Genomic DNA, 60,948 nt, shown 5'->3' on the forward strand with positions numbered 1-60,948 from the left:
TTTCTTTTCTGAAATAGGTGATTATTTTTAGAGAAGCAAAAGTGATTAACACCATAAATTTACGTCTCAGCTTCAAAATGAACAGTTTGACAAGTAGCCTGTTGTTTTGGCGAAATGCTTCTTCATATTATGTTATTGTATTGTAAATTTTCTTTTATGCCATGTAATTTTCAGCTTTTACTGGGCTTATATTTAAATGTTCAAACTAGCATCAGTTTTGTTTTTGTTTTTGATAAACCACATAAATTTCAAAAAGTTTGGAATCATCTAAAGCTGAATTGAACAGAAATAGACAAACAAATTAAATCAAATCAAATATAATAAGTCGAGGAAGAAACAAAATTTGAAACACAAAGGGTTAATTTAAAGAAATCATTGGTTGTTTTTTTATGTACCCCATGTAGGTAATTACTTCTTTAAAACAAAGAAAAAACAAAATTCAAAAAGATTGAAAAACATCGATAATTAAACAACAACAAATAGTAGGTCAAAATTAAATATCCAGGTGCGAGACGGTTTAATTTGTATTGTTGCGGTAAAGAATTGAGAACTAAGACTACAAATAGGCCAAACTAAGATCAACATCGGCGAATTCGTCCGGATTTCATCAAAAAGTGCCCACGGGGTGATGCTCTGTAGGGATTAGCCAATAATATGAAGGGTGTTGATTACAAGCGGGAAAGATCAAGGCGTAATTGTTTACCCCTGGTTAACCCCCTTCGCGATGATTAAAGATCGCGTGAATAAGTGATACTTATCATTGTATTAATAATCCCTCATGATGACCGGGATTTTGTTAATCCACGTACATGCAGATGATAATCTTTTCTCGATTTTAACGAACAATTTTTACAACTTAAAACCCTTCACTTCCCCAATTTTATGCTTTTCCATGATTTAAATTCAAGTGGTAATCTTCAACATATGTCATTATTTTACATAAGTACAGTCATCAAGTTAACTGCTATCGACTTCAAATGAACGTAATGGTAGAAAAACACCAATACATATGAATAAAAGCGACATAAAAGTATAGTTGCAAATACATAACCGCAGAGTCAAAATGCCTTTCTCTTTCGTCTGAACAAAAAGTATAAAAATGCTTCTCTTACCTCTATTTCAGGTTTCTTCTCTTTCAAAAGTTTGTCTTGGCTATCATTAGAGCCATTCACACTGGTGTTGCTGTGAGTGGAGTCAAACGAGAGGTCGCCATTTTTAGACAAGTATGTAGAGCCACCTAGTTTCAGGATATCATCAGAACTGTGTCTGTTGGAATTATTAATGGAATGGTTAACCTCTTGTTCGTGCTTCTTTTTGTTATCCATACGTCGAATGATAACAATTGTTATAATGACTGCCACAGTAATAACACCTGTTAATGTTCCTAAGATGATGACCACTAATGCATTTTCCTCGGATTGAGATGCTGTCATTGTTTCATTGGAAGAAAAGACTACAACTTCAATGGATACGTTCGCTACCAACGGAGGAACTCCACCATCAGTTGCAAGCACGACTAAATTATATGATCCAACATCTTCTATTTTAAGTTCTCGTTTTGTTTTCAATAATCCGTTTCGGCTTCCAATTTGAAATACGTTTTGTCCGGGGGTTCCTGGGGCGAACAGATAGGAAACGTCACCATTGTCTTCAAAATCAGCATCTCTTGCAGATACTGCGACTAATAAGGTGTTTTCTGGGGTAGTATATGGCAGTGACACTGAGTTATTTAACCCACTAGGTGCTATAATGATAGGCTTATTATCATTTGCATCTTTAACATCTATAATTACTGTAGCTGACCCATGCAGAGAAGGTTCACCTCCGTCCGTCGCCACAACCACAAATTCATATCTGCGTTTTTGTTCCCTATCTAAACGCTTCGACGTGCGAATTTCACCTTTGGAATTAATAACAAAAGGGAGGAGATTTTCATTATCATCGTCGCGAAATATGGAATATCGAATCTCACCATTGACCCCTATGTCACCATCGTCAGCTTTCACAATGTCCACAAGGGAATTAGAGGCTTTATTTTCAAGTATTTCAAAAACGTAGGTCGATGTCGTAAATGTCGGCGATACATCGTTTACATCAAGAATGTTTATTTGGACAGTCGCGGTCGAATTTCTTTGAGGTGAACCATTGTCCGAAGCAAAGACTTTAAATGTAAGTTTCAGGTCTCGTTCTCGGTCGAATTTCCTTTTGGCGATTATTTGACCATTATTGTTGACAGTTACGCCTAATTTATCACCTTCGGGAGAAGAAAACTTAATCTTGCCATTCAACCCAGTATCTATGTCCGAAGCCGATACTTTAAGAACGACATCCCCTATCATGTTATTTTCCGTAATGTTACCACGGTATATACTTTTTGAAAATAGTGGATTGTTGTCGTTCTCGTCCTTAACCTGAACATTGAAACTGACAGACCTATTCAATGGAGGCTCTCCAGCGTCCACACAAGTTAATGTCACATCAAATGATGAATCGGTCTCTCGATCAATTCCCCTAGCTACAATAATCTTATACTCATCAACATCTAACCCTTGCAGCTCAAATACCTTACTTTGCAGTAAACAACGAACAATTCCGTTACGTCCTGTATCCGGATCCAATACTGCTACGTGTGCAACTGTGGTACCGGGCTGAGCATATTCCGAAACTTTTCCATCAGCGAGTAAGTTGAGATTTATGCTTGGACGATCATTTGTGGTGTCAGCAATGTTTATTGTTAGTAATGTTTGTGCGATGAGCGGTGGGGAACCATGGTCGATACATTCCACTACCCCCTTCATAGTTTTTCCCTGTACCAGATCTAATGGAGATCTAACAGTTACATCACCGTTGGTTGAATTGATACTGAAGTACTTAGTTATGTCACCTCTCAGTAAGGGACTGAAACGATACAAAGCTACACCATTAGCTGAAGTGTCGGCATCAGTGGCAGATAACGTGACAACTACTGAATCGATGGCACTGATTTCGTTAACACTAATGTTGTATGCAGGGGACGAGAAAACCGGCGAGTTATCGTTGACATCTATGATTTTGATGTTTACCAGGAGTGAACTGCTCATGGGTGGCGAGCCACCATCGTGGGCAATCACAGTAACGTTATATCTGTCCCGTTTTTCATGGTCAAGGAGCTTAATGACCACTAAACTGACAACTGATCCACCGTCTAATGTTTGTACTGTTTTTAAACCGAAGACATCTGAATCTGATATAAGTCTATATCCTTTAAGAGAGTTGTTCCCAATGTCTCTGTCCACAGCGGCTTCAAGTTGATACGAAGAATTCACGGAGACGGATTCGGATATTTCTACCTGCACAGATGAACTGCTATATTCCGGTTTGTTATCATTCACGTCATTCAAGATAACATTTACTTTCTCTTTCCTAAAAAACTGACTAATGGTTGATTGAACGGCTACCTCCAGATTCAGATCACAAGAGTCCGAAAATCCACAAAGAGTTTCCCGATCCAAGACCTTCGACGTATAGATTATTCCGGTATTATTCACTATAATAAACAAGGCACTGTGAGGATATCCCTGCACCAAGAAACTGTATTTCAAGGACCCAAGGACTTCGTCAGATAACAACGTCTGAAGATCCGAAGAATCCGAAATATTTCCAACAAATGTTCCATTCGGTTTCTCTTCATCCACTCGGAATGTTACTTCTGCCAGGCATACTGTCCAAAGAAAAGCAAAGGTGAAACACAATACCACATATCTTTTCGCCATCTCAACACTATTTCTAATGGTTCTCACAAATTTCTCCAGAGTTCATCACTCCTCCTTCACTTTTATTACACCTGTAGTAGTAAATACCTTGACGACGACTGACTAATCAACGAAATTCTGTAAAAAGAAGAAAATACGAGTTTATTTACATTTAAGCTTTTCTGTAGTATTGTGCAGACTACTGACAAATTGTGAACGACTAATAAGAAAACGTGTTGTCAAGCATGGCTGTAACAATCAGTGATATGTTCTACTAAATAGGCGCACCTTTTCTGCTATCAAAAACTTCTCTCGTGTCTAACATAGTCCTTTTACTGATCTCTTCAAACAATATACACTACATAGCTTTTACTTTAATGTTTATTTCTAAAATCTACAATACCATTCATTATAGCCCCGCCTTCATCATACATTGAATTTTGATATCGACCAATAGAAAACTACCTATACCTTACGCCCGAGGTTGAGAGCGTGCGAGGGCGGAGTTTAGTTTCGTACTACTCGTTTTTATTCTTTACGAGAGCAAATAGTCGACAAGGCAATGACCATTTTGAAGATGTGTATCCCATTTAGACAGATGTGAACTAATTGAATGTTTAAGTCTGCTTAATTCATCATTAAAATAACTGAATGATAATAGATGAAAAGGGAAAGCATTTATCTTATTATTAGTGAATCTAATTACTTTGTTGCATCTGAACATATCTGAACAGAACATTATGAAGATAAGAAACATACTATCTATTGCTATGTATGGAATTTAAATTTTAAACAACCAGCAAACCAAATTTACCTTTTGTTTTAAGTGCATATAATTAATTAATGAAATAAGAAGCTTTCTTTTTAGTCTTTAAATACTGACTGTTTTGTTAGCATGTTCTATTGATTGCATAAGATGCAGATGTTTTGAGACATGCAACGGTATTTCTTGAAAGATTTTACGAAATATATGTAGTCCTATAGACTAAAATCCCGAAGTTGAGACATTTATAATTTCTTCTGTCAAAAATGACCCTCACAGTTGCATTTGTAATATCTATAAGAATAGTTGTCAGAAGTTTCGAACGCATTTCTCTTGCAACTATTCGCAACTGGTAAACACTATGTTGTGAGAGCACCTAAAGTCTGTAAAGTGTTTGTTTAATGATAAATACAAGAAAATTTTTAGTTATTTGATAATAACCCGAATATTTGTGTAACATGGCAATAAGAAATTTAACGTATCAAATGAGGTTGTACAAGTTTGACCTTTAAAAAAAGTGTCAAATGAGCTTTTTGTCGATCTCGCCAATAATGGTAATTTCATTATTTTCACTGATATCTTTTTCACTGAGTCTAGGAATTATTCTCATGGTAGCTTAATTTTCAAATGTTATAAGTTTGTCAATCATTAGTCATAAGTCGCAAATTTATAAAGTCTAAATCATAAATTGCTGTCCCATGGAGAAAATAATGATCACAGGTAGGTCGAAACTGATAATGCGGGAAGATCAAACTGGAATGTACCTATCGAAATCATCTTTTAAAAAAACTAACGCGTGACATAAGTACAAAACAACAGACTATTCTTAAGCTTATGAATTCAATGAACGTGCACTGTCCATTGGTATCCTCGCAAAAATGTGTCGATGTGTACACTTGGTATGTTAACAATTGAAAATCTACATCAAATCATAGTTGTTTTACCTACGTCGTCGATTAGTCGTAAGTTCTTATTGATGCAACAGCAGGGCGAGGATCTCTGTATATATGACGTCATTTCTTGACAGTAAGTCCTTGATAAAAAACTTGCTGGCATCTTAAACTTAATTTTGTGCGAATCATAGCTCAAATTAAAGAAAAAGTAAGCTGAAGGCTTCTCGTATTGATAAAAATATGTCACCAATTCAATCTTAATTGGATTAACTAAGGTAATCGCCTTGCTTATAACGTGGTCATAACTTCCCGCAATGACCTTGCCCATCTTCTGTAGGCATATGCAGAGGAGAAGTCCACTTTAACAGTTTGAGAAGAAGAACAAGATACGAACGAAATCTACTACTAATTTTCCACCAATGTCAAGGGAACACATGTGTTCCAGTTCAGATAATGGCTTCATTATTGAGATCATCCGAAACACATTAATTGAGATATGAGGAACAGGTTGTAATGAAATAATGCGTCATTTACGAGTGAAATCATTTATCAAGATATTTCAGAGTAGGGTAAGGGTTTGATTTCTAAAATAACCCTTTCTGACCCGTCTTTGCCACAACTACTCATTCGCGCTTAACCAAAACTACAACGTGGCGGATATCTTGCTACCGATTTTTAGAAAAAAAAGTTTATAATACATGTATATCAATATTTCCATTTTTTTCTTCCTGAAACAATAAATGTTCCCTGTCTGAGGAAGTAACAATATAAAAAAAAATGTAGGGCTTAACTTATTCTTGTATCAATAAGGTATAAAATTATAGCGAATCAGACGTTAACGTTAAACTTTATAATACCATTTTGAATCACTGATCATAAATGGTGAACAAAATGTGCTTATATTTGGCTATTTAAGGTCTTGTAAATAAATTAACGTGGTATAATGACTGATAGCTGATAGATATTTATGTCAAATCATAAAGCCCATTACATATTGATTGAACCATTTCCATTTCCCATTGTTTTGTCTTCTTTTTCAATTCTATATTTATTTTGTCAATAACACTACGTGACTTTCTATAGAAATTTAGACCTGATGATCAAAAGAAGACAAAGAGAATGGATAAAGTTAATCACAATTAATGGAAATATCAGAATTAGAAAGTATAGTGGTTTTTTAAGGAGATTCGCAATTGTTTTCCCCCTTTAAGATTGACATTCGTTTTTTACCTTTCGTTTTATAATTTTAATGCAACTTGATACCATGAAAATTTTTTATGTATAATTTAAAGAAAAATAGATAATCAGTCTGATTGGGGACATATTTAAAATTTATTATTCCCACTGAGAATGAGAGCTTTGGTGTCAAAAGTAACATCTGAGAACGAAACTGTGGTATTTAAGACAGTTACTGAGAATTACAACATTGTATTAGGATTTTAGGTTACATTCGAAGTGACTTGATCGCTATATTTTCAACCCTGCCTTGATAAGACGTGATCGATAAAATTTATGTACAGTGCAGCCAACTGAGCGCTGAAGTAAGGAAATGTGATCCATGTAGAAATGGATGGATGTAAACTGTATATGTATATTATTTGGAATCTCACATATGTAATGAAATGAAAATCAAAAAAGAACTACTAATATATTATCAGTCGTTTCATCGTTTTATTTTTCATATATGATTTCTTTCATCAGAATTTAAAAAAAAAGATTTCATTTGTTGGTAAATATCTTACGACATGTCTATACCGTTTAACATATGTCGCCGCTAGACTTAACAACTTTTAGACAAAAATAAATTTTAAATCTCAATGTGACTAAAAAAAAATTGTTTACAGATATTCAAAATAACTGGATTAGTTTTTATCTGTCAGTAAAGTATTTAATGTTCAAATGTCTGTATGGTACGAGTTGAAGTCGCATCACTTTGTCAAATATGTAATTAATTTCAAAACTCTAAGTCAATCTGAATCTTTTCAGAACATCGAGCTACACCAGGAGCCGTGGGTTCGAATTCTCGTCAAGACAAATTATGATGCCTGTGCCAGTGCTTCCTTGAGTCGGTGTCGGCTTTCACCCTTTGATACCTATCCTTGTCCATGGCAGGCTATATGACTATCCCCTTGAGGGGGTAAACACCTTTCGAACTGTGTAAAAGTCAATACTTCCCTCTAACGCTGGTTGGAACACTGTCCTTTTGTGGCAGCGGAATAGGTCAGTCGGTAGCTCGTTGGAGTGGATTGGATTGGATTTGAAAGATTATTAGGTGCCGTGAGTTCGAATCCTCCTGAAGGTTCGAAAAATTCATATGTCTGTGCCAGTGCTTTCGTGAGTCGGCACGGTGTAGGCTTTCACCCTCTTATACCTCATCAACAGCAGTTAGTATTTAATAATCAATATCATGCACAAAGACTCTCCAAAAAGAAAGCCTAGTTTAGTAACCACTGTGCACAATAGGACAGGAGATGATTTCAAGAGGAGTATACCAGATCTCGCTACCGTCACCTATTACAATAATTAAATGTAATTTGAATACAGCGAGCAATCAAATTATAAAATCATAAAAATAGATTTCTTAAAAGTGATCGCCAACAAGGAAAAACATATTCTAATTTCAACCTTGAATGTGTATTTTAATAATTTCGACTTTTTTCAAATGATAACATCAGTATAGTAACGCACTGTAAAACGCATAATTTACTGCTAATTAAAGACTTCCAGAAATATTTCATGCTGTTTATTTTCCATTAAATATTTAGATGGTACATAAACTAACCAATGTTTAATAACAATTTTGACACTTTTCGGAATGTATAGTGTATTTAACAGAACCAAATAATGCATTAATCTTTCGAGTTAACTTTATCTACATTTGTACGAGGGCAATCTCGTAGATCATAGAACAAACATACACATGTTGAAAGCTTTAATCTTTGGCCTTTGAAATTTATGAATATATATAGCCAATACCAAACACTTGGGATAAATATTACTATGATGAATATATTGCTTACTAATCAACAATGGTATGTATCCATCTATCTGGCGTACAATAGAAATATCTAACACCAGAATGGTCTACTAGACAAGGTATTAAAGATGCAATCAACACGCCGTTAAATATCCCGGTTTTAACAAAAGCATAATTTTCTTGGCACCTTTTGAAAACAAGAGGTTCTATATCACCCACATATCATGGAACGATGTTGACCTATAATAGCAGTTTCGATCGAAGCACATCACGCTTGCTTTTTTCGAAACATCTGATGGTAGTTTTCTTTGGATCAGTCGACTACTATACAACTTTTACTCTCGATTTTGCCATACTTTGGACGAGATTTGTATTGCTTTTACGGATTTTTATTTAAAGGGACAGATGCTTCATTTTTTTGACCAATCTTTTTTTAGCTAAGCCCACCAGTAATTGTGTCCACAACTCACCATCGAAATTTGAGCCTTCAAATCCATGTTTGTCTAGAAATATCCGCGTTCGAATGTTAAAATGACGACTCGTTTTTTCGTGATATATAGAAAAGATATTTATAGAAATAGTGAGTAAAATTCCTAATTTGAAGTATTTTAAAGGAATTATGCGATACCCGTACATGTCTAGTACTTCTAAAGACTATTTACATATTCAAGACTAAAATCAACCCTCCAAAATGCCGCACCGATGTTGCTTTTCTTGTATCGACTCATGGATAAGATGTTTGTTGTATGTAGGGTCAAATATCTGAGCAGCCTATGGGGTTACTGCTTAAAAAATGAGAAAACATCGAGTGAAATTTCATAAAATTGCACAGGTATGCAGGTACATTTCAGCAATAGCTTTACTTTAGCAATAGAAATTTCAAACCCCCAGTATCATTTGACCCTTTCAACTACATTATCTGATATATAAGGTGTTTATCTATCCCTAGGGATTTCCTGTCACCGATCATTTATCAATAGAGTTATCCGCCCATTCTTTCCATAATGCCAGATTCAAATGGATAGAATAGTGTTAATATTTTTATACTTAAATCCTTATTTACTTAATTATGGTTTACTTTCAAACGCCCATTCACGTATTATCGTGTTATGCAACTGAAGCATTCGGAATTACAAACGCATGTCCACGCCAATGTATGCTACACGTCTGTTGTATTTGTGTTAAATAATAAACGGATGAATTTATTGTCCAGGTTAGGCTGAATCACAAAGCGTAAGTTATGAAGTTTTGAGCTTTAAACCCATCGGCTCATCTGTTGATGAATGCTCACGATGAATGTATATACATGTGTTTGCCCCAATGCATGAACTTAACCCATCATTATACTATCTTCTTATCCAAGACTCGTGATTGGATATTTATGAGTTATTCTTTGGCATCTGTAACTAAATGTAACTGGGGGTGACAAAAGAAGCATATGAGCGTTGTAGCTGGATTTGAACCTCGCAAAATAACCAAAAATGGTCATATGACATTGGTTATCAACTTGGAGTGGGTTAAGTATTGATAATTTGAGAGAAAACATGCCTAGTCGATTTTAGCATGTCTCTAGAAGTTGAAGAACGCGGCAAAAAAGTGACAATAAACACAAAAAAAGCCAGTTGAAAACTGGATATTGTGCACTGTGTCATGGTGTGACGATTGTTTAGTAAACATGTCGCTAATTCCTAAAACGATCTGCTAATTGACTACAAAAACACTAAACCTCTACATTTAAACGAAACTGGTTCATTAACGTTTGTTTTAACGATAATTTCATAATTCTAGACAGTTTACTAATCAATTTATGTTTTAGTTTGTGTGAATTAACTTTTTTATCTAGTTCGTTATTGCTCGGCAACTGCTAAGGTTGAAACTTTGAACTAATGGCAAAACACAGGACTTAATTTTTAAGTTCTTTAATTTGAATATATTTGGGTGATTGTCGTCAAAAGATAGTTTTAATAGCTATTAATTGCGTATTAAGAGAGAATTTTGCAACGGAGGAAACCGAAAAGTACGCTCAATAATATTCCTTACCTATGTCTTTGATTGGGAATTTTACTAAAAACTGTGCGAACAGTAACCATTAACAACATAGTAGAACACAAGACAAACGGTAAAAGGTGGAAGTCAACACAAATCCTTCAGATTAAGACACGATTCGACATCAGAAAACAAACAACAGGACCATTCCAGTGATGTTTTCTGGTCTTTAATCCTCGATTATCAGTTTCAAGTCAATATTCGATGAAAACGAAACAATTAAAAATATTGACTGTTTTGTAGAAACTTTGTTGACCATGATGAGGTTTTAGAATATCAGTAATTCTCTTTTTATGAGATTACGATGATAACACTGTTATTGTAAATATTCAAATGTTTTCATAAACTCTCGTATCCTCTTCTAACAATATTTAATATCTTAATCGATAATATTATTTTAAAATTAGCCAGACAATGTTTGAAAATTTATATAATATAAAGAACGTCAAATCGTCATGTCACCTTAGTACAAATCTTGCTTTGCTAATGCCTCCTAAGGACAATGTAAAACTTGAAGAAAATAAACTACCGATGTATAAATGGCACCATTACGTTTTTGTCTGTGGATATAATAAAAATCCGTATAAGCAAAACTATTCCAGTAGCCAAAAGTCTCGCCCAAAGCATGGCTAGTATGGTAGTGGACTCCTCAAACGAGAAGTGCAATCAGATGTTTCGGAAAGAGTAAACATGGTCTAATATACAGCCGATCGTTTATCCATTTAGATTAAACAATTTGGTTCAAAATAAGGTATTGTTAATCCATTACTTGTAATTTTTCATTCAGATTTACATGCGGAGCTATCTTTCAAGGCAGGTGTCTTGAAACTACGAACGATATTGCAAGTAAATATGAAAATTCGTTTTGTTTGCTTAATAGAATCTATACAAACTTTCTTTGCATTCATTCAAACTATCCGTAATGAGTATTGACACAATATATATTAATACAGCAAAAGGGTACGCTAACCGAACGCGAGATGGTGTCCATCTGACGCCCCAGTGACTAATTTTGAGTGTAATTGTGAGGTTCTTCTACATTTGTAAGTTTCACTCATTACTTGTTAACAAGCGTCTAATTAGGGGTAACCTTGTACAAAGAAACGAACTGGCAAACACTTTCAAGGGAACAGGTGAATTCTGAACCAATGTAAAGAAGACCACTTGAATATGTGTAGAGAGGTTGAAACAAGTTCGACTCGTCTATGACATTGGTTTGTTTGATGAAGCAAGCGATTTAAGTAAATGATGTTCTTAGGTGTGAAGATACAAAATAATGCAATGCAGTTTGAATCAACAATTAATTGTCTGATGAAAATCGCTACAGACGTGAAAAACTATGCATATAAATCTTTGATGACCTCAATTCTCTTACAATAGATCGGTAGGTCGTAAGTGGTCCTCAAACGATCGTAAGGTTACGCTTATCGTGACTGGTTTAATCTTACGAGTGGTCATAGTTGGTGTAAATAGTAGACGTTAGAACCAAAAGGCCCCTAGAGTCGCAATAAATAACGAAATAGAAACGACAATTCAACATAATACTTTATGCCTTGCACTTCAATGGTTTAATGATGGTCAAGGTTGTTCAACTACCTTCTGGTGAATATTTACTGTTGCGCAACATGTTGGCAGTTCCATCGGGGTAAGTTAAGTATACGAACGCACTCACTTTTAAATTGAACTCATATATAGCTAAAGTAATTTTGCCTTTGTCTAAGAAAATAAAATCCTGGTTCAAAATTTAATTTAAATGAAAATTTGGTATTAAATTTTCTCTCGAATAAGAATACAGGTGTCGCCTTACTCTCTCTTGTTTAATTATAAATACCAATCTCAGTTGGAAACACAAATAAATCAAGAAAACTATGAATAATATAAATAGGAAATTGAAAGGAAAATTGGTGTTCCCTTTCAGACGCCGGCGTCTCCAAAATACTGGAGACGCAAGGACACTTAATCAAAATGGTATACCTTTATGCAAAAAATTTACAGCAGTGACGTAAACTGAGTCATGGCAAGACAACTATGAAATATTGGTAGAAACTTTATGTGTACCAAATCATGTATTAGAAGTATATGTTAGGAATGACTAGAAAAAGACAGTAAAATGGGCCGATAACCTTTTAATTTGAAATTCGAGAACACTGCGCATAATATATTACACTCAAATCATGACTAATATTATAATATAATCAATTTTTATTATTGGTCTGTTCATTTTCGTTAGTGTTGGCAGCTTCAATTTCAGGTGACGCTACTTTAACTGACTCATTGTTATCTGAAAACAGTGTTTTTTATAACAATGGCTATATTTTATATCACCTAAGAAGTAGGTAAATAGCTATTGTTACGGATCAAGAGGGTAATGTAATTGAATATTTTTCACTCATCCTTCACCCAGCGTGACATTATTTTACTGTTCTTTTTAGAGAAATTATCTCAATTCAAGTGAAACAATTGTATAAATAATTTAATAGTATTGTTATATTTTTTCTTGTGACCTGTTTTTGAAAGAACAGCTAAACCATGTTACTGTACCGATAAAAATGATCCAAGTGAACTTTTCTGGCACTAGTTGGACGTTTGTAGTTCTATCTTTGACTTGAATGATTGAATTAGCGAGGTCATAGTATGATTTTAGAACGACAGGAACTATAGATACATTCAAAAAATGTGGAAATTGTCATCATTCAAAGGCAAGACATCGCTTAAGATTTTCACCCAAAAAATCATTAAATTAAAACTATTTCTAAACTTTTTGTAATTAGTAAGTGTTAACGCTTTAAGAGTAGAATACTATACTTACTTAAATGGAAGCACATTTGAATTACAGGTCCATCCTTTAAAATAAACAGCTAAATAAATTTCCAATATATCACCTTAAACGATCTTCACTGTAATGTAAGAAATTTAATGTCAATATAAATTTGTATCCATCTAGCTATACAATACCATCAAACGTTTAAACCTCTTCAAATATGTGAAAGCCATTTCCGAAATTTTAAATCAAAGTCAACGAAACATATAATTTGTTTTTTCACCCAAATTAATTCAGAGTGGGTAGGTAAAAGTAATAAAAACATACTCGGATAGTTATTCATAGATAACAATAAAAATTTCATCACGGGGCTCATAAAACTGGCTCGTCCTTGCTTCAAAGAACACAGTAATTGTTAGTTCATTCAATCACATCAAAATATCAAACTCTTATAATAAGATATGTAAACATAATGCTCTTAAGAAAATGGATTATTCTTTTAAGAAAATGGCTATCTCTTACATGATAGTTGAATTAAGGAATCTGTATACATGAGGTTGTTGACAAAACCACAAAAACACTGGTATTGTAAATATCTGTCCACACGGATAAGAAAATTTTGGAAAATGCCAAAACGGAACCATCGAAGACCATCTTAATTGGTATGATAAATTTAATTTAATAGAGTTCCAATTTGATGATACTAATCTTACCTTGTACAGACGACAACAATTTCATTATATCCAACTCATGACTGAATGTCCAAAAAAACTAGAGTCATGTCGTACACCAAAAAGATCAGTAAGGTCTGAAATGACAGAGAAAATAATGTCGATCCCCCTGTTCATAGTATTGTGGTTACGTATTTGAACAAGAAGGTAAGAAAACACTACCAACAATTCCCTTTCAATGCGTTATAGTATAATCGTTCGAGTGGTGATTATAACCTTTCGACTAGCACCTCTGAGAACAGAAAAGCTTATTTGCTCACCAATCGAGTGCGCCATGGTTTTCGAGAGTAAACATTATATTTGGCTCTCGTAAGTGGCTCATAAAATGTTTGAACAAGATCTTAGCTCAATCAAATATCGCTATTAAAGGCAGTCAATGCTCAATGGATTTTCAATAAAGGGAAAATGACTAGATTTGCTCAGACAACCAAATCGTGTCGTGTCGCACAGCCTAGAGCATGTCATTACACAGGTACATCGTTGTATCATCCACGAAAATAACATAATAAATTGGATTAACTGACAAAGACATATCTATACGGTACCGAATTCCTAGACTCGACTTTTTCATAATTTTCTTTGATCTCATGAAGTATTATTGCACAAATACGTAGAGACTGGAATAATATTGTGATACCCATAAAAATCTCGATAAACAAGATGCCCAGTGTTGTTCAGGGCAAAGAAGTAAAGTAACTTATTATTAATTTGGACTGCTTTCCAGGAATACAGTATCGCCCCGGTATACTTTCCAGAAAAATGGTTTAATTTGACTACCACTCTGGAAAATATCGGTGGAAAACGGCCCCTAGCTGAATCACTATAATGAATTAGCTCATGAGAAATGAAAACATCATAACATTTAGATGTTATCTTTACTATCTTTTGACCAGTGTGACATTTCTTATTTAGGTCTATTTGACTGTTTTGTTTAACTGCTGTAATAGTTTTGAATGGTAGGAGTAACATCCTAACAAAAGTGCCAGATGCCGATTCAAAAGTAGACAATGAGGCATATGATGTGGGTACAATAGAAACAAAAACGTTGGTTAAACGTTTTGAGTAGATGTTATCGAATGACAAGTTTGACAAGGGCGTTCATCCTGTCTTAAAGAATACGAAGTGTCGAATATTACAAGATAATGTTTGATACGTAATTAATCCTATAATTATTACAGATTTATCTTTTAATCTACTGCTTCATCTGGTAATCTTTCATGAGTAAGACTTGTCATACCCAGAGCTCATGTTGGATACAAAATCAGGGTAGCTAGTTTTTGAAATGGGGTAAACTTTCCAAAATTGGTACGCTGAAGACAATTAGTGAAATTCGACAGCACTGTTGAAACTTTACCCCATGATAGTGTTACTTGCTTGAGCACTTGCATTGAATTGTGCATTCATATTCTTCTGATACTTAAAACTATTCAGAAAGTCTTAATACATTTTTTGTCAATAAAAACGAGGACAATTCTCATTTCAATATAAAACAAATCACAGCAATATAGTGGTTATTTTAAATTGATAAAATCATATTAGAGAAATAATTTAATAAAATCTATTGTTCACTATATTTTACCAACGTACTCTATACAATACTATTTTTGTCTTTCTCGGTTAATTAAAAAACTGCCTTCAGCCAAATTCAATTTTCACTCAAATTGTTGACTAAAATGAATCATGTAAATACGGATGTTGTTATCAGAATTAAAAATCAAAACATTTTAGAGGTAATTTTACATGTGTAAGGATCGTGTCATTTCCATTAAGTTGCCAATAGCCAAACAGCACATTATATGAAAAGAATAATAATTCCCTATCCCCATTGTCTCTCAATGAATTTGCTCATCAACAGCATTCACATAATATACTCAAAAATATACATTATGAAAAGGATTGGGGATAGGCTTTGCTTATGTTACCCTCTCCATAAATACCATATACCTTTTCATGAATTCGAATAACTATAAGAATTGACTATAATTTTAACGACTTCTGGAAAAAAATTAGTTTATAAAATCGAATTTGACAGCTTCAGATTCGCATCCCAGGCGTTTGACATACTGAAGCAATTACCCCAAATTCAGAAATTCAGAACATTTTGACCCCTAATGTGAAAACTAGTAGTTGGCCACTTTTTAAAATCCCGGTCAGAATAAATGCAAGCCTGTCTTATCAACCATAGCATCATATAGCGTTTAATCAACAAATTACGTCTTTGTACCCATCGAAGTTATCGCTTAGATCAACGTCTGCAATTATATACGAAATTAGACATCCTGAATGATGGCCTATTGTCAGTAACGAACCAACTCTGACGAAATGTCTCTTAATGTTATATGTTAACAAGACCTCTAATTCAAGATAAAGATCTTAATCTGAAGACGAGATGTTAAGATACATATGACGAGCAACCCTGCTGAGTATAATTCTTAAATTACATAGATATACTGGGTTAGAATTCTGTTTATTGGTCGCAACTACTTAACGTAAGAAAAATATGCAATGGCAGTGTTCTTCAGGAACCTAATTCATAGTGACTGTATAAGAATAATGACGAAATTAATGAACTAAATATTTAATAATCATTGGACAGTGATCTAAATCCATCGTTGATAATGCTTTCATGAGCAATACTCCAAATGCCTGTGTTAGGGATATACAACTAAGTTTATTAGGGGCACGAGGCGTATGAAATGCTCTTCAGTTCGTAGTACCCCACACTGGTTTTCACTTTCCAAACCAACGGTTGTGTGCAAATAATGTACGATCATCTCTGGTTATAGTAATAATAAATAAACGTTATATCAACTGTATCAAGCTTTTAAAATTCAGATCCCGAATTCTTTGTCGCTTCATTTGATAACGTCGTTCTCTTGAGAAGAAGTCGGATGCGGTTCTTGGCTAAATATGATTCAAAATTCCATTCGTCATTCCCATGTATTAACCTAAACAGACTTATGTGTAGAGTATTCTGAATTACATACAGTGCCTCTGAAGGTTCGATGGGATAATTCGATGTTAACATTCAATATCATTTACAAATCCTGTGTTTGTATATACGATACTTAGCGCGTATTGTTAATCATTATTAATGTTAGATTTTATTAGAATCGCTTCTTCTATCTAAATATCAAACTATTTGTTTCCAAATCCTGAACGTCCCCGTTGACATTTGTTTTGATTTAAGAGATAAATTTGTTTTCTCTGAATATGAATAAGGTTTTGTCAAAAAGGTTGAAAAAGGCGATAACCTCGTGTAGAACTCGTTAAGATTTTCCAAGATACAGAGATACAAAAGACCATCTAAGCCAAAATATAAATCAACGATAATTTTATAGAACTCAGTCACGTAAAGGTGGTAACAATGGGAAAATATACCCAAGATGTTTACGACTGACCCTAATACTAAAAGTATCCGTTCTGGACAATAAAGATTCACAAAAATTGTTGTAAACCATATTTTAATCAAGAAATGCAAGGACTGATGATGAAGACTCTATGTAGAGGCACATATGATACAGCCGTGTAACTTCTCTATAGTAATATGAAGTATACGAATCTAATATAAATAACAAGACCTTCCTATAGTCCAGAGGTAACGGCGTCTTATTCCCATGAATGACCAACGATTGATAAAAATCGACTGATTTGAAGACGTGATTAATGAGCCATTGTAGGAATATCATGAACTTTAGTCGATTATTGCAATGAGACTTGACCTAGGAAAAATTTGTCAATATTGTTTTAATTGATTGTAAATGAAAAATCGCTAGAAAATTTTCATTCAGGAAGGAGAGAACCTGTAACTGATTATTAATTATACATGCTTCCGTGATAGCAATAGAAACGAAATGAAGCGTTACGACCTATGTTTCTGAACCTTATTGGACTTTAAGTCATTAAGTTAAATGTAGAATTTTTTTGATATATTAAATGCCTAGTTGAATGTGTGAGAATAACGTCGTGTCTCGAGGTTTTTGGCTTCACGTTACAGTCTCGTACATTTCTTTGTTAAGTTCGGCTATTTTGTTCTTAAAGACTACTCTTGCTGAAATATATTTTCATTTTAGAATGTATTATGCATATTGTAACTTTGGTTCACTAATCGTTTTATAACTTGTAAACATAAATAGGCCGGCAACACACAGCCTTGTCGACTACCATGGCAAACCTTTCAAGCCGAGGTGAAGTTTAGCAAGCAGGTTTTATTGATATAAGCCATTGATCAGCTATACCTTCGAGTCTTAAACAAATTGAATGGTCGGAAAGACATTTTATTTAAATAGAATCCGTGCAACATTATTGACAAGAGATTCCTTTCGTCTATTTGGATAATGAGGACAAATTATATAAGGTACAAGACCAAATACGTTGACATATTTTGCATTCAAATAACACACACCGTTAAAATTATCGTATGAAAAACGTAGACGAACGATTGTTGGTGTACAATGCTGCTTTATTTTCGTCAGGCGTTAGTAAATAAGGCAAATAACAACTATTGAAATAACAAGTGTCGAAACATTCACTTTCGTAAAAAAAAAGTTATGGTTACACAAAAAACGAACTAAGACTGCCCTCATTATGTTTCTATCTTAACAGTCAGTGTGGGATCATGTCTTAGCGATCCATCTGCCCCATGTTCCACATCACAAATCATTGTATTCATGACTATGTACCACGGAATGCGTAAGTCACCTCAGGTCTGTCAAGGGCCCCTTTTATACCAGGCGGAACCAGGCCGCGATAAAATGTGCCCATTTACATTATAGTAAAATCAAGTGGTCTAAGAACGGTTCTTCAGTTGTAGTTTAAATGAAAAGCGTTCTCGGCACGGTTATCTGTGGAACTTTTCTTAGGTGAAGGTTGCTTTTGAAGCATGCACATTAAAGCGTTCTCGGAACGGTTACCGTTTACATTACAACAATTTATCGAGTCCGTTCTGAGAACCGTTCCGAGACCACCTCCCGAGGTAAAGTAAAGAACTAACTAATGCGCTACAGAATCTCGACCTTATCATTGTAAGAGTTACAAAATATAAAAAGCCGGTTTCTCACAAAATTTCATCCCATAAGAACATTGCACTTCCGTTTTGTGTGTTTGTTCAAGACAGAAGTATGAATAACAAAAATAGATGTAACTAAGTTTCTTACATCTATTTACGAGTGAACATTTTCAACATTTCAAGCATCAAAAATATGAAATGTATCCGTGCAAAATGTAAATGTTACATTGAACATTTGTCGAAATCTTTGTCTTTTCAAAATGTCATGGGAAGTATTTTTCCATGTCGAATGCAAAAATAATATAAAATATTACGTCGAGTCAAAACGTAACCTTTGTGAACAAGATGAATACGATTTGAAATTTATTTTCCTTTACTGTAGCTGAGACCATCAATAAGCGAAATGTTGCAGGCTCTCCGCGATATCAGCTTCTGCCATATACTGTTGGAAGACAAAATAGCCCTGTAGTTCCCACACGTGGGTTTTGATTTCATAATAGTAGATATGCATGTTTTAGTTTATTTTTAGTTATTTATTTTCCCACATAAGTTCAATATCATTTTGGAATGAAATGGAATGCACAGATGTTTTTGTCTTTCATTTTGTGTAATGTCGAATAAAATGCAACATGAAATTGTTCTGTTCTGCAACTAGCATTATCGAAACTACTGTAAAAGGGTGACACTATTGAAAAAATGAAATAAAACCGGTTCAAATTCTTTAAGAACTGTTTATAGGATTTTGATTTGTCTTCAGGGTGCTGTTCAAATTCCTAATCATTGACATTACTTCTTGCTTAAATAATATAATATATTTAGTATACAATTGAAATCATTACTTGTTGAAAGGGTCGAGTTTCACAACCATGTCTTTCGACTAGACCTCTGAGGATTTCTCAACGACTAAACCGACAGAACCAAACCATTCGATTGATCCAGACCCAACTACCAGCAACAAGCTAGTCTGCAATATCAGCTTCTGCTGTCATCTACCAATCTTTCAAAAAGTCGTATGAAGCTATGTCTTACCTTAAACTTTTGAGCATCATCATACAATGACTCACACGTAATCTTACAACTTGTGATTCCACCAATTTTACTCTGTATAACATCCTCTGTAAAACGTTTTACCATACATAATAGTCCACATAATATACAGTACTAGTAGTGATGAAAGACATTGTAGACGAAGAAGCGATGGTACATTCGCAAGGCAAGGACTTCTAGTTCAAATCCAGTGCATTGAGTTAATTTGGAGCCAGAATTGACATCACAACATCCTGTTGACCATTAAAAGTTGATGACACTGAACATAGAGGTGTTATTTCACAACACTGTCGAATTTATCAGACAAATTTAAAGTCCTTTCGTGGACAAACTTTCTTCGAGGTAAAATGGCTTACTGTTGTCAACTTAAGAGTTAGTCAATTTAATGTGAAGCTTTGGATAAACCTAACCGTGGGTCCATCGAAAGACAGAAAGACAATAAGATGCCTTGTTGCTACATACGGGTTGTGTTTACGTGAAGACGGTAAAATTTACATAGACAACAAGGTCAGATAGAAGCGCCCACACACACCACTTGTTAAAGAGTGTTGTGAGGATCAAGAAGAGTAAACATTCCTCATGATTAATATTAGTTCAACGACCACCTTTAATCGACAATTTGACATTGTCTTCATTTGTGTCTAATAAAATCGAGAGATTGTCATAGACCTGAATTTCGAACATGTAAATAGTTTGGACGTCGTATATATCGACTATCTTCAGTATAAAATACAAATTAAATTAAATGAAATGGAGTTTAAAGTCATACTTTTCTGCGCCTGTCTCAAAAACAGACTAAGCAATGATTTTGACATGACATTACCTTATGGTTTCCAGAGGGGGGGATCTTGAACGCGTACAGCTTATAGAAAAGAGCATGATTCGGTTATGTTGATAGTGGAGTAGTTGCTGTTATTGAAATTGTAATGCTGGGTCATGTTATTTTCATGTGAAGAAAAATTGTACTGGGTATCCATTTGATACATCTGAGGGTATTACGCTATTTTAGACAAATGGTGTTATACTAGTCTAGTATTAAATATAAATTGAGGATTGTATTAGCAGACAGATCCACCTGTTTCTTTATATCAACGAGAAATACGTTTATTTCTTTCTACACATGTTCCAAACAATCTAACAACAACCAGATGAGGATTGCGTTCAATGTTTGGAATGTCTTTCACATTGGTTTCATCTCTCAATAGACCCATTGTTGTCCATCTTGTACATCTAGCGGTATTGTATGAATTTTGTGTCAAGTCAAGTCCATATTCTTGCAAGTGCTAGTGTTGCTTTTACACATTGGATGTAGTGATTTCGTGTATTTCGTGATACTGCTGAGTATGAATATATAGCAGTGGACATTTCTTCAAAAATTATTTCAATGTGACTTCCTTCTGTACAGTTCTTAGTCGAAAAGAAAGGCTTATAATGAGATGCTATAATTTACGTACACGCTAAAACAATATTATTATTATTTCATGATTTAGCCCGCCATGTTGTATGTTGCATTGCCTAGCATGAAACATTGGTTTCCACCAGACAAAGAATAAATATCAATATTACGTGCATCCTAGGAAATTTGTAGGATAATTAGATCAAATTTCATCGTCAATTAACAAATAGAAGTTAATTGGTTTGCTGTACTAAGGAGTAATCCAAAAGACAAATTAAAAATAACAATACGTCAGTCAATAAATGTCAATATTTGGTTATCAGACAATCAGTGAGTTCTGTAGACCTTCAACATGTCATGGTTTGTGGTACTATTTAGACAACTAACTACGTAATACACAAATATTGATGACGACAAACATACCACACACATATTCAGTTTAATTCTAAAAACACAAAATGCTCACTGCATTTGTTCACTCTTTGTATGGTTAGTAATGCTCTCTATTATCAAAAGCACAATATCATATCAAGTCAAGAAAATTTTTCTCTATTACATTTACATGTCATGGTTTGTGGTAATACGTAATACACAAAATACCCAACACACACATTCAGTTATGTAAATGGATCTGTATGTATGGATCTGAAAATGTGTACGGCATTTGTTCACTGTTTGGCAGCGGTTTCTATTACCTTACCAAGCCCAGAATGATTTAATTCCAATTTACTTATTCTACAAATATTTCTCATTGAGAAATAGGTGGACGTCTGTACATTGAAAAAAAGAAATGCTTACTGTATCTGATGTTTGTAGAGAAATGGTTTTGGTTATCAAAGGCACAATGCCAAGTCAAGTGTTACCCGTGCAACTTCAATTGTTGCATGTAATGACAGGGAATTAGGAAAACTGAGCATCTCTGCATTTGCAATATAGATTGCACGATCTTGTGGCTGACATTTTCTTATCAGATTTTCCATTGTTGACCTGTTTTGAAAACGTTTCAATTCGAAGGTCAGATAACCATAATTTGACACCTCAGAAAAAATTATAAATCATATCTGTTTTCAAAATCTAATTATGCCTAAACATGCTCATGAGCCTTTTAATCACGTACAATAACACACGTACAGTATTCCAATAGCGTATTAAGGTGTAGCCTCTTTCACTTGGATTATTTCTCAATTAGCATAGAGTTACCAAACTTTACCCGTGGCAGACGTCTTAATCTGATCATAGATGGCAACCTTTTGATCTGTGCACTGACGAGAGCAGTCTTATTCACCACGATGAGATCAAGTTCTAGTTTTTTTTTTTCGATCGTATGATTTGAAGCAAGTTTCACAAGCCATGTGGATGTATTTGTTGTAAATGCATGTCTAAACTTATAACAAAACTAACTACCCCTTGAATAATCATGTACTATATTTTGCCCTCAACGCAAAGAATAGATATGAAAATCACAATATGGCCCTTCATTAACAAGTCACCAAGTACATGGTATAAGGTTTTATAAGAGATATATAAGCACTGGCCTAGGTCAAAAGTAGGGACTGTAGATTTGAGCATTGGAGTATGTCCTTTTGATAAGAAATTACCTACTTCTTGAGAAATTTACAAGATAAACAAATAATTCAGAAATGCAAAGCGGTTGTTTCAGGGAGTTAATGAAAGGGGATATGGTGAAATTCCTAGATTGAGGATTAACTATTAACATGTATTCAAGACCGAAAAATGACAAACCTCTCCTTTTAAAGGATGATAGTCGATAATCTTTCAAAATAAAATAAAAATTTGATCATGTTTCAAAGATTTAGCAACTATATCAGATGCAACTAATCGGGGTCACTTATTATTATTATTTGCATCATTTCAATTTTTAATCAGATGTCTGTTGATCCTCCAGTTTAACCGTTCTTACGTCACCAGCTCAAAAATCCTTATAATTTCTGTCACGTTTTTTCCAAATTAAGGCAGTTCAACGACAATCTACTGGACAATCAGATACGAGTATGGCAATAAACAAAAAAGCAACCTAATACTAAAAATGGCTCGCTATTCATTTAGCTCGATTATAAATTATATTTTATTAAATAATGAAACTATTGGTTAAATCTTTGTTTTCTCGCGACAAGAACGATGTTTAGGTCCTGCAACATGTAATTTGAATCCAGAGTACATTAAAAAATCAGTTAATTTTTAGTTAGCTTTTATCACAACCAACTGGAACTGATATTACTAATTGTTTTCTTAAGTTGTCATTGGGTCTCCCATTTTGAAAGATTTTGACAATGGTGAGAGATCAATTTCCATTTAAAATATACAGAGATAGGTTTACAAACCTAGATTAGACAACAATGGCAAAGAGGATTAACAAGGATGAATTTTCCCTTAATCAAAATACAAACGAAATGACAAGATTTCTTCGCGGCTTAGTGAAGTAAAACGGTTTCGGGTTATTCGAATACGTGGTAATAGCTTTCATTCCTTTGACGCTCATTTGAAAACTTGATCAAAATTTTTTCATTGAAATGTTTTGTGTAAACAGTTTCCCACCCCTGTCGTGCTAATGGTAACTAATGAGTACCTTTCAAACCAAACGGCTTGACACCTCGTAAGGAGATTGACGACCAACACTTTGTTCAGTTTTCATGTAATTTGACCTACGTATGAATATTAACAGACCATTTCAAGATGACTTTTCTGGATAATGTATAACTTTATAAGAGGTTTGTTTACCAAAATATAAATTTTCCTGTAATTTGACAACGGGAACATAAAGCGTTTAATGCTGGGGCAGACGAGTGGGTTTTTTTTCTCCGGATCACGAAAGGGAGAGGAAGTTACTTTTTAAGAGCGTATGTCACTCGGAGGAATTTTTTCCGTCGACAATGTAAATGGTTTGAACGTATCGGTCGCCCTTTTAAATACGCTGGATACGGGCAGACGAGTGAATATAATCGCCGGCGAAAATAATCAGCTGAACATTTTTTGTGCCGACGATTCCTTGGGGCGTAAAAAAATCGTCGTCGACATGAGCAGGAACATGAGCGATTTTTTTAGCAATTTTAAAAGTCGCCTCCATCAGGCGATAAATTAAGCTCTTCTGCCACCAGCTTAAGGCATGGTGTCATCTAATAAACATTTGTATTACCAGATTCGACCTACTAGTCCTTACTCTCTTACTTCAGAAATAAACTTTGACATCAAGAGGCATTTATAACGTTATGTCTTACGTCTGAATTTTTTACTGCTCGTGGCGAACAATAACTCCCATCTTGATAGTGATAAGGATAATCGAGAGTTCTACCAGCTGGAAAAGCGAATAAATGAATGTTTATATCTGTTAAATTAAAACGTTATTAATATTTGCACGACAAATGGATAGAAATATAAATGTTCCAGAACATTAACTATAATTTTATCTCTTTCTTCTTTCGACTTCAAGCAAGAATGTGTATTCAAATTAGGATTATTGTATGTAATAGTTAAGTACTATTTGCACGAGAATCGGACATTTTCTATTGAATATAGATAATTTTCAACTATATATTAGCCGGTGTATTGTTTTCATTTATGGCGATCTAGCAATTGATATATACTTTTGTTTTTATTTCTAGCAACTGATATATTTTTAAATTGATAATGAGCATCATCACGGAAGTCTAATACATTACTAAAAACACATTTCTAATGGGGTCGCCCATGGAAAAAGCGTGCTCAGGTGGCACCTCTGACTTAAGTCATCGTTGTTACTATATACAGTCAGTATGAGTCACGTCTTCTTTTAACATTTTGAGATACTTCCTTGATGCAACTTTCCCTTTTATTAACCGTTTTCCAAAAATATAACCTTTCAAACTTCATTCTTAACTATTTAGATTAAAATCTAGAAATAAGATTGAAATAATTTGTGAACATTTTTGGATGTATTAACTATGATTTCTTATCAACTTAAGTTTCATGGATCATTTTTGAAACCGTGTGTCATTGATTGCTAAAGCTGATACAGATGTATTTTATGGAGGATACTGTTGTTGTATCCGAGAAGATATACTGTTGAAAATATATTAACATGTATATACTGTATTATTATTGGCTCTCCTTACCAAGATGACAGTTTTAATAGTTTCTCACACCAACATTTCTTTGTCTTATTAATCTATACCGTTTTTATAGTCTTGTCATTTTATATGGACCAAAGGAAAATGATCGTCCTCTTATTTGTTAAACCAGTTCTTCTCAACCTCGGTGAGATCATTCCTCAATCATTCCTGGAAGAGTTTGTCTAAATCTATTCCTCCCCCCAAAAAATCTGTCATTTTGAAACATAATTCACTCGAAAGGTTAAATTAACGATTAATCATGAATGGAATAAAATCATACTCCAAATATGGAAATAGTTCATTGTGACCCTAATTGGGCCGAATGTTACATGAGTGAATGACGTCAATTTCAGTCGTAGATCACCTTGCCTCTCATTTCCCCCACCTCCCACCACTGGAAATAGTGCCTCCTCATGGTCATCTCTGTTAAACCAATGTCAGTTGGAATTGGGTATTCACAGTCAATATCTTATTTCAAACACATGTGTACATGTAACCGAATATAAATTCACCGTATTGACATGGCACAAAAACTAATTTAGCGACATACACCTTCAATCTCCCTTAAAAACACTAAATATTGAATTTATCACAGGAAGAATTATTATGCCAACAACTTTAACCCTAGTTTTCACCAAATAAGACACTTTTCATACTTTTATTGTCAAAAACATTATATAACCAATTTGTTTCGTCTGATTTCTGTATTATCGTACGACGAAATAACATGCCTTGACCATATTTCTTACACTTATGTTGACAATTAGGCAACTTATTCTGGGTGTGTTTCTTGTTTCCTACAGTCCTCCTTTAAATCTATGAGGGACTAATATTTCAAGGTAGAATTTTAGAAAAGTATTTTACAATCGAGATCAATGTAAGGAGCCACTTCTGAATGTTTCATTATTTGCTATTGATAATTTCATGGAGTATAGTTTTGTGCATTACAGTTATTGTATTTTAATGATATTTTATGGATTAAATCCTTCAATAAACATTAATGGAATCTGTCATTTTCTCATTAATTTCCTTGAAAATGAAATTGACGAACGATATGAAAGGATCACTCAAGTAGCTTTAGCCGAATTATCAACGAATCGGGGTCAATGTAATGTCTAAAATAATTGACCCTTGGCTCACGAAATTCTATTTGTCTGTTTTGTGTACTCACTGGATAAAATTCGTCTCATTAAAACCATCAGAAGTGGCTTAAAAAGTCTTAAATCTAGAATTTGTTGTTTAGGATGGGGTGATTTACCGCAGACCCATTACATGCCCAAGACTCAATGAAAAGCGTGTTGGAGAACGACATGAAACACAAAACAATTGATGAAGATTTGTCGCTGAACAATGAACTTTACTCATTACACGATGTCCAGGTGTTGGTCATTTTCTGGTCAACAATACACTGGACGATGTAGTTAGTGGATGATCGTCTTACTATGGTCAAAATTGGTCATTTAGAAAATGAAATTGAGAAAGACCTAATGTCGTACAAGAAAACAGAGCTGTGGCCTCATTATTTCTAATGTGCTGTACCTAATGAATGCATTTAATCTCACGATCGGCTTATACTGGGTTTAACGAATATTTAATTTGTTACAGTTTGTTCAATGTGGTTAAAATTCTCTGTATCAGCTGGACTTAATGATCGATAAAGATGCTTTGCAATAAGATTATATAATATATGCAAGGGCGATATTCTTGGATATAATAAAATGATAATAAAATTTATCGCAGTTCATCAATTACATAAAATGAAACCAACGAAAGAGTAAATGAGTACTTTTTGAAAATAAAAAAATATTTAAGGGCGAACGATAAGTGAAATTTTGTCTTTTCTTACGAGGAAACCGTTTTCCTCTGGCTAAAAATCAAAATGTTTTCATGTAAATTGTGTGAATGGTTTCAACTTGATAATTTTTGTAGTCAGAACAGATGAAAATAGTTGCACACTGTAGATAATTTTAATTGAATTTGGAAATTCGTTGTCGTTATCTTTCGTAACTCCTTTTGTTCAATAGTGACATATACTAATAGTAACAATAACACAACCCATATTAGTTAGTTTCTCTTGGACACTTATAAGTTTTGATGAACTGGTCGTAAAAATATTCTTATGAATCGCATGGAGATTGCAGAGGTAAAGTTGTATGCATTAGTGGACAAATGCTTGTTTAAGAATCTTTATATATCTTACGTATATTTGTGGAACGAAATCGGCCAAATTTACTAACAGATGTGTATATTCTGTGGACTCTCTTATTTACTTTGCAATATCCACAATATCTTTTACAATTTACAATAGCTCACTTGGCGACTTCATTTTCCCCCTGAAAGACCATTTTGATACTTATTCGATTTAATGAGAGACTATAGTGACCGTCATAACATTAATGTGCAGGGGGTGTAATGAATCCGTCACTCAAAATATCAACTCAGATGGACGATGGTCATTTTCTTGTTCACCTTGACCGCACATTAATTGTTAAAAGAAAATGGTTAATATAACGTGGGCATATGAAGCCGGATTTAATGATGATATTTGTAATGTCTTGTGTAAGGGAGGCTACTCTTATTTAACGCTTCGTTAAAACTAAATTGGATTTGCTGCATTGGGCATCTGTTACAAGTTCAGAATCGAAAAAATCATTTCTTTGTGTTTCCAAATTTAAATATTTGGCATTCATTGCGGTGTCATATTTTTGAAAACAAATATATTTCAGGTTTAATCCTCAATGTATTAGATCTGCTCCAATGGAATGGAGCTTGAGATACCTATCCATATATTTAATATCTCTTTGATTATGTCCTACATTTTATGAATCTATATCAGCGACCAAAGACTTGATGTATGTCATTCGAGGTTTGATTTTCTAGCATTTATTTTCCTACAGACCAATAATCAAGATTTTAAGTACGGTATGACAAATTGGTATTGAATCTTACTTTTCTGCACCTAATGGGCCAAATAACACTGGTTACGCCATGTAGTGTGCATTGAGAGACATTTTTCGATTTCCAACTGTCAATGGATCTTTAACGTGATCAACTCGGTCAGCGCTTTTGAAGTTCAATAGTATGTCTATAGTGGTGTTACATACCTGTTAATTTATCTGGAACCACTGATGTTGAACAAGAGACCAGAATGGTGCAGATAGAGGCTATAAATATCTCCTATGTTAATTATACACGAGGTAACTCATGCTTTTGCCTGCGCCGCATAGGGTATACTTACTCTTCTAGACATCAAAGACATATTTCTTAATAAAATACTTCCTCATTCATGATTGATATACTTTCTCTTATGAATAGCTGATACCGAGCATCCTGCTACCAATGATTAGCGAAACTGTTTTTATTTCGAGTTTCGTTTTGCAGACAGGATAGTTCAAACTTGTGTTTCTATGAATTTTATTTAATTAGCTGTTTGGCGCCATGTCAAACACTTCCCGAAATTCTGACTTTTTCTTAAAGGATAACAGAAAATGCAGACAGAATATGAAAGAAATCTTGCAATATAATAGTCTTAAAATTAATGTAGCGTGTTAAAGATAGGAGTTAACCAGTAATTAGGTTTTCATCAAGCGAAAAAATGACAAAAACTGAAGAGCTGACATCTGACCTGATCCACTAAAAACTAGACACAAAAAATAAACAGTTGACGAATATCTTTAGATTAAAGTATATCATGTGATAAATGTGATAATGATGTAGTCTATTGCAGAAGATAAAAGGTCAAATTCGTTTGTTTGTTGACACTAACACGCTATAATTAAAGTTTTAAGAATTTAAACGATTTTCATTATGACTTACAATAGATTGTAGGGTATTAACACATCAAATAGCGATCTGACATGTTTTGTCGACGATCATCATTTTGGGAGGATGAGGCAGTCCAAGAGCCTTGATATTGCACCTACACATTACCATCTCATGTCATGGTAGCAAGCTAAGCTAGCATCAGATTAAGATTGTACTCGGGTAAACTTAATTGAAACTGACTGCAATCATTTGTGCAGTTGAGGAATAAAAAATCCACCTTGGCATCATAGTGGATTATTTACAGCCAGACCATGGCCAATGTTTCAATAGGAGATTATCCAACACCAGAAATAGATAGCTTAGTTAACTTTAACCGATTTAAGTTAAATTTGTGTTATGTACAATATGTTCAAGTTGCTCTGTCTTCGTATCATTAATTAGTGCAGAAATAAGAGGCCCATGAAAACAGGTTGCCCCAATTTAGTTGAAAAAATAAATATATTATGTATTAATAAAAAAAAGTATTATTTGGCCTTTATTTCAGAGAGTGTTTACCGTTTGATTAAAGGGAGAAGCCTATACATTCTAGCGTTAATGGACCCACTCCAGAATGTAGTCCGCGCTATTTTTTAGAAATCCTCTCTCTCCCCCCTTCTTGGGGGTTTTGCATTCCTATTTTTGACTAACTTTTGGTCTAGATTTGGAATTTAATATCTGCAATTGCATTTTCTTTCAGATTTTGTGAGATGATGAGTTTTTTTTCATGCGGAAGGATAATTCTAAATATAGCCGTATTGTGTGCTTTGACAGTCAAGCGGATGTTGATAAAATGTAGTGGTCTACTGTCAGTTTGGCTAGTTCAAGATTTTCATGGTCAAAATATATTGAATTTTTGTCCAGAAACTAAGCATTGGCCAGGATCTCATGTGACATATTGGAAAGTTTTCAACAAGTTTTCTAGAAAAAGTTATAGAAGGTTGAATTTTGTGATTTAACATAGAGACAGATTCATTTTCATCGAAGGGAGAAAACTCTTTCTACTTTAGTCGGCAAATCGCATGCAAAGCGAAGACATTGCTTGAAGAATACTTCTATAGACCACGCTTGGATAGAAGGAACAGCCTCAGCCTTATAAAGCTAAATAACTTCATCATTTCATATTATTTCACCTGATGATGACAATGTAAATTGTTGAAACGTTGTGTAAAATAAAAATCAGGAATAGAAAACCATAAAACTAAACCAACAAATTGTTACTTATTGTTAAGCTAAAGAGCTATACAGAGTTAAAGAAGGGTATAAATTTTTAATATTCATAAACACTTTAACAGTTTAAAAACTGTTATATTGATGAATATCGCCATATCGTTACATTGAACAGAATATTATTATTATATGCATACTTTTATTACAAAATACAATTACAACAATTTCTTAACAAATATTAACAAAGTAAAACTTAATTAGCGAAGACAAAATTAATTATACAAGCAACAATTAAAGGAGAACATTACTTGATCAGTCTTAAATTTAACATCATTCCCTAAACAAAATATCTATCCATAATGTCAAAATTGCAAACCAAATCGACAAACGTAATGTATTTCGCAACTTCTAATCGTCGAATGTGGAATAAAAAGGCGTTGTCCCCATCTTTGTACACGAAGCCTGCCTCGAAAACGTAATTCCAAATACAGTACTGTACATTAATTGTCGGAGACCAGTGAAAAATGACAATTGGAAATTTCATCGGGTCCGTCTCATTTACCTAGGCTGATCGAATTATTTGTATTACTGTAAGTATGAAGACTATAACTTTACATTGGATTTGACTACAACCGCTTGTACTTCTTGTTCAAGGTTAACTTCTGATCCCTGTATAACAAGGCATGAATTGGATTCTCTTTCTATTTATACAATATTATCCTCGAATATTGCAATCAAAGTTATCAAACACAAAATTTAGAACACTTATTTTACACAAAGCTTCATACAGTTGCGGGTAACGAAAGGTTTCACATGAGTGAACAAGAATTTGAATTATTCTGAGAAACACAAATATTATGAGGTTAAGAAAATATAGAGTCGAATGAAATGAAGTTGTATTTTGATATTTACAAGAAAGTTTTTAAGGAACACTTTCTGTCAGTTGGCCGGTTTATACGAATTCATCTTTTCTACAACACAAGACGAAGGCAGCGATGATAACTACGATCTGTAAACATAAAAACATTTAAATATTTAGTACAATATCTACAAAGATGGTAATCCTTTTCGTAAGGAAACATTTCGAACAACTTTAAGTCGATATATTATATTTTCGACACATGTTGAGTCGATGACAGGACAGAAGTAGCGTAGTATTGGCCGGATAATTGAGGCATTCTAATTCTTCGGATAGTGCTTGTAAAAATCTCCTACTGATCTTATCTTTCAGAGAGTCCACATATAAACGTTGTGGGGTAACTAGGAACATAACATTGTACAATGCTATTTCAATTGACCACACCAAGAAGCAAGGAAATCACGATTACAGCTTCTTGCAAGTTGCCAAGTTGCAGTGATCTAGTTATATTCAAAGCAGCGATAACCCTTTTATTTTTTATCATGTGCTATTCAGACATTTTGGTTCATGAAGACACCGAGGTAGAGGGACACGTCAATTCATTCCGAAAACAGAATTTTCCTTATTCATCGACATGATTACTGTGAAAACTGACATGCGTAAAATTTCAGTTGACCAGAAAGTTTAGATTATATCATTCGACCCGCCAATTGACGGAAAGACGCTTTGTGTTAATGATTTTGGAGAAATAAGGGGTAACCCACCCCCTCTCGTCAGCTACTGAGAACTAAACTAAATACATGCTTAGTTAAATGAATCGGTATAGTGAATAATTTATAAATAGCAAATAATACCTGTTACAAAATGAATGGTTAAAAAAGCAAAAAAATGAAAATTATGCTTGGTAGTCATCACTTCTACAGCATAAACAGAAGGCAGCCAAAATAACAATGATCTGTAACAAATAATATCAATGGTAGAAGAAGGGAAAACAAAATGGGTGAACTCCAAAACAAATAAGCTTCATTACCCTTGATGACTTAAATTTGGATATTTTAAGCAATTGACATATCCTTATATTTGTAACTCTTAATATCCAGATTTTTATCTAACGCCAGGAGACTCTTAACTCCTTAATGAATTTTCAGGTTTGCCATAGGCAAGAGTAACCTAGAACTTTATAGCGAACACAAACACCGTGTCAATTTAGCTACTGTATTCAGAAAGTGCTACTATATAAAATTTCAGGTGAGCTAACATGCGATAAGTAAAACAGTTACATGCTAAAAGAGGATAAACTGCATGCATTAAATGAAACAAAAAATTTAATGAAATTATATGGGAATGTAAAAAAGAATTAGTGTTATTAGACGCTGAAAGAGTAAAATAACTTTGGTCTTATCAGACCATAGCTGTCCTCATGTCTAACCTATAGTCAAACCTTCCGATGTTCATGTGAAGCAAACGTTTACAAGAGATATCTTGAACTTACCTCAATAAGAACAATTACTACAGCTACACCAATAGCTACTGCTGTGTAATGAGAGATGGAATCTTGTAGAGCTGTGTAACATCCCTAGAAACATAAAGACATGCCATAACAATACTCTTTGAATTAACCATTAAAAAGATTAGATGCCGCGACCTTGGACTCGAAGTTAAAAATTACTGCATATAGTAGCAAAAACCTTTCAGTAATCAAAGGCAGCTAATCGCTAAGCAGAAAACCTACCCAAAACCAAGGATCAATAATTTTCAACTAAAATTGAAGACTTGGGACCTCGTCTGTCCTCTTTTTTTACACCATACATGTTAATAACACATTTGTCTGCGTTCAGTTGTCCATTCTTTGCCAAAATAGTTTTGTTAAAACATTTCATCAAGCGATAGGTCGCCTATAAAAATATCATGCTAAGATTTATATTTTAAACTTAACAATGGTATCGATAAATGAAGTGACCAGATTCTCAGTTAACATATTAAACATATTATATTTGACACATTGTGGCTTTAAGTTCCGTACCTGCTCAGTTCTGTGCCAGTTATGGCATCATATTGCAAATTATATCATAAACTTACATCTATGTATGCATTTTTTTCGGTTGGAGTGGTCAAACATACTATGTGGTCCGTATAATTTGCCTTTTCTGCATTTTCATAATCAAAATTTTTACAACAACCAATTGGAATCTGTTCTGGTATGTTTTTTGGGGGAAATTTAAAACCTTCCACTCGACCACTCTTAAAGTCAGTGTAGTTATATACGCCACAACATTCGAACTGAAAGCAAAAACGAATTAGGTTTAAAACAATATATCAATATGGATGTTTAGCTTTTTGAACCGTTTGGACATCATATAAAATACTTTAACATGATGCTTCCTTTCTTAAATCAAATATACAATATCCATAAAATTTCCTCGCCCATTTAAATTCAGCATAGGGGGAATCGCAGCGTACATATTGTGCGATAATTATCTTACCGTTGACCAGATAGCATTAAACGATTTAGAAAGGGAGTCTTCGCTGTTTGGTTTATATTTCTCCAGTGATTTCAGCAGACCTTTCTGTAACACGTCCTTTGCATCCCCTCCTTTAATAAGTGCAACAGCAACCACGGCAATTTCCGCAATCAAAATTATTATTACAATTAGAGCATACTGAAATTAGAAACGAAAAGCATAAACATAATTATACAATACAATTTTTTTATATTCTAGCCGGGAAAGCATGGTTCCTGGCTCTGGAATTTTTCCTTGTCGATATTAGGTAGATTTTTGATAAGCAAAAACCATTTATTAAATGGCTGTGTTTCGTGCCAATATAAACCAGTAGGAAATCTAGAAAAAAAATATGAAAAAATACTCACAATGACCAAAAGAACCTTCGATTTACAGCAAGCTCCACTACAACCAAGTAAAGCCACCAAAATTATAATAACGCCCAATATGATAAGACCTATGCCTAACGTACTACCAGCTTGATCTAAATTAAAGTCACTGCTTCCGCTTTCATTGACCAAGGCATCTTTAATAGGGTCAAAGTTTACTTTGAAGACTATACCAACTACCAAAATAGATAAACCAATTAACTGAAAACATAAAATGTATATGTTTAAGTTGAAAGAAGATTGAAATTCTGATGATGCTGAATTTTGCTGTGTTTTGCTTTAAGTTTGTATTCTCACAATATGAACTTCGGATTGTGTTTAATATTAAGGTTTGTTAAGATAGGTTTGGTCTAGCCTTTACATTTGCGGGGTAGGACAAACAGAAGGTGCGAAAATCAATCTACAGACTCTTGAAGTTATTCTAATAATTACATTAAACATGTTGTGGGAGATACAAACGACAGATTTGAAAATTACGTCTCAATTTACCACTTATAGGGGTAATAATCCAGTAGACGAGATATTGATATAGCAGAATCAATATTGATTTATGGGTTCAAAGATTAACCCTGAATATTCACAGAGTTTTGTTAAATCTGATTAATCTACAACAATAGCTATTTATATTATATTAATATGTGTTATATCTTAATATCTTTGTGGACTAGAAACTATAATTGGCAGATCACATTACTCTGTAATGCAGGCCTTTTCGACAAATTGGGAAGTATTTGCTGGTTGGCCAGAGAGTCACAGTCTGAAAATGAACCTTGAAGAAGAGGAACCTATCTAGACAACTTTATGCCATGTTCGAACAGGACTTCGTGTCCAGTAGACTTGATCATAAAATTTGTGTATTCTGCACTGATTCTAAACACGAACGGTCCAATTTAATATACTTGAAACTTATTAACGACATTGGAATGCGTATGATTTTGTTTTGATTCGAAATATCTTTGATCTACAAGAACGCCATATTCAGAAACAGCCATGGTAACCATCATGTGAATTGACCTCTATTTTATTTAAAAACGATTCCTCTATCCCAAACAAAATTTTTAAGATAACGTTTTAAAATTATCATATCAAGCTGATCATGTTGCTAGGCAGGGTTAGATAGAGTAATGTGAGTTACTGATAAAAAGTAACGTCAAACTAATTTACTTCAATATTACAGAGTGTTTGAAAAGCTAGAGATACACTAAAAATATTTGCGTTCATGAAATTTATTATCGAAGCATAAGAAGGTAAAATGAGTTTTCAGATCGACCTTGCGTCTGAAAGAATCAGGGCGTTATTTGATATCTTACTGTTAGCAATTAATGACATGCAGCTGCTATCCTGCAAATTAAAGAATCTGATTTGACGACCTTGGCACATTTGCGACTGAATAATAGCAGTTGCCATTTATGCTCATGATCTAATTGATACAATTTTGTCGTACACCTGAGCGGTCGATATCTGTGATTATACAGCTGATCATAGTTATAAATAGACAGTCGATTTCTCGATTTGAGAAAATCTTTTGAAATGCCGATTTAACTCTTAGTCATATTATTATGATGGATCATATTCATCACAAATCAGCCTTGGTCGTGATACGCCTTTTGCGCAAGGGTGGGGAACAATTTAGCCATGCAGTTATTATTAGATGGGTGTCATTTATAGTTACTTTAATCTTACTTTTCTAAAAAATTGTTTTTGCGGGTTTCCTACATGCCCATCTTTATCCCTTTGCATGGCCTATTATTAGATGGATTTTGAGATTTGTTACTTTTTCAAATTTAGATTAGATGATATTGTAGATGTAAGAATCTGCGAGAAATTGACATGGAATTATGTCCTAAGATAAATACAAGAAGCGTAGTGGGGTGTCCCTTAACTCTTTTTAAATTCCTAATGGAAGATAAATGTTATAACATCAGGTGGTCTTTTTAGCCATTTCTCTATGACAGCGTCCAATTTGTAAATCTTCTATAATAGAAACCCATGTTCTAAACTTTTAAGAAATATCATGTGGATTTAGATAGTCCAAGTAATAGATTAAATATTAACCTACCGCCCTGTTGGAGAGTACCGCTAAGTTGTGATACCTCGATAGGAAAAGTTTTTAAGTTTTCTAAAAAACAGATAGTAATATTCATACTAGGTTCAGATATTTTTATACCATCATAATTATAACGTATTTAAATCATACTCTTTTACAGACCATAGGTTTCTTAAACGTCAACTCTGATTCAAATTCTTGAATTTAAGTATACTAATAATTTCAGTCTTATCTTAATTGGGGTCAATATATTATCTCTTACACTTTATGATTATGTGTAACACTTATGGCAATCTCCTTATATGGGAAAGAGATACAATAAAAGGAATTTCATAAAAAGGTTTGAGTAGTTTCCCACCTATCTGATATCTGCATGCAAGTAATGAAATTCTAATTATTGTGGTTGTGAATAAATAATTAACCTCTGTGGCTTCGAAAATGTTAACACGCGAGCTCTTTTGTTCCATGCAATTGCAAATATTTGGAATGTAGTCTTTAACTTCTTCAATGTGGATGAATGTCGGAGAACCTAGATATTTGACCAATTGGGAAAATCTTATCTCTTATCTAATCTCTTCGAACGTATCGATGCGTGAAAATCGCAATCGCTGCCGAATGCCCATGTTCGACTTATATCATTAATTCGATCTTGTCGATGTCAGCGGTTTATTTTTGTGTCTAGACTGCAACCGATCTGATGAGACCGTTAGAATTTCCAGTCTATCTTAATGTACAGGTATTAGATCGGATAATCTAGGTTACCATCTGGATTATAATTGCACAATACGAAAAACTTTATATTAGGATCATTTAAAGATGTAAAAACCTGCTCTATATCGATCATTATTATTGACATTCTGCCTTCACACTATATTATTTTCCTGTAATGATACATTTACATCGATCATTGTATGAAGTTAATTGATAAGCATGTAATTCCGTGTCGTTTCTTCTGTGTTTTATTACGGTCCTATGTTCTTTTTCTATAAAAAGGAATACATACGAATGTATAACATCGTCATTAATGTGTAATTACGGCTAAGACTACAACACATGTTCTATCTCTGAACAATTCAGATGAACATAAGTTGTCTGGAAAAGTCAGCCACCACTAAATAGTATACCAATTGGGCTAGGCTGTCTTGAATTATACTTACAGTTCCATGTATGTTTCAATGGTTTCTTTTATGTAAAATTGTAGAATTGTTCTAATTTGAACTATATGCGCATTTCTAAATATTAATTCTACTACTATCTTTACTGCTAACATAAATTTATTTAGAGGGTTTTTACAAAAAGTGTTTTTATATCTAAATTGTATTTAAAGGACATAAAAATTCTAAATGAGTCAACACAATATTTAATTTCAAAACTAGCTAAACATCGATATTTGATCTACATTTTCAATATCTTCGATTTCATGCATCATCCGATGATTAAATATTTATTCAGCCGTCAATCAATACTGGTATTTCAAATTTAAAGTTGGATTGTCTTAGATGCTATATATCCAATTAACTCATCGTTGATAACTAGTATGCGATTTATGTCTGTGATCGCAAAGAATTCCCTAACTCTCCAAATGTAGTCACAGTGTCTGCGAACAAATCTAGCCGAATCTCTAGATTAGTGAACAAGCGTCGAACTTGCTGAGAAATAGAGACCTTTTCCCAGATGATAAGCAACCCAAGAAATTCATCTTCCTTAGTTGACAAATCACTGAACTTGTTTCAAAACAAAACTTCTAATTTACCAATAATTGTTATCTTCTTCTTATGTGTGGCTATATTCAATCTAATTTAGCTCTGTATGTAGCAATAATTGCTATCCATTTGAGGTTATATTCAACCGACAATGAAGACTCTTTAATAAAATATAGGTCATTAAGAAATACTTTATTTCCTATCAGTAATCACACATCAATATGATATAATGTGATTATTCTGTTATGTTGGATGAATTTATCCTCCTTAACTCCTGATAGTTACATTAGGTCCTTTACAGCATTTAGTCATTATCACCGACTTTTCCTATTATCACTTTTTTAGGACGTACAGGAAAGTCATGAATGTATGATCGCAAATGTGAAATGGCTGCAAGTATTTAAGCGAAAGTATCGTCGGAAATGTTCGGAGTATTAAAGAATATAGTCGTTTAGTCAATTCTTTAGCATCTGATAGAGCTCAGTTTCAGCTATGCCTATAATCTTACCAAAATCATCTCCTGTTTTGTATGCATTTAAGAACAGTCTCAAATTTGAGGGGCACTAACTATCTCAGTCAGATAACTAATATCATGATGATACTGGCGTTAATTTTGCTTTTTAAACGAGTGATAAAGATAACTGGAATTGAAACCTGTTAGTTGGTCAAGAGTATAGGCTCATTATGACTTTAATATTCTTCAATATTCAAATTTTATTACTATTGCTGATACGCCCATATGGAAATGTGGACGTTTATTGCCGTCGCCGCTGTCCGTCGGTCCGTCAACATTTCTTGTGAACACAATAGAGACTACAGTTTTCAACTGATTTTAATGAAATTTGGTTTGATCATTTATATTGATGAGATCTTGGTCAAGTTCCAATTTGACGACCTTTCGATGAACGGTTTTTGAGTAATTGCCCTTGACTTAGGCAATACCGTCAAAATTTGTTTGTAAACACAATAGAGACTACAGTTTTCAACTGATTTTAATGAAATTTGGTGTGATCATTTATATTGATGAGATCTTGGTCAAGTTTCAATTTGACGTTCTTTCAATGAACGGTTTTTTAGTTATTGCCCTTGACTTAGGAAAAACGCGTCAAAATTTGTTTGTGAACACATTAGAGACTACAGTTTTCAATTGATTTTAATGAAACATGGTGTGATCATGTATGTTGATGCGATAATTTGATGTATTTGGGTTATTGACATTGATATTAAATTTCTTTAATATGAGAAAATTCATACTTTAAACACTAAAGACTGTTTTATCATTTCTGACAGCTGCCAGTGGGCGTATGTTACCTTGCCTGGCAAGCTTACAAGATACTATAGGTCGTTGTCACAAAAATTGTTACATTAAGTTCGAACAGTCTTAATCGGAAAATCACCAAGAATTTACCCCGATTGATTTTACATCATGTGTTATTAATAAGACTGTCATCTTACCTAATTATGTCAATCATCATTTTAAATAATGTAGAGATTTAAGTAGGTACTATCGATAATCGCTAATTTTATCCAAGATGAAATATTTGCAGTAATAGCCCTCGCACCTGCCACCAGTTGCTCAGATTTTGTGCGTGAGTGTGGGATGAAATGATTCTATGGCAAACTTATCTAAATCGTGTTCAGACAATTAATTAAGTTTCCTCGAATGTTCCGGAAGGTAAACAGTTGCTTCATGTTTTAATAACCAAAAGCATAGAAATTATTCTACATGTTAAATTTACGAGCTCCCTGAAGTGCAATGAATTATAGCCACTTGTCACGGTATAAAATCAAGAATAGTTCAAATTTTCACTACATTAAGGCTTTAATAATGTATAAATGGGAATTCCCAGTCACGAATTGTTTACGTGAAAATAGGTCAACAATGTGATAAACAAGAGGATGTATGATATGTCAACTGAAATGATTTGTGTCAACTGAAATGTTGGTATATACACAATAGGCCCGCTTTTAAGTAGATTGATGCACATATTGATAAGCGACAAAGGATATATGACGAGCAGGTCTGATGACAATTCAATCTAAAATGAATTCAAAACAACCTAATGTGTTTTCCGGATAGGAAAAATCGGCATTGAATATAATTATTACGTTTCAGGTCTAACAGAATGCGGATAAGCTATAAATTAATTGTCTTCCTTTTAAGACTGGTGTTTTCAACCTTAGTGGGTATTGGAGGGTAAACCTAAGAGAAATAGTCGTTCCAAAATATGTGTCAGAACGCACCAAAATCAATTCAATATTTGTAAAATTTTCTTGGTAGAACCCTCTCAAACATTCAGGCTTGAGACTATTATACCCTATTTGTCTCTGTCACCATTGCAGAGAAAAAGCACGAAATAGGAAGGATTTATGGAAGGGGGGGAAAGGGGGGGGGGGAGGGGGTAATGCAATCCATCAAGAATCCTGAAAGATGTAATAGTAAGAGAAAGGGTGAAGACTCCTGTTCTAAGGATAGTATTTCAGCCTTGAAATTAATTCTCATTTGAAACTTCCCCCGCCATATCGACCAACCGGCCGACCGACCGACAATATTATGGTAATATCTGATTACTTGATTCCCAAACCTGTCTGACATTCTACTTTATATACAATATAACGACCATGTAATACCTTTTCCTACTAAATTGACACTGATGATCCATAAGGCTCAAATTTACTCCCATTTAATTCTGGAGATTATTTTCTTCTATGTTCTGAATCACAAGGAGTATAAAAGATATATCAGATTTTGTTCAAATTGCAAACCATGCTTGAATCAGCCGCGAAAACTCATACCTGATGATTCTTTTCTTTGAACGAGGTCTTGATTATCGGAATTGTTTTGCTTGTATGGGTTTTTATTAACTGATAATAAAAATTAAGCCCTTTTTACATCATCTTCTTGCATCCTGCTACACAACCCAACAATTTAACCTGTCAAGAATAATAGCTGGGAACCCCTCGACAAAAAATTTGAAATCTGGCAATAGAACCACACGTTACAAAAATCTTTAATCATTGTAGTTATTTACTTAGATTATGTAGGAATGGACGGGCGACACAATGGTGTGTCTTACGGTCTCATAAGCATTTGTTTCAAATAAGAAATATTTTCCATTCGAACACAAATGATTGCGGTTTTAAGGTATCACGTCTGTGGCAATAAAAGGATTCACCAACAAATTGCTTCATCTATCTCGTCGTGGTGATCTTTAACGTGCTGATTTTGAGAGATATTATAGTGTAAGAAAGCAAACACTATGTACTTCTTTATGAAGTCCTTGAGATGCACGAATTTAATGAGTAGGTTATACTATAAATAGGTTATTATCGAAGAACAACATTGACGCAGAAGAAAATGTTCTGAAGTATCCTTTGTGTAGTGTAGTGTCATGGCTGCTATTTAATAAACCATCTGTGATCATATAATTCAAATATATTTTCATTGTGATAGTCGATAAAGAAACTCACTAGAACAAGTTCGGCTTTTATTGTAACTATTGTATAATGGTATGAAATAATGACAAAAACTTTCTTACTGTTAAAATAGTGCCCAATACATCAATTATTGTAGAGCAATAATTGTATGAAATATTCAGACAAATAGTTATTCCTTACTTAGGTTACTTTAATCGATATACTTTACATTTTAGGCATTTTTTAAGCTCTGGCTGGTTATTATTTGATCTGTGTCGGAACGTGATTGACAACAGCAGAAAAAACATGAAAATAGTTTGCTTTTACTATGTTCTGTGTCAGAAATAGTAAAACTTTCCATTTAATGAACACATCAAATTTGACACATTTTTCACCATTTGTTTTATGTTGTGATTTTGGTGAAAAACAATGTATTTGCAAAATTACGTTGAAATTTCGAACGTCGTCCTTTAAAGATCTTAGTTAAACCATCTAGGTACATTCAAATTGCTTTCAAAGAGTCCGGTAACAAAAACATCAGCGGTAAAGAGATTCGTCGCAACATCACGGCGATAATATTATTCGTAAAGGTTTAATTATTTATAGTTATTTTTCTGTTAGGAGTCGAATGTTATGAAAAATCAATAGGTATAAAAGCTCCATCTAGTAAATTCGACTCAATTTATAACATATATATATATAAACATACAAGGAAATGTCAACTGTCATATTAAAGTGTAAACTAATATTTCAAAAAAATAATACAGTGTATTCGAACTAAATTAGCTAGCTACACGATATAAAAACTCATCTGAATTATATTTCTCGCGTATGGTGTACGATTATCAGTGTTTCTTCTAGATTCTACTTGCATCGTTCCGCATTTCTAGCGTATGTCCGTGGAAGGCTGCTTTTAACTGCCACTTTTCCATCAAAAACGTGTTCAAAGTTGTCTATAGTCACAATTAAATTATTTTTTCTGACATGTCAAAGAAAATTTTGATAGTGACAACCGGGCTTAATTATTCAATAACTCTTGACCAATTATGGTAGCACAATCACAAAAATGCTATTTCGGGCAATGAATGTTCGTGTTGTGTCATTTATTGATAAATAATAATAAATTAGACGGTTGGACATTAGAACAGTTCATATAGAAGAACATAGTTTACTTCGTTCTTTGTCTAGTACACGAACTTAAATATATTCCTTAGGAGGATGGTTCAGTTTGATTGTCTTAGGAAACCAGTTAAATCGACGTCTCAATCTAATTAATTGAGAAAGTCAATGTATTTAAAATTGTATGAAACAAAACAATGTAGTGAATGTCGATAATGGAAGATTTTTCTTTGATTTTATCTATGAAGATCGATCTGGCACAATAACAAAAGGAGACTCTGGCTTGAAGGGAGACATATGATACGGCTCCATAGATTCTAAATCAAGTATAGTCAAAATCGAAAGCATTTCTCAAGTTTACTTATTACTTATTTACTCTTATTTCAAGAGGTTGGATACGTTAATTTATTAAAGGAATACTTAATCTTAAAATGGGTATAAAATAACAAAGACTCAAACTTGGTCATAAGTGTTTATATTCATCAGTTGGACTTATAAGGTGCCATGACTAAAGAATAGAATCTCTATATAAGACCACATATCCATTACACTTAATAATTATTGAAACACCCCTCTGAGCATGTTTGAAAATTACTTAGTTTAATGAATTTTAGAGGGATTCTGTATAGTTATGACACCACGTAAATTCACTGATGATCAATTTTTTGGTCATCCTAACAGGTACTATACCTATAAGGAATCAATCGATTAGACTGATCATAACAAAAACTACAACAAAAGCATTATTTCGGTCTTTCAAACATTCCATGTGCCATGTTCATGAGAGATTTGAAAATGAACTTTTGTGAATGGGTTGCAATGACTAATTTGATATCTGAATTAAGTCATGAGATGAATACGCGAAAATCACAAAATAATAAGGATTTATGGGAGAATCAAACAAGGAACCTGAAAGATTAATGGCAACAAAAATGAAAACCCTTGTCGACACATAGATACATGAGCAACCGGCTTCATGAAAGTAAAGCGCAGGGAATTGGACCAACTCGGTAAATATATCAGTCAATATAGGCGTAAACAAGATAAAAGAATTATTAAGTACCGATAAGCAATGATGAGTAATGTGTAAAATTAACCATATCTACGATGACCTTATTATCGATTTCAATATCAGTAAGATCTGTCCAGGTAACATATTGTCATTTACGTGATCAATATCTCGTCCCACACCACTAGTACCTAAACAAATATGGCGTTACGTTACCATGGAATCACGGGGATGTCACTCTCAATAATTGTTAATAACGATCGGCGTAAGTTTCGTAAATAAATGGCATTAACCTTTTTCCTAAAATAGAGCTGCCGTGGGTTTGGTACATAAAAGGTCGATTAATTCCAATCTGTTAGACAGTCTGTTTACCTGTATGAATACAAATAGTCTGTAATAAGACTTCAACTGAGAGATTGGGAAATACAACTATGGTCTAACCCAGATCGTGGTTTTGAAATTTGAAACTATGATATCCATATCATTTATATTGAATGCAGGGCATTGCCATTGGGCTTGTCAACATGGCATACTTTTCAGACAGTCCACTAAGCTGATATGTTATTTCGGTATTTTTATTATCACTATCGGACAGATAGTATTAGCCACAATGACAGTGTGGTCAATAAATTAGTAATATTTCAAAACTATACCAATATTTCAGCCTAACAACAGAGACTGGTCATTTGATTAATCATTTAATATCTGAACAAAGATATATTGTTATCGTGAAGTAAATGCATATGAAACTGTATGGACGACAGCGAAATTTGATCACAATTCAAATAAATGAGGCCAGATTTCAGTAATATGGCACATGGACTGTTTGCAGTTTTGTAGTTTTGGTTGCCACAATGCACATGTTACTAGAACAAAAAGGTGCAATTGCTATTAGATATTTTTTCAAGATTAGATGAAAAATCTGTTAAGTTTTATTCTTGACACAAATACTTCTGAAATCACTTCACTTTAAGAAACCAGTAAAGAATATAAAACCAGGCGTATCGTTTCCATATAATGAATTATAAACAATGAAGACGATTGTCTATGGTTTACCGTTAGAAATAACTTTATCGACCTTCGTAAGATTTCTATCTGTAACTAAAGTGTCTGGCCTCTGGATGATTTTAAATGAAGAACAAATTAATTTAGATCAAAAGCAAAGAAAACTTGAGAAAAACCAGAAAAACCAAACGCGAAGCCATGTTAACTCATAAATTGTATTAACCTTTACCGTAGTGCAATGTAAATCTGATTATAGGCCTCCGACATTCCTTAACGTTATATAACATATATTTACAATGGAATTATCAGTTGAAGTCAAATCTTATCATCATCATTATTCTCCAGTCAACCCGAAGATCTCCTGTCACTGAGTGATTGTTTAGGGCTGCTAAATCCCCACATAAATAATGTCTTGTTAGAGTGAGATGAGAATAGTATTCAAAAAAAACACTGGCCTAGGTCATGAAGTAGGAAACAAAATCAAAGGATGAGATAGTTGGTGTAAACAATAGCTTAAAATGGTCTTGTGCAATATTTACTAACTATGTGAAATACCAGCGACAATTGTTGAATCACACTGTTAATGTGTGACCAGAACAAAGAAATGAAACGATTTTGATCACTCGAGTGATCGATGATTTGTAAACTTGCTTCCTTTTTCGGATATTATTAATGACCATCTAGGGCCATTGTCACCTATGTGAACACATTGACCGCTTGAAGTGTGGTGCATCTCACAATGGTCAAGGTAGCGCGAACTTCGTCTTATACCTTGACTTCAATAGTCACTTTTCTGGTATCAATGCAACGGTTTGATTGGATTGTTCGCCATTGAATACAGCAAATCATAGCCCTCAACAAACAGACTGTAAACATTATGGCTTATTACATTTAGAAACGCCCGTGATACAAGAAAAGTAGCTATTGCAGTCAATGTATAAGACGTATTTCGTGAATAGATGAATGTAGTGTAGATACCTGACTTTTATCAAATCAGTTTATATTTGAAATTTTTTGTAAGTATGGTTTATATAATTCTGAAGGCTACCAACATTCACTTCAGTTGTTATCGTCAGCTCTACATAAAGATATTGACAGAGTATTCGTGATCTACTCCAGAAATCTTATCAAAAGAAAGATTTTAATTAAGGAATATAAAAAGTAACTAGAAGCACGATATATAACAGAGTAAAGAATAACGCAATAAATCTATTAATAATAATTACTCTACTTTGTTGCATTCAAACTGCTTATGAAAGAAATCATTCATATTCATTTAGTTTAAGGCAAATAATAAATAGGTCATAGAGACTTTTTGCTTTGTTCTATAATGCTTCAATTTTATGTAAGGCAGGGACATTGGTTTCGTATTTGGTCATGTCACTGTGTTTGAAATTGTGTAATTTAAGGTTGCAATACAAATTACTTGAGTTTTTGTATGTTTTTTATATCATTTGCAACGTACGTAATACGTTTATCATTGTTACGCCGCAATGTTAATGGAAGTGTACGAGGTGCTTTCTTTGCAATTCTTTGATTATCTTATCTTGCGTTTGGACTTAGAAAAGCTATTGCCTGGAGTGAACTTTAGGTCAAAAGATAGTTTTCGCCGACTTTACTTGACCAATGCCAAAGCAAGGCATTATAAGTTTATTTCCATGAATTGGAATTAAATGCCGAAATTACACAGAGAAAGAGTCAAAGGGCCCCAATCATAGTTCATACATGTACATGTATTGGGTCGAGTGAAGTCGGTGAAAACTTCCATTCTCTTGGTTGTATTATATAAATTCACATATCACTATCAATGCCTCGTTAATATGCAGATATTAAGGACAGAATCATAGTGACATATGTTGCAACTCTGAATAATATATTTTTCTAAATGTTATTATTACACATAATGCTGCATAATTTAATATCGATATTACCGTGCCATTATTAAAAGGTTTTCTGGGCGTACACTTTAAAGAACGTAATAGAAAAATGTATAGAAAATACAATATCAAAATATTTTCATTGTTAAAATAGTACTCAATATATCAATTGTAGAGCGATAGAAATATAGAAAATAACAACTGTGTATTGAATTTAAGAGCGAGAAATTGGTGATATCGGACATGCAGCCATTCAACCATTTTCCTGATGGCTGCTTATAGTTTACACTGTTACAGAAACGCGCACCATGGTTAGAAAATGCAAAGGATTCGGTTGGTTGGATGATTGTTTATGTCTCACTAACACTCTAAAATGAAGCTTTTTAAAATTTATATATTGCATACATAGAAAGAGAAAAAAAAACTAAAAACTGCGTGCGGGTAACATATTTTGATAAAGTACAAACACTTTTAATAACTTTTAATGTGTTTATATCTGGTATTACTGTTTTATTTCTTGAACATTCTTGTCTTACATTGAGTTAACTGAGGCTGAACACTACTTCTCAAATTATTTACTGTTTATATCGCGTAAACACGTAATATGCAGTGAGGGAATCAGCGAAGGAAATTTTACAATGGTTTTTCCATACTGTTTATATAAATGATAAATATATATCTTGCGTTATCCTATAAGTAAGCGGTTCGAGGTGTCTTATGTCCATAATATGATCAAGGTTTGTTAAGCCTATCGCACTTTACACCATATGGAATTATCTTAAACCCGTCTTTATAAATATCATTAAGAAATCAGAACGAACATTATAAAAGCCTAAATGCATTATTACAAAATATTCATAATTGTTATGAATAATACAGTAATAAATCAAAGGCAAATATCATAGGTTAAAACTAAAAAAAAAGAAAGAAACAACTATATTTTAAGAGGATAACAACTTAGGTTCACAGTTAACTTCGTTAAGGATCCTTTCTACCAGCTTTTCCTTGTCATTGATCTTTCCCGGATTATCTGTACACATTTACACCTGGGTCGACTGGAATTATGGGTGAAAATGACATATTCAAGGTCGAGAATTAAAGTAATATACTTATAAAGTTATAAAGTTTGTAGTTATATAGGGTCACTAAGGGATCAAAGGAAAAATTCTGGAAGATTCAAAGTCCTACACCACAGAAACATAGGCATTAAAAATCAAAAGAATCCAAGATCGAAAGCAACTGAAAAACCAAGCTTTCTAGAGAATAATACAGTTATACGTCATTTTTTCTAATCTTGGGCTAATTAAATGGTTTCAGGAACTTATATTTATTCAATTCTAATTTTTCATTTCCTTATCATGGTTCATGTGTAATTCTAATAAAAAGTTCTGAATGTTATTCGTTCAAGCAAACGGAATTGGTAATAGTAACGTCTTAGTCTTATAAGTGTATCGTGAAACCGCAATTTGGAATGGTGCAAATGGAAATAAGAAGACCGATAAACATACATAATCAAGAAAATATAGCCAAAGGCCAAAATGCCAAAGAAAAACTGTGAAGCAATAAGGGTGATATATGACAAAACAGTGTTTTTTAAGACAAAAACACATTAATAATTCAGAACGTTGTAAACATAGAGAAATAATACAGTTAAGATAATTGTTTTACTTCAAAATGTTATGTTTGATGCTATTCAGGCTAACCATTTGCTTCAGTTCTTTCAGCGATTGGGTTTGAAAACGCATCAGACCATTTACGAACATTTTTAGTTCACTTTAGTAGTATCATCACTTTCCTAATCTATATCGATAAACCCGACCTTCAAATAAATTGCAAAATGTCCGATTCCACACTGCATTGCAAAATCAGACTATCTGCTCAGAGATTACGATGAACAAATTACTGCATGAAGAAAGTATGAAATATACCGCCGTCTTCATTACCTCGCATGGTGCAGAAAAGTAGGACGTAAAACTCCATTCATTTACGACATTTACTTGACATGTTTCATTTATCAATGATAAATAAACAGGTAGCGAGATATTTAAAAGGATCAAGAGGTCACGTGGAGGTAGCTCTAGGAAATAGGCCAACGGGTCACAACTATTATAACATTCTTAAATATTTCAGATTTTTCCTTTCAACTAGCGATTGTATATATAACATTAGCTTTTGTCTTAAATCTGAAACTATCAATAACCACCTTATCGTGTGTGTGATTCCCAATATTGCTTCAAAATTACTGAACATGAATCAAAATTCAATTGATAATAGAAAAGCGCCTTGCTTTCGGGAGAGTGTTCTTTCATTCTCACGTATAACACACTACATATCAAACAGGCATTAATTTGTGGGTGTGAAATTGGTGATAAAATTCATTAATTAATAACCATGATACAATGACTTCTCGTGGTCATTAAATGTATAAAAATACGATTGTTTGATAGGTTGTCTTGTGACTTATTGAATCTCATGGTATTATAACCGAAGCGAGTACAACAAGGTCACGATTTAGTGTGAAAAGGTAAAGATCCTCGGTATACTACTTATATCACACATAAAGAGAAACGCAGTTTTACCGATAAGGATTCATTTCAGTTGAGGGTAATAACATTTTTCAAATTACAAGTTTACATCAAGTACAGTCTGGCTAATCAGAGGTCGATAAATATAATAGTCCTATTTGTAAGAGGTTGTTTAAGTCTCTTAACGGTTCAACTAGCTCTTACTTATTTCAGAATACCATAAGATGAAATCAGCCGGGCGACATACCATAATCCATAATATATAAGCATAACACTTTAACAATATTACCGTGGATACGACAACTTAGATCAAGACAATTCAATAAAAAACATACATGATCAAACTATCGAGTGAAGAAATAAGATGTGGGAAAACATAATGTTTCGCTAGAGCAACTTATTTGTACATAGGAATTGTAAGATAATATTGAGGAAATCTTAAGGCTTATCCCGAAATATCTACATTTTCAGACAAAGACCAAAGCTTGTATTAATCCATATCTACATCGTTTAGATCGTTACATCTTGTTTTTTTTTATCGAAAAGTTCGGCGACATTTTGCTATATGTAGAACATAGCAATAACTGCTACTATAAATCGTAGATATGCCCGAGTCGGCTGAATCCAGCAATACGCTTGGGTATCGAAAGGATCATTCGACGAAAATTCCCTCGCTCTCAGAGATTATGTCAGTCTCTAGGTCGACCTTTCCATTCGCTCTCAGATTCTGTCAGTTGCTATGTCGACCTTTGCACTTGCCCTCAGATTCTGTCATTCGCTAGGTCGGCCTTTTCTACTTGCCCTCATATTCTGCTAGGTCGACCTTTTCCCCGCACCCCCAGACTTTTCAAGACGGTATGTCATATATCATCATTTTAATCACTTGTAATATTTCTTGTGATAATGGCTTCGGAGTCCAGCAAAACTCTTTCACTTTTCTACTTTATTTTTACTAGATCGTGTTTTAGACATCGCTGACAGAACTAACAAGATCTAAAATGAGTTGTTCAGTTGGTGTCGTAATTGGAGCATTTATTCAACGAAAGGGATAGCTAATTATTAATGCTTGCGTTAACAAAGTTTTAAAGAGACATCTTAGTCTCAGAAACAGGAATTTCATCAAGTTTTCGAAATTTCAAATCCATGTGTGCACAGAATCATCTACGTTTGAAAGATAAAATGACTCGTCTCTTCGTGATACTTCGTCATATATGGAAAAGACATATTTAGAAAAGAAAGTGAAATTTCTAGTTTGAAGTATATTTGAAGGAATTATACAATTTTTACATATTATATTATTCAAGACCCAAATCAATCCCCGGTTAAGACGGAACATGGCCTTTAACAGTAAAACGGTCTCTTTAATGGTATTTGATACAAGTTCGAAAATAAACTGAACAAAACATAAATGTCGACTACATAGGATATTAATACATGTTATTTGAAATCCTTCACAATAGACGCAGGGATGTTATTTAGGGGTTACTTTTTAGTTCATGTTTAAGAGACCTCATTCACTTGTATTTCAATAGAGCATAATAACACAATTAAGAGATAATTCATCTTGCGAATTTTGGAGCTCACTCTATACACAGATACTTGATTTTCATTTCAATCTTGAATTACCCAGGGTGACTGTTTTACTATTTCATGTCTACCTCATTGATTTTGTCGGCTTGAATGAATTGATATTAGGATAAGTGCATGTCGGTTCCTACTGTTACCTACTTTTCTTTCACTCCAAGAAAGACTATCAGCTATATTTAGCAATTGATATAGTGAGATTGTAATTTTCTCTCATAAAGCTTTTGGAACATAATTCCTTAAGCCAATTTTAACTTCCTGTACAATGCCATATCCTTCATAAACCTGATATCGACATCGACTTTTACTGGACACTAAAAGTACATTGATAAGTAGAAAATTCCTGCATCTTATTGGCTGAGAAATATACTTGATAGCATACGTTAACAACAACAAATACACACAGACGTGTATTTCAACTATATTACATATGATAAAAAAAAACTGTTTCTCAAATTAAAAGTCTTATTTCAACTGGAATATATATTCTTTAAAGGTCATGTTCCACGTTTTCGTGGGTTGATTTGGGTTATGTACATAAGTAAATAGTCTTCAGGGGTACTAGAACTACAAATCCTTTCAAATATATCTCTAGTAATTTCACTTTATTTTTCTACCTTTCAATATATGGTGGAGTCTCAAAAAAGAAAAGTCGCCAATTCATCTTTCAAACGCGGATGTGAAGGCTCGATTGACTGGCTTATGTGAAGGCTCGATTGACTGGCTTAACTAAAATCTTCTCGTCTCTGAGACTAAGGTACGATTGGTCGAACGTATGGTAAATCTGTCTTTTTAAAAATCAGAATCTTGTTCGTATTTCTATACTTGCTTGTCAAACAATGAGTCATTCTACAATAAAATCATTGACCTACATTGTCTAGGATAAGCTGATAAGACTATATTTATAATTCTATAATAGATGGCTGCCATGTAGGACTGTCTGTTTCACAACTTCGAAAAGCTGTGTTGCTAGAATATGCTTCTGCAATGAAACTAACAATACGTAAGAAAGTGTGCTTGTGATACCGATTACCGAAATATATAATTTTGATTTAAAGGTAAAATTCCCACTGGTCCAAGTTCTTTACCACCCCCACCCCTTCCTACAATTTAAGCAAATTTCAGTCATATACCAAATCTGAAGTTGTTTATGGTATCAAATTGCTATTTACGCCTAACTCAAATAGGGGTTTTTAGCAGGTCATAAAAGAAAAGAGTTGGGCGAGACTTTGCAAGTCACTCAATGGTTCAAAGATTTTCAATGTATAATTTGAATTGTGATAAATTGCTAAACAATTTCCTCAATTCGGTGTAAGATTATATTTCACAAAAATTAACGTTCGAATTACGTAATTAATTTTGATTTTCAGAAAAGGAAGTCTCAAATAGCCTTTACTGATTGTATGTCATGTAATACACTTTGTATTTGCGTGTTGATTTTTAATGTTAAAGGGATAGGCTAGCCATCTGTTTGACCAATCGTCCTTTAGTCTCAGAAACGTTTTTTTTAGCTGAGCCAATACTAATAGTGTTCACAGCCTTTAAATCCACGAATGACAAGAATTATCCCCATGATAAGGTAAAAAAGACGATTAGTTTTTTAGAGCCATATATAGGAAAGACACATAAAAATCGAAAGAGAAATTCCTAGTTAGAGGCATTTTAAAGGAATTTAACGAATCTGTCCCTTTAATTCTGTATCTACAACCACTTGGCTCGGGATGTTTTGTTATATACAATAACGTGCTCTTGATTTGCATTTCGAAATAAAACAAATACTTGTACAGATTGCGAAATTCGCTATAACGGTTTTTCTTGGCTCACCGCCAGTAAATTAGATATCCAGCAAATCTTGTTGAATTGCCGCTATAAAATACTTTAAAATGGCATAAACCTAATTTCTCAATTGTACATGTACTTAGATTATACTAGTATTGACCTATCTTTGTTAGTAAATATTATTGGTTTATACACGAATGTAACATTTGAATAACTAATTTGTTAAATTACAATTTACCTAAGTTAGAAATTTAAATCTTCAAAAACAACAATTTAATTTGTATATAACCTAATAAATTCATTCTTTACAATGTTTCAAACTCTTGTCAAAAATTTAAAGGAAAATTTTCTTACAAAAACAAGCTGTCCAAGCAATGCCATATGAAAACAATTGGTGATATGAACGTGTATTGTTTTCCTGGGGGAAGTTGTGAGTGTGAATAGATAAAAAGCATTGATTTGAACAACAATAAAATATTCTTTTAAGTGTATTCCTTGTAAAAATCATAGACTTAATAGTAAAATGTACTCACCAGAAATAAGATGTTAATGGCAATTAATATAATTCCAGAACACTCCATGTTAAATTGTGTTAGTAGAAATAGTAGCTATTCAAGATACGTCGGGTTGAAGAATAAAAAAGTAGCCGTGTGTGTGGTTTTATATATAGCTGTATCAAGGCTGTTTTATTTTCCTGTTGTTTAACAATGTATGTATACCGAAGTCAGTCTCACGTGCTTTCTGACGTCGTGTTATGATTTATAAGGACAGGTAATTCCTATTGATTAAATTCTTTGTCGTGATTATCAAGTGAAGAGTCAACAAGACTATTCTTTGTGTTTTGAGAATCGTGTAAAGGCTTTCTTTTGCTTCCATTGATAGTCCAGTGTACGAACTTGCATAAATGAACAGTTGACACTCTCACGTTGTTGATAATTTAAGCAAGAACACCATATTATAACATTTAGATAGGATGTTGGTGTAAAGTCGCAATCTCAGAGATGTGGATTATATAAGTTTCTCTGAGAACGCCAGATTATAACATTTAGATATAATGTAGGTTTAAACTGGTGATCTTGGAGATGTGGATAATATAAGGTTCTCTGAGATTGTTACCTTAAGGTATAACTATAATGTAAGTGTAAACTGGTGATTTCAGAGATGTGGATAATATACGATTCTCTGAGAACGAGTATAATGTTAGTGTAAACTGGCGACCTCAGATATGAGGATAATATAAGGTTCTTTGAAAACGCCAGTTTGTAATACTTAGATGTAATTTTAGGGTAAACTGGTGACCTAAGCAACGAGATAATATAAGGTTTTCTGAGAACACCAGATTATAACATTTAGAAATAATGTTAGGGTAAATTTGTTTTTTCCAGTTTAAGTGTTATACGATATCTTTGAAATTAGTATACGTCAACGTAGTACACATCATTTGAAAAAGCAACTGAATCAAGATACATTAAATAGAATAAGAATTGTAGCTTCTTTGTCGTTAACTTGAAAATCAGACCCAAAACTGAAGTTAATATCGGGTTCATACGCAAAAAGAATCAAAACTTAAACTTTTAGTTACATGCAAAAACGGAAACTCAGCACACTAGAGATGAAATGAACCGAGTTACGCCCTACTCTTCTTCACCTGGGCTAATGAAGAGGGCAACACCAGGCAGTGTTTTTTCTATATCAGATCCTTCGGCTCAACTAACCAGTGACCTATGTATACATAGGGCGTGAATACAAGGTTAATATCGTATCAAGTCTTTACCTGGTTTAAAACCATGTATTTAAAAAAAAAATTCGAATTCAAAATCGAATTTAAGTTGTATTTTCTACCGCGACGACGTACATATTAAATGAGATTTAAAAAACAATTCGGTTTTTTTTTCTGAACGAGAATAACACGAATACACCAAAATAGATTACCAGTAAGGTGGGATTTATGAGTTATATTACTCTATATTATGCAATAAACAGATGAAGTCGGTATTGCAAACATTTTACTTATGAATAATTGGGCGTATTCTTAGGTACCTGTATGACATTTCAAATATATTTCGCAATTATAAAAAAGTACACACAGGTGAGATATATCAGATGATAGTGACGCATAAATGACTGATCCTTAGTATTTACCCTTTGTTCAGACTATAATGTTGATAAGTATAAATGGGTCGATGTCGCATTTATCCCTGTTATATTTAGCATTTTAAGTCACATCATCTAATGGTAGTAGCTCATTTCACATATTAAAATGCCGAGGTATGACACAGTTTTAGACTCAATGGGGGTGTAAATAATAGTTTTTGAACCTATTTCAATTTAGATGAGTATTACTATTTGCCCACTTCTTACAGGTCCTTACTTGGTTTGCATAAATTATGAAAATTACTGTTGTAGTATTTACAACTTTAAATTAAACAATTCTAATTTTAGCGCAAATTATTGTGTCGGGTTGTGATTTAGACTCTTTATTTTACTTGGGTTAGAATTAAAAGATGTACAAGCTCCCATAATAAAACTAATATGAACACAAAACTATAAATGTGAAACAAAAAAGAAGACCATCACACCAATGCCCCAACCCACACACAGAAATCCCATCAAGCACAAAACAAACAACGATAGAAAACAGAGCAACAAGCATACATAAAGCAACAGCCGACACCCAAAACTCGAAAAGAAACAAAAAAAAATGCCAGGTACCGGACAATGAAGCACCCAATTCAATCAACAAGGAACCAGAGCAAAGAACACAATAAGTGCACCATGCTCCTACCGCCCATCATCCAGCATGCCATCTCCCATCCACCGCCAAAGCTGAACATTCATCACCAATCTCAGCGAGCTAGATGCCAGCCTACACCTTGAACATGTCATGTCAAATTTTGGGACAATTGTCATTTAATTCACACGAATTAGTAAAAGTTATTGATCAAGGATCCTAAAAGGGGTAATTGAAATAAAAAGTTTGAAAATCCTTGCTATAAAGGTACGCTGTAAGATGTTCATACAATGCGTGATTATCCATACAGTAGAATAGGTTAAGCACCAGTACCTCTTGTATTCACTCCTTCTTTTTTCTTCTGTTTCGATTATACCGTACCGTACAAGTAAATTTGGGGCACCACTGAAACAGTTTATATTGAATTGATTATATCCTGATTTGTACCTTTAAATCATACGATGAATCGTGAAAACTCACCAATACATTGTTAATTGCATTTTACGAGGGGTCAATTTTAAATCGCATTGTCAACAAATAAAATCAATACATATCATCAGAATGGGATTAAAGTATAGTTACAATAGGGGCAAACATTCTGAAACCTTTCATTTCAATATTATCAATTGTCAACTTCTCCGAGATTTAGCCAATCTATATCATCATAATTTTTATTCAAATCGGATGAAATATCGAACTTGTCTAGTATTACCTTGCCAGAAAATATTGACTGACAGAAACGGCGACAAAACACGTACAATACATATTTTCATATAGAGAGGAAAGTGGAGTAATCTTTATAATTAAATCCAATATAAGGGGGATAACTATACTATAATATACGACCTGAAAGCTTATATCAGACCTGACAACAATAATATCTACACGAATTGACTGCACATAAACTACTGCAACATCATTTCTCTGGTAACACTGAACAAATTGGGGTCGCGAGTTCTAATCTCGATCGCCGTGTTAAAATCTGCCACCTCCTGCACTAAAGGTGGTGCTTCAACATTATATGTACTTGTATACATGTTGTTTTATACGTAATTTAAAAAAGTGTGCTCTACAACATATCACGGTATTGAATGGCAGCCATTGTTTGCCGGACCCATGACAATATCGTCACGTGATCGCGTGATTATGGTACTTCAAATGTCATAGGCTGGTCGTTCGTTACAAATATTTGTAAATAAAGACATTAAAAACAAAACATCCATAAGATCCATGGATTCAAAAGAATAATAAAAAAGTACCTTTGGCTTACCGAAAGTCACAATATAGCATAAGGCAGGATTGTCCCCAAAAGGCTAAAATTTATGGACTATATTCATGTCGCAATATTACTATCTCTTGCGTAAGTAAAGAATCTCGCTGAAGAAGACACAACGACCGATTCAGCTTTACGGTAACTGCCGAATGCCCGAGATTGTGCCTGATATCAAATCGCTTTTGAAATTTAGGGGCAGCGGTTTTCACTCTAAATGCGATTTTGGAATATATACAAAAAGAGATTGATATATTAGGAACATTTATGTATATTTTATCATTGTCGTTATGAAGTGTTTAAGGCTAAGGGGAAAAATGTAAATCGACTTTCAAAGAGTAACCGAATGATGTTCAGAAAAGTTTACTTCACAATATGAAATAATATTGAATTTAATATATATGACCTACAGGTCACTGAGAGACGGGAATCAGTCATAATTCCTCTTTTGAAAAAGTGGCAAATACTTCCCTTTACATCATTTGTTATTAGTTTTCCAATCGAAATGTTTTAAGAGTGGAATTTTTACCTCCAGTCGTTATATTGAATCACTAAATGTAACAATCGAACATCATCTTTCGGAGCGGATAGAACCTAGTACAAAATAGCCATCATGATGAATATTATGTTTTTATTACTTGAGGCATTTAAGTATAGAATCCATTGTGTATGTGTATATAAGATATATAAGGAGTTTTTTTTATTCAGGTTTCAGACATTTCAAGTATATTTTGATGTGATGCAGTACAAATTTAAAATAGTTGATAATTTTTATTGAATTTTATTGATCACCTATTCTGAAACCTCTCTCATAACAAATTGATTACAAATTCACAAGTTTTACAACTATTCAATTCATCAATTGATATACTTAAAAAGTGTACGAACAATTTTTATTCTGAAGACGAAAAAAAAATCAAATATTTTTCAGAAATATATTTGATTGAAGCATTAAACGTGCAATACTCGATGTTTTAGTTTTACGTAGATGTACTTTAATATCCTTGATCTTCTATACAGAATATTATTATTTTACGGCACATTATTGTCAGTAATGATGTAATTGCATATGCATGTTTATGCAAATCAGACAGCTCGTTACATAATACAGTAAATAAAATTCACACATCTGACATATATTATTGAAGACTTATGTATATCATCGAAATTCAAAGGCATATAAATCACTATATAAAAACACATGAATAAAATTAACTTTATACAAACGTCATGTAATATATGACTGTCACTGGTAGTAAGATATGGTAGCTCTATAAGCCAAGTAGACAATAATCCCATACCATGGCATACAGACATGTGGAATACTCTTTTGTCTTTAATTTTTAATTTCGATATTATTGCTTAGCTTATTTTTTATTGGGAATTCTTGGTTAAACGCAATAATATTTATCATATGTAACCACGATGTCCGTATTTTTATTGGAATTCTTGGTTAAAACCAATAATATTTGTCATACGGATACACCATGTCCAAAATTATATTGGGAATCCTTGGTTAAACCCAATAATATTTATCATATGGAACTACCACGTCCGTATTTCTTATAAGTTTTTGGTGTTGTTTGGATTCGGAACAAAGGTTACAATACAGTAAATCACCCTTATTTCTGGGTGGAAACGTACCACCTTTCAGCTGCTTGTTGTTAGTGTTGTTGCAGTTAACACAGTATGGTTTAACACGTCGTGGGTAGCGCTTGTCTGTATGATATTGGTTCACGCCATTTACGAATACTCTTCTTCCGTACCTATCTACGTAAAATGGCCGACGTTGATCACGAAAATGTTTCCAGTTGTCAGCTGGAGACGATGTAAAAATGTTAGGTAGAACAAATTTAGCAGCTTTAAATCGTGGCAAATCCACATTCCGTTCACTTGGTTTCAGCGCACTTTTCGGAGCATCCTTTTTAACATTATGTCTATTTTTAGTGTGTCGCTTTCTTCTAATGACCATAATCTCTTTCAGGTCATTGCGCTTTCTACAATATCTCCATATCAGAGACGCAACAATACCAATTAATGTCACGAATAATCCAACCGAACCAACAATGATTGTATAAAATAAGCTTAAGTTACATTCAAAATCCCCAACTTCAAAATCGAAAATTGAAATCCCGAGGTGCCTGGGTGGGTCAGAACACAAGTGACCTGATATGACCGAAATATTAAATTTACTTATCATGATTTCTTCAAGCCACAAGCGAAATTCCAATAAGTCACAGTCACATACAAACGGATTGTCAGATACGTTCAAAAATTGTAAATGGTTAAGTTCATTGAAAAATGTCGATGAAAACGTAGTAAAATTGTTACCATTTAAGAATATTTTTTCTAGCTTCTGAGCGGGATTGAAAACTGTCGAATTTATTTCTGTCATATGGTTATAGGATAACCGAAACTCAAGTAGAGATTTCAGCGGACGAAGAATGTTGACAAGATCACGAGAGTTAATATTCAGAGAGTTTTGAGCTAGATTTAGTCTTTGTAATTGTACCAGATACTTGAAAGCATTTGTTTGTATATATCGTAGTTTGTTTTTAGACACGTCTAAGAATTTCAAGTCACTCATTCCATAGAACGTTTCATCGGTTATGTCTGAAATTTCGTTGGCGCGTAAGATGATTGAGCTTGTATTCGACCAGCTTCCAAATTTCACAGTGGTCAACAAATTGTGAGACAAATCAACAACACAAGGAGCGGATGCCAAAAAACTTCGATGATCAATTTCAGTTATTTTGTTATTACTGAAATTTGCTATCTGAAATTTGTTTGTATGGGTGAACAGAAATGGTCCAAGATGAGTAATTTGGTTTTGAGAAATGTCAAATCTTCGGAGATTAGGAACATTGTGAATCGAATATACATTAGAAATTTTATTATCGGCGAAAATGAGATCTCTCAAGTTTGAAGTGTTACTGGGCAAAACAATACTGTCTAACTCGTTGCGGCTTAAATTAAGATACACCAAGGATTTAAGTGGAGATACATGAACCTGGGTGGAATCTTGAAGTTTGTTGTGAGAAATATCTAAATAAGTCACTCTAAATATCTCAGTTGTTATCTGTAATGGGAATGATTGCAGGTTATTGTAAGAGATATCCAGTGATATCAAGTTCCCTAAGTCTTTGATCCCATTAATATCAGATTCCAATCTATTCCTGCTCACATTGAGATTCATCAGACTCCGCATGTTGCCAAGTGATGAGCTGGGTATTGTACTGATAGTATTATTAGACAAATTTAAATATTCTAGTGAAAGCCTGCTTACATTTCCTAAAATACTTTCAATACTGTTTATATTGAGTCCCGATAGGTCCACACGTTTCAGATGTGTATCCTGCATTTCCTTCAAAATAAATTCGATATTGTCCACGGACAAATTATTATCTGACAAGTCAAGATCGTGAAGACCGTTAAAAGTGGATAATGTACCATTTTCAATTTTGTGTATCCCACATCTCCGCAAGTTCAACGATCTCTTTGTTCTTTGAATCCAGTACCTGGTAAACTCGAAGGCGTTTTGTGAAATATTCCAGAAGTTGTTGAGTGAAAAATCAAGCTTTTTCAGCTTCCGGGATACTTGCCATCTAGGTCCAAGGTGAAGAATTTTAAGCTTGTTGTTGCGGATACTGAAGACCTCTAAATTTTCAAGGCTTCTAAATATAGCATCAGGCATGACACGGAACAAGTTGTCACTGATATCTAAAACTTTTAGATTGGTATTGTCACAGAAAATATTGCTGGGCAAACCGCGGAGGTAATTGTTAGATAACTTCAAATATTCCAGTCTAACAAACCCACGGAAACTGCTGTGAGAAATATTCACGAGTCCATTGTGTGATAGGTCAAGATATTTCAGTGATGGAAGGTACAGGTACCTGGGACCCAGTGCAGGTCCTAAATTGGCTCCAGAAAGGTCTAAATGTTCAACTCTGGAAGGTAGTACTGGAAATTCAAATAATGGTTCATGACACAAGACGACTGTCACATTCTTCTCACATCGACATCTTACAGGACAGTCATCTTGACCATGACCAGATTGGATGATGAGCAGAAAAAGGAGAGCAATCTTCATTCCGTACTTTTTAATCATACTTGCTTGCTGTTCGATTATGTTGATGCAATCAATTGATTTTCTTGTATTGTCCTAAAAAATCCATAATAACGATTAAAGTATTAAAGGAATGCATAAAATTCAAATTCTCAAGCCCGACCCATGAGAGTAGATATTCATCAGTGGACTTACTGGTGTCCGGACAGATTACTTTTATAAGTGATAAATCAATAAAACTAAGTGAATAATGAAAAACGCTTAACAACCTTTCAATTTATTGATAACTACTAAGTTTTATTGATTTATCATATTACAGAGGGATTCTGTTGTTTAGTAATGACATCATGTCGCTGTTTGATGTTTCACATTTATGTTTTATAATTATAGTCGATAATAATTATTGTTCAATACGAAGTACCCCTCAAATGACTTATTTGCATACAAAGTTGATTAACAGTTTAAATAATCTATAAAATATTAAGTTATTGTTCAATTTTGGTCAAACACAATCGTATAATTTATGCGATTAAGGATGCTAAGGATCGACCAATATTTTCAAGTTGCTGGAAGTCAAGATAAAAATTTTGGCTAACTATTTGTAAGTGATATTACTAAAGCAGGAACATCAACA

The 60,948-nt window shown here is 33.6% G+C and overlaps 3 protein-coding genes across 3 annotated transcripts; all 3 read right to left on the reverse strand.

Annotated features, from left to right (window-relative positions):
- Positions 1-1,058: 1,058 nt before the first annotated feature.
- Positions 1,059-4,068, reverse strand: LOTGIDRAFT_209451 (hypothetical protein; the record flags this gene model as incomplete). The annotated part of the gene is made up of 3 exons (XM_009057296.1): positions 4,020-4,068; positions 2,255-3,869; positions 1,059-1,792 (listed from the first exon to the last, which is right to left on the reverse strand). Exons 2-3 carry the CDS (start codon positions 3,750-3,752, stop codon positions 1,059-1,061), a joined length of 2,232 nt encoding a protein of 743 aa, XP_009055544.1. The 5' UTR covers positions 3,753-3,869; positions 4,020-4,068.
- Positions 4,069-30,617: 26,549 nt separating this feature from the next.
- LOTGIDRAFT_228639 (hypothetical protein) lies at positions 30,618-35,171 on the reverse strand (the record flags this gene model as incomplete). The annotated part of the gene is made up of 7 exons (XM_009057297.1): positions 30,618-31,439; positions 32,144-32,244; positions 32,782-32,865; positions 33,369-33,569; positions 33,773-33,949; positions 34,159-34,380; positions 35,079-35,171. The coding sequence occupies 6 exons, from the start codon at positions 35,169-35,171 to the stop codon at positions 32,185-32,187; spliced, it is 837 nt and encodes a 278-aa protein (XP_009055545.1). The 3' UTR covers positions 30,618-31,439; positions 32,144-32,184.
- A 23,256-nt stretch (positions 35,172-58,427) lies between these two features.
- On the reverse strand, positions 58,428-60,338 carry LOTGIDRAFT_104899 (hypothetical protein; the record flags this gene model as incomplete). The annotated part of the gene is made up of 2 exons (XM_009057298.1): positions 58,428-58,827; positions 59,764-60,338. Coding segments are annotated over 2 exons (975 nt in total), but the record flags the coding sequence as incomplete, so codon positions are not given.
- Positions 60,339-60,948: the final 610 nt, after the last annotated feature.

The sequence above is a fragment of the Lottia gigantea genome (assembly GCF_000327385.1).
Source record: "Lottia gigantea unplaced genomic scaffold LOTGIsca_3, whole genome shotgun sequence".
NCBI lineage: Eukaryota > Metazoa > Mollusca > Gastropoda > Lottiidae > Lottia > Lottia gigantea.